We start from the raw sequence: 56,892 nt of genomic DNA, 5'->3' as shown, positions 1-56,892 counted from the left end.
GCATGGGCCAAGTTCTCACCTAATTCTCATGTACATGCCGCCATGGGGAATTCTCCTTTCCAAATTGTGAATGGCACGCTCCCTAGACCTCCTCTCCCGCTGCCGCTCACAGTTACCTCCCCAGCAGCCCAGCTCTCTGCTGAACAGTTGCATAACCTCTGGGAGTCGACCAATTCCAAATTGTTGCGTGCCGCAAACTCGGCCAAACTCATGGCAGATAAACACCGTCAGCCTGCCCCATTGTTCAACATAGGAGACAGAGTCTGGCTCAGCACTCGCCACATCAGGCTACGTGTTCCATCCATGAGACTCGCCCCCCGATACATCGGGCCCTTCTCCATATGCGAACGCTTGAGACCGGTAACCTACCACCTACGGCTTCCTACAAACCTCCGGATACATAATTCCTTCCATGTATCTCTATTGAAACCCTTGATCCTCTCTCACTTTCATGCTGCTCCACCCGAACCTCCTGACGTAGAGTCCGATGAAGACCCTATCTACCAGGTTCGCGAGATCCTTGATGTCCGTTGGCACCATAGACGCTGGGAATATCTAATTGCCTGGGAAGGCTTCGGAGCCGAAGAAAATTCCTGGGAGCCATCCTCCAACGTTCTCGACAAGTCCTTACTGCAGCACTTTCACCAGGCACACACTGGTAAACCGGGCTCTTCTCGGGTAAGAGAGGGGGTACTGTTGCGGCCCACGGTCTGCTCACCTCCGCTGCCACTGCCCCTGGTTGCTGCGGCCCTGCCCCGATGCGCTCCGATTCGCGGCAGGCCTTTCAAGATGGTCCCTGCGACATGTAGCCCAGTATGGGAGATGATGCCTGGCTATGATAACAACCGAGACCGGCAGATAGTTAAGATACGGTGAGAATTTATGCCTCATTGCCTGCACTTTACTGGATAAATCGGGAAAAATTAGCAGCTTCCCTTATTGGAATATCAGCTCCTTTGTGGCTCGGTATGCCTGCAGGATCTTTGCTTTATTGGCGTAGTTAAGAAATCTTGCGATCACCTGCCGGGGCCATTTTATGTTCAGACCCCCAGGCCGAAGATAGTGCACCCTTTCAGTTAAAATAGGGCGAAGATGGAGGTCGAGCCGAAAAAACTCCGGGATGGTCTGCTCACAAAGCCGCGTCAGCTCCTCGCCAGAGATCTCCTCAGGAACCGCAAAATGCTCAGATTATTTTGTCTGCTCCAATTTTCTAGGTCATCTAGCTTTTCTTCCAAAAGCATGCAGCGCTTTCCCAGGTCACCCACATGGGAATCCAGGCCTGTCAGCAGCTCCTCGTGGTCTTCCAACATTGTTTGTGCTGCGGACAGGGCCGAGGCAAAATTCTCCATTTTCTTGTGGATTTCGTCCACGGAGGACTGAATCCAATGGAGCCTGGTCCAAGAGGGCAGCAGAGACAGCGCGGGTCAATTCTTTGATCGCACTTTCGGAGAGGCCCTCCGCACCGGGGCCTTCCGGCGCCATCTTGTCTTTGCCACTGCCGAGTCACTCAGGCCTGGCTCTCTTCGCGCGGCTCGTCATCCCGGCGAGGCAGGAAGGAAGAAGTGAGAGAAAAAGGTATCCGTGCCGGTCAGCACCCCGATACAGTGAGTTGGGAAGATCGTGGGCATATTTAAGCGGGGAAACCTGGCCGGGCCCTAGGGAGCACAAGAAAAGAGCGTGCATTCACGCCACCGCCATGGACACACCCCTAATGCTTATCTTTTAATTGTGTGGTTTGCAGATGTGTATACTAATTAATGTGTTTAGTGCTACCTTAATTGTTTAGAGGGGGTGGGGGGTGAGTGCAGTTGGGGCGGCGACATGGTCGCAGCTGCTAGAGTTACTACAACCCATAATTTTTTGTGTGGAGTTCCCCTGGTCTGGTTCTTCTGCTTGTGTAGGGCCAGCCCTCCTAAATCTGATAGCTGCTAGTGCCCTGACATCGGAGTTGCCAGAAACTGAGAGTGCACAGCTGCAAGATCCTATTGCAGCAGCAGATGGAGGGGAAACGTAGCCTTTAATGTGAGACTGAGAAGCTATTGGATATTGGGAGGGAGTGGGGGGGTAACCTCTCTCTCACCCGATACCTCCGGGGACATGACACTGTTTGGACCCTGACGGAACTGGGATGATTAAACCTCCTATTATACATAAATAAGACTGCTCAATAACAAATTTGAAAGATAGAAGGAAAGGTTCACATTTTCAGTTCCTTGAGGGCTTTGCTTTCCCTCTCTCTCGCCCTGAAATCAGGACTCATAGATTTCAACCGTTTTAGGCTCAGAAAATTATAGTTTGCCAGCAGTGTTGGATTCAGGCAAAAAAAATGAATGTGTGCACCTCAGCCTTTCGCCTTTCAGTCACAGACGGACGGCCCCGCTGGGTGAAAGCATCGATAGGAATGGGGCTGGGCATTTGTGCCGCTGATGCGGCGGCCTTTGCTTCTCCGTGCTGCAACCACGTTCCACCTCTTCCCCATGCGACGTCCAATGCGGTGGCAGAAATGCAACAGCCGAGCCAATCTCTCACTTTGTGTCACGGTGCAAGGAAGCAAACAGGAAATGCACTTGAACGAGTGCTATTTCGCTGTGGCTGAAGCGTGTTCTTCCTCTCTCGTGGCTGAAGACGATTTGTAAGGGACTCAAAAGAAATGAGCATGCGAGACAGCCACTTCGTGTACTGGCAGGAGCGGAGCACCATCTGGCCGGCCTGCTGCGGGAAACAGAAATGCCACTGAGGTTTCCTACCAACCGGCGTCCGATATCCTGACTCTCCCAGAGAATATTTAGCGCTGCTGGTAGTATTGATAATGACTGCCATGGGGACCCCAAAATGAATGCAGACAGACGTGTGCAATCGGCAAGATCGTTCTTCCGGGCGGTTCAGAAGGATTACTTGGATTCTCGCTGTCCATGGGAATGCGGGCATTAGTGGCCATGATCATAATAAGCAAAGCCGATGACGCTGCTCGGTGCTACCCAGGGCCCCGTTGATAAGGAAATGGCAGGGCCCCCGCTTGTTGTGCTGGTTCTGATTCGCAAGCCTGTGCTCCGGCTTTTACACCACCTCTGATCTGTCTCTGTTTTAATTAGGACCTCACTTATCCGAGCTTTTTACCTCAGAAAAAACCCTGGTAAAATCGGATCCATGGCGTGAAGCAAGTAAATTGCGGAGACACAGTGCCGGGGAAACCTCAGTATCAGATTTTCTACCCTTTGACATCCATTTTTTTTTTCTTTCTTCTTGGGATTTCAATCATTTTTTTTTTTAAATCTCCTGTATATATATATCTGTTCTATTAAGTCCAAAAGATTTGGTCTAGCCATCTTTTCTTTCTAAAGGGCAAAGTACAGGCCAATACTCAAAGTCAGAACAACAGGCTTGGGGTCCACAGGCACCCTAAACCTCGTTCAGGAAATTCAGATCTGCCTAGCTCTTCTTTCTTTGCTGCTTCACTTCACTTCCTTTTGCCAGATTTCTAACACGGCAAAACACTCAGAGTGCGCTGTGTTCATGCGATTGTGCCGAACAGACACGGTTACAACTCTGCAGAAAATCCAAATATGAGACGGCGCAGGAAAGGCCTTCCGAAGCGGTGAAGGAACGTTATCTTGTGCTTAATTTAGGAAATGCTTCCTCAAGATAGGCAGGACTACATCTCCATGAATGAGACGGGACAAAAGCAACTTCTTTGAGTTGACCTGTCAGGTGATAGTAATCTGATGAGGGTTCAGACCCAAACACTGGCAGTGTAATACAGCTGTGAGCGTACTCGCCCAGGACTTCGGGCTTTAACCGGGGTTAACCTGTAACACTGGCAGGCATTTTGCAGGCTACAGGGGCTTACCCATAATACTCCTTCCCACCAGTCCCAAAACACATACTGCTTCAGCACTCTTCAATTCCAGGTACTTAGCAACGGTTTTATTATGACACAAAATTCTTCCGAGTTGTTAAGTCACAAGTGGATTATGATAAATTGTAGGAAGGAGCTTGCGGGACTGGAAGATTGGGCATCCAAGTGGCAGATGAAATTTAATATGGACAAGTGCAAAGTGATGCACATAGGGAAAAATAACCCATGCTGTAGTTACACAATGTTAAGTTACATATTAGTGTTATCACATAACATCTGGGCGTCATAGTGTACATTGAAATCATCTGCTCAGTGTGCTGCAGTGGCCAAAAAAAGCAAATAGAATTTTAGGAATTATTAGGAAGGGAATGTAATAATGACTCTGTATCGCTCCATGGTGAGACTGCACCTTGAATACTGCGTACAATTCTGGTTGCCATATCTCAAAAAAGATATAGTTGTGATGGAGAAGGTACAAAGAACGTTGACCAAAATGATAAAGAGGATGGAACAGCTCCCCTATGAGGAAAGGCTGAAGAAGTTAGGGTTGTTCAGCTTGGAGAAGAGATGGCTGAGTGGGGATAAGATAGAGGTCTTTAAGATCATGAGAGGTCTAGAACAGGTAGATGTGAATCGGTTATTTACTCTTTCGGATAATAGAAGGACTAGGGGGCACTCCGCGAAGTTAGCAAGTAGCACATTAAAAACAAATTGGAGAAAATTCTTTTTCACTCAATGTACAATTAAGCTCTGGAATACATTATCAGAGGATGTGGTACAGGTAGTTAGCGTAGCTGGGTTTAAAAAAGGTTTGGACGGGTTCCTAGAGGAGATGTCCATAAAATGCTATTAAGTTGACTTAGGGAATACCTACTACTTATTACCAACATTAGAGCATGGGATTTATTTACTGTTTGGGATTCTGCCAGGTACTTGCAACCTGGATTGGCCACTGTTGGAAACAGGATGCTGGGCTTCTTGGACCCTCAATCTGACCCAATGTTGCAATTTCTTATGTTCTTATGAGTAAATGATCAAAGTAATGAGTGATAATCAGAAATCATTATCAGGTGGTCACCGATTAGTTAACTGCAATAATCAGATAAAGAGAACAAACACAATAATTAAGACAGTTTAACATGAATCCAAGCATAAGTTCCTTACAAGGGCCTCAGGTTGATTGGCTTTGCCACCTCCAGAAGTCTGTTGCTTGAAGAGATCTGATTCCTGACAGTTATCACCATTTTTATATGGTTCTGCAGAAGAAACATCCTCCTCCCTCAGCCTAAGCAAAGTTGGTGAGCTTTTTATTATTTCTGTAAGTAGTAGAAAAGGGATCTCATGAATGCAGAGTCAGGGGTTAGTGACCTTTTTATTATTACCAAAGAGGACTATTATTTCTGGAATTATTAGCCAGTAGATCTCATGACTTGGGTTTACATGGTCAGGCTCGGTGATCTCTCTACTGAGGCCTGATCTCAAGGACTCATCAGGCTCAGTGATCTTTCTACTATCCCTGCAAACAGTAATAAGGAGTTCTTGTGATTTTAAGGTCAGTGTTCAGTCTTGCTGAGGCCCACAGGGGTCACCAATCCTATTTGATCTGAGTTGATTAGGCTCAGATTAATTCCATAACATAATCCTGCCGAATCTCCAACACCGCTGTGGACACCAGCCTGCCTACTTTCAGAGTATCTCTGAGAGTGTGGAGCTACATTTGGGTTCGCCTTATTGCATGCTAGGACTTGTAATTTGCTTCTTGGCCTTATGGATAAAATTAAAGTGCAGGTCTGAGCTATTCTCGTGACAGGAACTGGTAGCTTCTGTAAGTGGACCCGAGCAGGCTGACGGCTTGATTAGTTGCTGTGCTTGTTGCGGTCCTGGCCGCGAGCACCGCGGCCAGGCCCTTACCTCTTGATTCCCGGACCTGCTCCCGCCTCCGGAGCCCTGGCTTGCGGCCTTGTTTGGCGGCGTCCCCGCTGGGGCTGCCCCGCCGCGAGGGTGCCCGAGGACGCCCTGCTCCTAGGCGCGCGCCACTTGGGCGCCTTTGAAGCCCGTTTCCCACCAGTACTGACTCCGCCCAATTCCTGACGTCAGACGCCGCGGCCTTGATAAGCCGGCCGCGGCCACCTAGCCTTTGCCTTGCAACGGGTTAGCATTCTGGTTTCCTGTTGCGTTGCGCCCTGGAGTGACTCGCTTGGCTACGTCGCTCCGTTCCTGCTACAGTACCTGCTTGGTTCCTGCCTGGTTCCAGAACCCGTACCCAGTTACAGTATCACTACTGTCCTGGTCTGGTTCCAGTTACCTGTCCTGATCCACTACCCGCCTAAGTCCCAGCGGCCGGGACCCTACAGGCTCCTCCCGGGGGGGGGGGGGGGGTCTTCGGCTTCCAAGGGTGAAGCCACCTAAGTCCCAGTGGTTGGGCTCCTATGGGCTCCTCCCGGGGGAGCACCAGCTTCCAGGGTGAAGAGCATCTACGTCCCACTTGAACATCTGCCTCCCGGCCCGCTGTTCATCAGAGTCATTGTCCATCTTTTTCTAGTCTCCAGCAGGTCGGCCCAAGGGTCCACTAAACTGAGACTCCCACAACAGTGGGTACTTGCCAGGTTCTTATGGCCTGGATTGGCCACTGTTGGAAACAGGATGCTGGGCTTGATGGACCCTTGGTCTGACCCAGTATGGCATGTTCTTTATGTTCTTATGTTCTAACAGTGCTTGTACTATTACACATATCACTCTGGGTGTTTTGCCAGCTTTGTCATGATACTGGTCTCTGACAATGTCATAGTTTTCTCTGGCCATCTGTGTGAGAGTCACAGGCCTTTCACTTTCCTGAATTTGCTGAGGCAAATGCGGTCCTTGTGCTTAGATTCTGCCTTGATGCCCTGCTTGTGAGCACTGCTAACAAACATAAAAGTAATTACATGTCTGGATATGTAGTGCTTTTTAGACATAGCCGGCTATCTGACTTGCCAGATAAGTAGCATTTTAAGATTTATCTAGTTAAGTAGCGCTTTTTTTAGCCTTCTCTGGCTATTTTACTTAGTCAGATGAATCAGAAAAGCACTACTTTGATGGAAGGTAGTGCTTTTCGGACTTATCCAGCTAAGTGCTTCTACTTAGCTGGATAAATCAGAACTTATCTGGATAAGTCCAAACATGTGCAGCTCGCAGTTTTTCCATACATGAGCATGCTTGTGTGCATATGTACTCATATTTTATAGCTTGCACATATCATTTGCATGCAGGTTATAAAATACTAGAGCAACTTTGCGCGCACCCATAGACGTGTGTACATGTACATGCGTAGGCAGTTTTGAAAGTTATCCTCATCGTGCACAAGAGACTATGTGCACAACTTAGCGCTCCTTCACAGAAATCCCATGTTAATCTGGGCATTATCTATTACTCTCCAGGGGGCTGAAGTAATGAGACCCGTGGCAAAACAGGCGCTTGTTATGTGCGTGGGTTTTAATCACCGCGCGCGGCTGAAGCTGCCGCTTCCGCGGAATGTAAAAAAAGAGAGATTATGCAAATGATTTGCGCGCAGAAATCCGCGCATGTATGGGAAAATGATCTTACCTAAGCGTGGTACAGGGCCTATGTAATAAGCGACCGGATCCGCGCTTAAAACCTGAGCCGATAATCCGTGCATAAAAGCGAGTAAGTGAACGGGTCTCCCTATTAAGTGAAAGTATGACCCTGGAAAGTATTTTTAATATTTCCAATAACTGTGCTGCAGAAAATATGACAATATTTTCATGGATGCTAATTCACAACAATCTTGCTGCTCTTCTGGCCGTCTATCTGTCCGCCCAGGGAAGCGCTTACCTCAGATGCTGTGAAAAGTGCTTTGCTAAGCTGGCCACTCTGAAGTCGAGATAGGTGTTCAGCCAGGCGCTTATCAGGCCACTCGTGCTCTTCTGTTCATGGCAGAAAAATCTGCATGATCGGGCACCCAGAAAGGCGCCTAGAATACCTTGCTGTTTGGGCGCTGAGCTAGGCGCTTAGTTGCTTGCAAATCTGCATGATCGGGTGCCCAGAAAGGTGCCTAGTGTACCTTGCTGTTTGGGCGCTGAGCTAGGCGCTTAGTTGCTTGCAAATCTGCATGATCGGGTGCCCAGAAAGGTGCCTCGTGTACCTTGCTGTTTGGGCGCTGAGCTAGGCGCTTAGTTGCTTGCAAATCTGCATGATCGGGTGCCCAGAAAGGTGCCTCATGTACCTTGCTGTTTGGGTGCTGAGCTAGGCGCTTAGTTGCTTGCAAATCTGCATGATCGGGTGCCCAGAAAGGTGCCTCGTGTACCTTGCTGTTTGGGTGCTGAGCTAGGCGCTTAGTTGCTTGCAAATCTGCATGATCAGGTGCCTCGTGTACCTTGCTGTTTGGGTGCTGAGCTAGGCGCTTAGTTGCTTGCAAATCTATATGATCGGGTGCCCAGAAAGGCGCCTAGCTAATCTTGCCGCTCAGGCACTCTTCTGGCTCTGTATCTGGCTGCTCGGGCGCTGAGCTAAGCACTCAGCTGGTTGCAAATCTGGCCAATCGGACGTCTCGAAAAGCGCCTAGGGATGCACCTACCTAAACTGGCCATTCCAACGCCCAGAAAAATGCCTAGCTAAGCTGGTCACTCGGACGCCGAATTAGGCGCTCAGCTAGGTGGTTTTCAGCACACTCGGACGCCGACATAGGCTCCCCCGTGTCAGTGCTGACACTTAACTCGTGCCCTGACCATGGTGGTAAAAAATACGCATTAAAAAACCCACACTAGCATTAGCGTGGCTCCCTGCATTGCTTATGATTAGGTAATCGCCTCCTTTGCATGCCATTAGCATGCATTCGTGCAGGAAAATCCGCGGATCTGTAAGCGAGTTCGTACTCGCTTTTTTCCTGTGCACAAAACCCTTATTACATCCCCGTACAGGGCTTTCTGCAGGAAAACGCATATACAAACTCGCGGCAACTTCAGTGCATCTTATTACATCAGCCCCCAGGTGCATAGGCTTGTGTCTTCTTAATCCCTGGTCAGAAGCAGGGTAAGGTTTCTGCTGCTAGTGTTTAGTCTATGGTGGTAAATCTGGAGTTTGTGGTGCCCAGGTCCTATACTTGGGATTTATAAGTATAAAACATGATTTGTCCGCATAAATTGTGTTTTATGTGTGCTAAGCCTGTCTTTGTGGGCACAATTTCAGATTATTGTGCTTTTCTTGACTCCCGGTGCATCAGCATGCCATTCGCTTACTGTACTGGGAGAGTTAGCTCTTGTTTTAAGCACGTATCAGTGCACATTTTTTACATTGGGGCCTGAGGGAGCTCAGACATTGGAGTCTCAAGTCAGTGGGAGAGTTTACGCAGAGGGGACATGAGTTCAAAATATCACAACAAATTGAATAACCAGGCTGATCCTGGAGACATTTCTGTGAGAATCTCTAGAGCCTGCCAGGCAGGAACTGCTTTGTAGTTCTCTGAAATACGTACATTAAATCAATCTTGTTCAGAATTATTCTGTCTGACATATTAAAGTCTTGAAATTGCTTTGGATTGTTATTAGAAAATGTGTTTCTACAAAACTGGATTGATCTAGTGAGGCGTACTATCCCATACTCAGGGATAGCCTGTCAATGTAGAAAAAGAGAACATTTTCTGTATCTAACTGAATTTGTATAACAGAAATTGTAGCTTGTGGGGAAGCACAACCTGTATGCGATTATGGGATTAATATCCTCATTCTGGTGGTGGGTGCCATGGGATATTTAGTCATAGACACCGTGCATGGTGCAGATGCCTTTGGATTTGATTACTCATTTTTCCAAATCCTTGCCCTTGCCCAAGGTGACTTACAATTCGGGACTGGCATACAGGACTGACCTGTATGCCAGTCCTCCCATCCAAATACCAATTGGACTTCGTGCTGTTTGTAGCTTCAGGGATGACAGCTGGCAAAAGCTGACCCTGGCAATTAGTGCTGGTGGCTTTTCTGGATGATCCAATAGTAACCTGGGCTCGATGAAATTCTGGGCGGGGGTTTTGTACATGCTGCACATGCTGACATTTTTCTAGACCTTTTCCTTAAAACGTCACTGAAGGGGCTGCTCCCTGCAGCCTAGGGGGGCCTCTGTTGAACATCTTGCACGTTAGGAGGGGCCGGCGGAGTCAGCCTGGATTGGTGCCTGATTGCATATTGCTTTTCTTAGGTGTAGAGATCCTGTTAGAAGATCTGTACCCGTAGTGAGGTGGGTTGGAAGAGTCCCTGGTTATAGGAGGAGAACAGAGTTACAGTGTGAGCGCAGGGAGAAGCTCCGACTACCATTTTCCTCTGTGGAAGGTTTTAGTTTTCCTGGCATGTTGTTGGCCGTCCCCTGTTTTGCATGTGGAGTAAGAAAGCCTTCCTTTATTGTGAAGATCCGTTTTAAAGAATATTTCTTTTGCTGAGCTGGGAGTTTTTCCACCCTCCTGGACTCACGGAGTCCTCCCCTCCTGTTTTCTGTAAAAGGATTTCCCGCTTACGTTTTCTGGGTTCCCGTTAACTAGGGGGGATTTCCAAAAAGGGGGAGGGGTTCACTCCACTGAGAAGGGGAGGAGCATAAGGATCACCTGCATCCAAAGGAGGGATGACTTACAGCCGATCACAGTGCAGGAAAGGAGGCATCGGGAATCCCTTCGAGGGCTCATTTGTATCGACTGAAGGTTTTGGGAGAAAAGAAGTACGGCCAGCATCAGCCTGGTACCATGAGGAGAAAGGGAGCCTTTGACAGAAAACTACTAGACGGGAGATATGTACAATTGCATTTGAACACTATTTAAACTGGAGTAAAATAAATCTATTAATTCCATGGGAGGGAAGCTCAAAAACCATGGGGAAGGGAAGAAGAGACAATTGGCTTTACCATTTTAAAGCATAATAAGATTCCAAGAGGTCACAAATTTATCAAAAATCTCGCTTACAACATTCTCAGCTGAACACGGCAGCTTTAAAGATCATTTTCACTCTTATCAGTAAAAGTACCGGCAGCCACATCAGCTTCCTGTGTGCCTCTTACTGCATAGTGATGTTAGCACTCACTGGTGCTGTTATCATCACTGCTGTCTACAAGAATTGTATTCTGGGAACTAAGTGCATGCAATGGGGAGGGCCCCGGGGGCTTGTCAGGGAATCTCCACCACTCAGATCTGACAACCTTCGTGGAAGCTGTGGTGTAAAACTTCTCAAGGTAGATTTTAGAAGCCATGCGCGCGCAAAACCGGCCACATATGCTTGTGAGTGGGCCGCGCGGGAGCTACGCGAATTTTAAACAGCCGGGAAGGGGGTGCGTACATAGAGGTATGCGCACCCAGAAAAGGGGCCAGGCCCGCACTGACACGTGCGACCCCTAATTTTCCTCAGCCGGCACGTGCATGTTGCTACTGCTCCCTGTTAGGTGCAGGAGTCCAGTGAACATGAGAGAGAGAACCTCTTTATAAGGCTCAGCCTGACACTCAGTATATGGACCATTGGAAGGGGGCACTTTGATTCGGGAGGTTGAAAGAATTAGATCTAAAAATCTTTAATGATGTCAATTTTACAATGGATACCTCTGAATGCGTCTGTAACACCCCAACCCACCTCCAGAAAACTCGCCCCCGAATCAAAGTGCCCCCTTACAATGGTCCCTATATAGAGTATCAGACGGAGCCCTATAAAGAGGTTCTCTCTCTCTCTCTCTCTCCCCACTGGACTACTGCATCAAACAGGGAGCTGTAACAAAGTGGTGCATGTAACACACACTCACACACCAGGTGAGGAAAATGCATCAGTGCTGGGATGCCCATGCTACTTTTCTGGGCACACCCCATACCTCAATGTACACGCACCATTCCTGGCTATTTAAAATTCGCATAGCTCCCGCATGGCCCACTTACACGCACATGTGGCCATTTGTGTGAGATGTGGCCTCTTGGATCTTAGATCTGAGACTACCAGCCCGGTGGTTACATAGGGCTGCGATTCTCAATCGGCGTGACGCCAAGCACTGGCAGGTGTGCCACACATTCCCGCTGCTCCAGCTGATCTTCTCTCCCCCCCCCCCCCCCTTGTTTCACCCCAGTGAGAGAGGCAGACATCCTTTCGCTGCTGCCATTGCCCCCCGGGCTGTCGGCACACTCAAACCCGAACGGGAATGGCACCAGTGTCAGTAGAAGCTAGCAACTATAGTACGACTTTTTCTTCTTCCTGTCCCCATGACCCGGAAGAGAAAGTGATGTGTAGTGGGGACGTGCGGGAAAGTCCATGCTGCTTTCAAAAGTAGCAGCAAAATCGGTCGGAGGAGCAGCATGTGCCCGCAGAAAAACAGCAGAGCAGCTGATGATCTGCAACGGGAGGCAGCAGTGTTATCCCCGCAGCCAATGGGATTTTTCTTGGGCCATGGGGGCTGAAGGAGGAAGCTGCTGCAGCTTCCATTTGTGCTCAGGGGGGAGGAGTGAGTGAGATTAAGAGCAAGCAGATGATTCAAAATTATTCAGAGTAGTTAAATCACAAGCAGACTGTGATACATTACAGGAGGACCTTGCAAGACTGGAAGATTGGGCATCTGAAATTAAACTCTGGAATTTGTTGCCAGAGGGTGTGGTTAGTGCAGGTAGTATAGCTGTGTTTAAAAAAGGATTGATAAGTTCTTGGAGGAGAAGTCCATTACCTGTTATTAATTAAGTTGACTTAGAAAATAGCCACTGCCATTACTAACAACGGTAACATGGAATAGACTTAGTTTTTGGATACTTGCAAAGGTTCTTATGGCCTGGATTGGCTACTGTTGGAAATAGGATACTGGGTTTGATGGACCCTTGGTCTGACCCAGTATGGCATGTTCTTATGTTCTTATGAAATTTAATGTGGACAAGTGCAAGATGATGCATATAGGGAAAAATAACACTTGCTATAGTTACACAATGTTAGGTTCCATATTAGGTGCTACAACCCAAGAAAGAGATCTAGGCATCATAGTGGATAATACTTCAAAATCGTCGGCTCAGTGTGCTGCAGCAGTCAAAAAAGCAAACAGAATGTTAGGAATTATTAGGAAGGGAATGGTTAATAAAATGGAAAATGTCATAATGCCTCTATATCACTCCATGGTGAGACTGCACCTTGAATACTGTGTACAATTCTGGTCGCCACATTTCAAAAAAGATATAGTTGAGATGGAGAAGGTACAGAGAAGGGCAACCAAAATGATAAAGGGGATGGAACAGCTCTTCTATGAGGAAAGGCTGAAGAGGCTAGGGCTGTTCAGCTTGGAGAAGAGACGGCTGAGGGGGGATATGATAGAGGTCTTTAAGATAATGAGAGGTCTTGAACGAGTAGATGTGACTCTGTTATTTACACTTTCGAATAATAGAAGGACTAGGGGGCATTCCATGAAGTTAGTAAGTAGCACATTTAAGACTAATTGGAGAAAATTCTTTTTCACTCAATGCACAATAAAGCTCTGGAATTTGTTGCCAAAGGATGTGGTTAGTGCAGTTAGTGTAGCTGGGTTCAAAAAAGGTTTGGATAAGTTCTTGGAGGAGAAGTCCATTAACGGCTATTAATCAAGTTTACTTAGGGAATAGCCACTGCTATTAATTGCATCAGTAGCATGGGATCTTCTTAGTGTTTGGGTAATTGCCAGGTTCTTGTGGCCTGGTTTGGCCACTGTTGGAAACAGGATGCTGGGCTTGATGGACCCTTGGACTGACCCAGCATGGCATGTTCTTATGTTCTTACATGAAAGGACATCATCTCCTATCCCATGACTTTTTGGTTTCCTTAGAAGCCTCTCATGAGGCTTTTCCCATTCATCTCGTTTTTTTTCTCATTTGTTTAGATATATTGTGCATTAAAAACCAAAAAATGAGTTAAACGAATGCACATCCCTATAGCTATCATAAAAGAGAAAGTTTTGCTCAGATGGAAATTGCTCCAGCATTGCCCTAGCATTTTCCCAATGAAAATAACTAAATACTTTCATCACACAGAGAACAATTTTCAAAGCAGTTTAAAGGGCATTCTTAGGGAACTAGACCTCATTTTCAAATCTCCATGTATACCTTTGAAGCAAAATTCTACCTGTGCTTTGTAACTTCCGTTTGAAAATTGGTGCAAAGCCCATGGGCAAAAAATAGGCGCTGACTTTGCACCAATGCAGACAATTTGAAAACTGCACCGCCCCCACCCCCACGGTTAGATAAGATTTTGCCCCTGTTCAAAAAACTTAATACAGCTGTCCTTTCAGTGGGCATCACCTACAGCCAGCAGGTTGCTCCCTCTCTTCATGTTGCATTTTTCTGCAGTTTGACTGCGCAGTAATGCCAGAGGCTGCCTCCGAAGTATCTTCAGTCTCGGTTAACTCAGGAGCAGAGACCAGGCCTGGGAATCAAATCCGGGTCTTTTGCATGGCTCTGAGCCAGTCCTACAATTTCTACATGCAGAATAGTTTGCAATGCACAATAAACATTATTCGCTACAACCCAGCCCCTAAACAGCCTACACACAGGCACACTCTGTACATGGCTTATCTGGAAACAGGCAGCCGAGTTGTCCAGTTCCAGGAGGGAGACGTTTTGGCTAGTCCGGGTTCTGAAGTCACTATACCTTCCAGTGTAGGGTGATAGTAGTAGTACCTGATTCGACTGCTTGATATCAGCACTGCAGGTACCAGATTGCATTAGAAATCCAGCATTGGCAACCCATGGATATCAATGGTGCTGCCCCACACACCTTGAGACATGGCAGGAAAAGTAGCTGGTCTCTCACCAGCTTTGTAAAAAGTGTCTATAAAATTCCAGCTTGGATTCTCTTTTGTAGAAAAATGTACATGAAATCCCACTTTAGACATAGTGCCAAGAATACGACTGAAATTAAATGGAAGGCCTTGTAGCCATCTGTGAACCACAAATGCTCAATAAACAATAAAAAAAACCAAACAAAAAGAACCCAGCAACCCCAAAATAGAATCTAAATGAGTTGTCAGCCATGAAAGTAGGAAACGCTTCCTTCTAATTGGCCTGGGCTGACCATCTTGACCATTTCTGATGAATGAAATGCTTGACTCACAGACTCCACTGTGCTTGGAAGCAGAATGCAAGCTTGAATAATTTTTTGGTTTCTTTAGCTGGTTTGTCCTGCCTCTTTCTGGCAATGGAAGGAGTACATGCAGATCTTTCTCATGAATATTCATTGTGGATATCCTGAAAATCTGACTGGCCGGGGGGGGGGGTGTCTCCCAGGACAGGGTTGGGAACCTCCGATTTGCAGTTCTCACATTTGTAAGTGTTTTATTAATAAACTGCTATGTTTTTTTCCTCTCCTATGCTGGGGTGAGGGGACCAGATGGAAGGAGAGCAAGGTCATCTTTAAGCTGCTGTGGAAAGTGCAAATGTGGCCACTCCCTGCAGCTAGAGAAACCATGTGGGGGGCTGCACCTCACAGGTCTATTTATTTATTTATGAGCAGTTGATATTCTGCCGTTTCCAGAGTTAGTCTGAAGGCAGATTATTACATAAAAAATGAAGAACATTCAGCATAAATTCAGATATGATCTAAAGATATGAAGCAGATTATGAGTAAGAGTCACGGGTGGGTAAGGGGAGGTTACATTTGGTGTATCTGCTGCAAAGTATAAATGAAAGGATCATGAGCTGAAAGAGTAGAGCAGTAATGCAGAGACAGACGCGTTAAGCATCCGATGCATACTGATCACACACTGTCAGCCTCCTGAGCAGCGCAGATGCACTCCGAGAGAGGTGTCCTAGTATCAAATGCTGCCAAGCTGCATTGTAGCCGCATAACCGGAATGTCATGAAGGGCATTTAATCATGACATCACAGTAAAGCAGAACAGGACAACTCTGCAGGCCACTCCACCGAGTCACCCTCCCTTATTCATCTTAATCACCTCCAGCCCCACCCCTCACTCTCTCTCAATTGCCCCTGCTCTCCCAATATGTCCTTCCTCAGTAAGCCCCCTACTTGTGTGTCTTGCAGTTTCAATTCTTTTTTTGTTCCCTCTCTCCCTCTTCTAATAATCACTTACTCCTGTAGCTCTGCTTTTTATTAACTATTTGCTGCTGTCTTTCCTTCTTGCTTCTCCCTATTTATTCACTCCCAATCCCCACCCTCACTGGCCCCCATTCTGTACCGACTGTCTTACAGGCATACAGTGAACAAAAAAATACCCTTATAAATCAGACATTCATTTCCTATTATTAGCAAAATCCTTCTTTCTGTAAATACTCCCATCTCTCTCATTTGTCCTGTGGCTGCTTTTATGAAGCTTTTGATTGCATGCCTTTCCTTCCTGTCATCAACCCATCAATCTCCCAATCTTATCACTTCTTACCTGTGTCAGGAGTGAACAGAAAAATTACATTGGGCAGTGTCAAACTCTTCATCATTTTGATATTTAGAGTCATCTACAGTAGAAATATGCACCAGGAGAAAGATGTCACTGCTACATCAGCTGGCACTACATGAACGAGCTGGTCAGTGCACACTGGCCAGCGGCAGGAAAAGGGGCAGAAGGACCCAGAGGGAGAGGCCATCGAGCGCTGGCCAGCAGCAACAGCTGGAGCTGAAAACAGCAGGGCCCAAGGAGACAGACTGCCAGGCAAAGGAGAAGAGGGGCCACGAGGTAAGCAGGGAAGTGGTGAGAAAGAAAAGGCCAGAGGTAGAGAAGGAAACAGAGAGCAGTAAGTTCTGCCAGCTCTACCACTGGGCCAACTAGGTAGTTTCCTACAGCAACAAAATTTTGGGAGAGGGAAGGCGGCAAAAATATTGTATGGAGGATGTATGCCAGTCAAAGAACTTCAGGAGTCACCACCAATCTAAGCAGTGTGGCTGCTGGGGATCCCAGGACCCGCCTGCCGCTGAAGCAGCAGAGGGCTCTGCTATTGTTCCCCGCTGCCCTGCCATATGCCAGCGCCACAGGTATGTTCAAAACTTGCAGACTGGCAATTTCCACTGCCGATCTAGTGCAACGCAAAATAAGCAATGCGAAGTACTGGCGCATGAGTTTTGATCATGCTCACAGTGCAGACACATAAAAGTGGGGAGCAGAAGCAGAGGCTCTAGGCCAGGTACTAGCGGGTATGAATACTGTAGAATTGCATGGGGCAGCACTCCCGTGGGGGTGGTGACATAGCCGGCCTCTCAGTAGGGTGAGCCTGGTGGGCACTGTGAGCTGAGGGACGCCCTGGGCAGTGCCAGCCTCATCCATCCCACAGCAGCAAAGGAGGAATCCGGCAGGGCTGTGGTGGACCACATCCTGCTGCGACCAAAAAGAGGCCCGTTGAGGTAACAGCATACCCCATCCCACCGCAACCCAAACAGAGGTAGCGAGACCACTGTGTAACATATTCCATCAGTGCCCGAAGAGAGGCAGCAAGGCTGCAACAGACCCCCATCCCACAGTGGTGTAGCCTCTGCAAATCTCATCCTACTGCAGCTGAAGAGAGGGGGAGGCCCTGAAAATATGTGTGTGAGAGAGAGTGAGAGCCTGTGTGCGTGTTTGTGAGCGAGAGGGTGTGTATATGCTCATGCAGGACCAGTGCAAGAGCATTTGGCACCCTAGGCAAACCTTCAGTCATATACTCCCTACCTCCAACTTACCTATTGGAACAGCTTCAGCACAGTGCTCAACCCTTCTGGGTCTCAGGTTGGAGGGATTTTCCTGTCCCCAAAATTTTGGCACAATAGGCGATCACCTAGTTTGCCTAAGGGAAACACCAATTTTGTGTGCATGTGTGTGTGTGTGTGACAGAGAGAGTGAACCTATGTGTGTGTGAGAAAATGAACATGTGTGTGTAAAGGAATCTGTGTGTATGTGTGAGGGAGAGAGAACTTGTGTATGTGAGTGTGTGAGAGAGAATGGACGAATGTATGAGAGAGGGAGTGTGTGAGAGATGAACACATGTAAGTATGTGTGTGTATGTGAGACAGAGACGAATGTGTGTGAGAGCATGAGCATATATATGAGAGAGTACATGAGAGAATGAATGTGTAAGTGTGTGTGTGTGAGAGAAGATAATGTTTGTGTGGCTCCACCACCCCAATCCACAACAATCTCAGGATGACTGGAAATCAAGATGTTACAGGTATGGAAAGCAGGAGATTTTTTAATCCTTATTAGTTTTAATTATTGGGTGTTATTTGATGTTTTTGCTGTTTTGGCATAGTTTATTAGTATTTTGGGAAATGTATAACATTTTTTTGGATGATGTTAAATATAATCTGAATAAGATCTTGTATCCAGTTTCTAAAATTGTTGATGCAATGCAGTCAAATGATTTAAAAAAATAGTTTTGCTGGGTAGCTAGAACTGGCCAGGGCTTTCTTTATTGCATAATGGGCCCTTAAGAGTTTTCTTAAAATATCTTATAGCCAAATTGCCAGATATAGTTAATGGCAGGCCAAGATGTGCATAGTCTAGGGGCATGCTCTACTTCTTGGTTATTTAGACAAAATTGGAAATTTGTGTTGAAGATTTTTTGGCTCAGTTATACTGGTGATGTGTGATCCAGGGATACATGATTGATAAAAAATGAAAAAATATGTCTTTTTATGCTGTAAAATGCAGCATGACTGAATCTAAAAAATGTGTCTTTCTAAATTTCTAAGGCCGGCACTGGAGTTGTGAGGGGAATGGGGAGAGTACTGAGGACAGGGGGAGAGAGAAAGTGTGCTAACCGCCACTAATCAATAGCCGTCAGAGGGGGGTGGGCGCCATTTGCCCTAGAGCCAACCCTGATAGCTCCTACTGCTCAACTGCCCTGAGGGAGGGAGGGAGGGAAGAGAGGCACCGGGAGAAGATGTTGAGGGAAGGACAGAAGCAAGAGACAAAGGCTGGCGAGAGAGTCGGGGGCGGATGCTGGAAAAGTGGGTGGAGGACAGGCAGAGCGATGCTGTGGAAGGAGGCAGGAGGTAGATGCTGTGGAGGGGAGGAAGGAAGTGAGGGGAGAGGGATCCGATGTCAGGGAAGGAAGAAAGTGAAAGCGAGAGGAGAGGATCACCTTGCTGGTGGCTGAAAGGAATCAGTAAGTTTTTGCTTGGGACATTGTCTTTTTTAAAAGTATTGGGGCAAAGTTAACTATTTGGGAATATTATTTAGTGTGTTTGTGTCTTTAATAGTCAGAAAGGCAGTGAATAAACAAGTTAGACTGTTTGTATTTTTAAATAGTCAGTCAATAAGGTAGCAGTAGGTAGGCAGTGAATAAACAAGTTAGACTGTATTTTTAGTCAGTCAATAAGATAGCAGAAGGTAGTGTGTTTATTTTTCAAAGTCTGCAGAACCGAGTGTTCTCCAGACTTTTAAAGAACTGAGTGTTTGTATTTAATACTAACTGAGTGTTTGTATTGGAAAAAAAAAAAAACCAACCCAAAAAGTAGCCAGAAGCTAGAAATAAGATAGGAGCAGTGTATACCTAAGTAAAAAAGTTGAATAGTTCAGCTCAGTTACTCACCTTGGAAAGGTGTTGAGGTAGTGATTGGGTTTGAATAGGGACCAACATTAGTTAATCAAGAGAGCAGTGAGTCACTCAGGCTGACTAACTGAAGTTAGACTGTAACTTGCTCGCGCCACTTCAGCATCCCCTGGCACAGGCCGCAGTGCCGGGGGACTCGGGACCGCCCTCCCGGTCCGCCCCCGAACCATCACCATGCCCCAGACCCGCCCCCGGACCCGCCACCTCCCGCCCCTATTACGAACCCCTGGGACTTACGCGCGTCCCGGGGCTTTGTGCGCGCCGGTGGGCTATGCAAAATAGGCGCGTGCAGGGCTTTTAAAATCTAGCCCAAAGATTGCATCTACGTGTTCTGTTTTCAAGGTCTTCTAGCTTTTGATTGACTGTCTATCTCCATTTTTGCGTCAACTTGTTCAGACCTCACCTTCTTCAAGTCTTCAGTTAGGGCGTCCACTCTAATGTCTGTATCATCTATTCGACGGCCTAATTTAGACAATTCCTCTTTAACCTCTATAATAAGGCTCGTAAGTTCTTGCTTTTGATTCCTGATTTCCTGTTTTAGCTCCTGGAACCAAGCTCTAAAATCTTCATGGGACGGTATTTCCATGCCCAGGCCTGCTTGCAATGCATCAGAGCCTGTGTCGGGATTGCTTTCTTCCCTGGTCGCCATATTGTCTCCTTCACATTTGCGGCTCACCTCCGTTTTGGAGTATGAAAACTTGCAAAAATCTACTGTATTTTTCTTAACCGACATGGCCAGTTATTGCCACTCGTTTCAGGAGGAAAAATACCATTCAATCTTCAGTGATACCTGAGATTTTGCTTAGATTTTGCTGCTCTGTGGAGGAGCTCGTTCAAAGCCATCCGTTCACTTTGATGATGTCATTTCCTCTCCACATTTGAGGTATTTGAATATCTATCATATCGCTCTCCCCTCTCCTCCTCCCTAGGGTATACTTATTTAGGTGGTTAAATCTCATTTCATAGGGATTGTGTTGCAGACTCAACACCACTTTAGCAACCCTTCTCTGGACCTCCTCCACTCTGTTTATATCTTTTTGGTGTTATGGCCTCCAGAACTGGATAAAACACAGTGTGATGCATTGAATAACTTTAAGAACAAGTGAGCTATATCATCACATGCCAAGACATCACTATCCCTCATATCCATGATGAAGTCCAGCTAACAATATCCCACTATAGCATTAGGGGTTACTGTCCTGCACAATTAGGGCACATTCCATTACTGGCACCCCAACATGTCCCTTGTATCCTGAACATACTCTGTCTACGAGCACTATGAGAGCTGTTTGCTTTCTTAATTTAATATGTATGCAAGAGCTACCACTCCCATAATAGCGCGGGGGCTGAGAAGAGCGGGCAATGTAAGCTTCATGACCAGGAAAAGGCTCATCTGGTTTAAAGGCAAACACTCTGTGGAATGTGCAGAATTGCAAAAATACACCTAACAAGCTGAACCCTCTGCATCAATCCACCCCTGTACTGCCAAGTCATTAGTCCTGGAACGGTTAAAGCTGCTCCCTTGGATTTTCCTGGTCCCTAGGAGCTGCTGAATTCTGAAACGTGACAAATGGCCTCACTTGAGATAGGACTTGATTGATATATGTAGTGAGTATGCCTGTGTGATGATATTTCTAATATCGTAGCCAGTGCACACCAATTGTTTCCTAGCGATCCTCTTGCCCTCACGGCTGCTCCCAGATCTTCAGGTAAATTGAATGGAAGTTGCTTATAGAAATTTCAAAACAAGGCAATTATTGAATTCATGCAGGGAAAGCCTGGCTGTTTGTTATTTATACTTTTACAACTTGTAACAGACAAATTGATATTTTGAAAACTCAGGCTAGTAATGCTGGTGTTAGAGTTTACGCTTCAACAGAAATAATCAAACCAGCTGTCAGAAAGTCTGAAAGGGGTTAATCCAATTCTGCTTTCCTGCAGAATTAAATGTGCATGGTTTCTGCACAATAGCCTTTGCCCAGGGCAATTATTCTCCACCCCTGCTTGGGAGACAATGGCAGCAAGCATGGGGGATGGGAATAGGTTGCCATTTCATTACACATTTGCTGCTGTCTGTAGACTAGGCCCAGGGAACACCATAGGCATCAACTTTTCAACATAAATTACCCCTCCCTGGCCACAGTGAAGGAATATGGGGGTGCTTAAGCACCTATTGCACCCACAGAGCTGGCACTTACGGGGGAGCACATTGATGAGAACTATGGAGCCACCCCGCAAAATCATCTGTGTGTAATGCAACCAAAATTGGCTCAGAATTGATTGACTTGAACCCTTTCTGATTCCTCACAAACACTGAGACTGCGCTTATTGATCAACATGCAAACGTCAGTCTCTTCAGTCACCGAGTGGTTAAAGCAAATGAATGGGAATCCCAGTGCTTCAAATTTGAATCTTACCTTTGTCATTTAGTATGTCACAGTTTTGCTTTAGTTTAAAAGTTTGCTCCAGCATTTTCAACAGGAGAAACATCAGTGCCAAACTGGAGAAAAACGTTGACACCTCCCTTATATTTTTCAACCCCCTCCTCAGAACATAAGAACATAAGAAATTGCCATGCTGGGTCAGACCAAGGGTCCATCAAGCCCAGCATCCTGTTTCCAACAGAGGCCAAAACCAGGCCACAAGAACCTGGCAATTATCCAAACACTAAGAAGAACCCATGCTACTGATGCAATTAATAGCAGTGGCTATTCCCTAAGTATAATTGATTAATAACCATTAATGGACTTCGCCTCCAAGAACTTATCCAAACCTTTTTTGAACCCAGCTACACTAACTGCACTAACCACATCCTCTGGCAACAAATTCCAGAGCTTTATTGTGCGTTGAGTGAAAAAGAATTTTCTCCGATTAGTCTTAAATGTGTTACTTGCTAACTTCATGGAATGCCCCCTAGTCCTTCTATTATTCGAAAGTGTAAATAACCGAGTCACATCTACTCGTTCAAGACCTCTCATGATCTTAAAGACCTCTATCATATCCCCCCTCAGCCGTCTCTTCTCCAAGCTGAACAGCCCTAACCTCTTCAGCCTTTCCTCATAGGGGAGCTGTTCCATCCCCTTTATCATTTTGGTTGCCCTTCTCTGTACCTTCTCCATCGCAACTATATCTTTTTTGAGATGCGGCGACCAGAATTGTACCCAGTATTCAAGGTGCGGTCTCACCATGGAGCGATATAGAGGCATTATGACATTTTCCGTTCTAGTAACCATTCCCTTCCTAATAATTCCTAACATTCTATTTGCTTTTTTGACTGCTGCAGCACACTGAGCCGACGATTTTAAAGTATTATCCACTATGATGCCTAGATCTTTTTCCTGGGTGGTAGCTCCTAATATGGAAACCTAACATCGTGTAACTACAGCAAGGGTTATTTTTCCCTATTTGCAACACCTTGCACTTGTCCACATTAAATTTCATCTGCCATTTGGATGCCCAATTTTCCAGTCTTGCAAGGTCCTCCTGTAATGTATCCCAGTCTGCTTGTGATTTAACTACCCTGAATAATTTTGTATCATCTGCAAATTTGATAACCTCACTCGTCGTATTCCTTTCCAGATCACATATATATATTGAAAAGCACCGGTCCAAGTACAGATCCCTGAGGCACTCCACTGTTTACCCTTTTCCACTGAGAAAATTGACCATTTAATCCTACTCTCTGTTTCCTGTCCTTTAACCAGCTTGTAATCCACGAAAGGACATCGCCTCCTATCCCATGACTTTTTAGTTTTCGTAGAAGCCTCTCATGAGGGACTTTGTCAAACACCTTCTGAAAATCCAAATACACTACATCTACCGGTTCACCTTTATCCACATGTTTATTAACCCCTTCAAAAAAATGAAGCAGATTTGTTAGGCAAGACTTCCCTTGGGTAAATCCATGATGACTGTGTGCCATTAAATCATGTCTTTCTATATGCTCTACGATTTTGATCTTGAGAATAGTTTCCACTATTTTTCCCGGCACTGAAGTCAGGCTCACTTGTCTATAGTTACCCAGATCGCCCCTGGAGCCTTTTTTAAATATTGGGGTTATATTGGCCACCCTTCAGTCTTCAGGTACAATGGATGATTTTAATGATAGGTTACAAATTTTAACTAATAGATCAGAAATTTCACTTTTGAGTTCCTTCAGAACCCTAGGATGCATACCATCCGGTCCAGGTGATTTGCTACTCTTTAGTTTGTCAATCTGGCCTACTACATCTTCCAGGTTCACAGTGATTTCGTTCAGTTCGTCTGAGTCATCACCCCTGAAAACCATCTCTGGAACTGGTATCTCCCCAACAGAATTCCTGCTACCCCCAGAGGGCTGAGGGGGACTCTTCTGACAAGGACTGGCACAGTAACAGTAGGTCCGCCTTCCTCCCTTCCTGGGCCTGAGTGCACCACATCCTTGGCCAACCAAGGCCTGACCAATCTGCAATGGACAGGGCAGATAAAACAGAGCTGCTTACCTGTAACAAGCAGTGGCAGTTCTAGAATGAAGCAGGGTGAGGCGGCCGCTTCAGACGGCAGAATTTTCAGGTGGCAAAAAATACCCCCCACCCAAAAAAATGCCCCTGTAGCATTTGCTTCTTCTGACTCAATGCCTCGTATTACCAGAGCTAAGATTAGAGGCTCTGCACCTTAAGCAACATGCCTAGGGTTGCCAACTGTCTGGAGCTTCACATCGGGACAGGACGCACTGCGCGCTTCCTTTGCTTTCTGTGCCCGAGGCTTCTTTTTTTGGCTGCTGCAGGCATGCACTGGCTGGTGGTGCATTCTGCTGCCCACCAGCAGCCAAAGGAAAAGGAAGGGGGCCCCTCTGCGACATCAGAATGGAGCAAAACAAAAACAACAAAAAAAGTCTAGCAAGGCCGTTGGCCTAAAGAAAAGAAGAAGCCCCACAGGGCCGTCCGCGGACCCTGTCTCGCCGGCGGCCCCGAGAAGAAAAGAGGCCCCTGCTGTCTGTTGCGTGTGTGGACCCTTGAGCCCAGACGAGGTTGGTACCACCACCGAGGGAAGGCCCCTGGTGGTCCTCGTCGTTGGGAGGCAGTATAGGTGGAGAAGACCCAACTGGAACTTCACCTTTACCAGCCTAGGGCGCCACATTTTGAAGGTGCCAAATTGCCAGACCAAAAAGGTGCCTTCTCCCACTTAGGTTGGGCCTGCGTTACTGTTTTAAAGAAGCACCACTGCGGTACTCGGGGCCCAGCCCCTGGCAATGGAGTCCCCTTCTCCAAGTTTTCCGGGTGGTGGCAGTGCTGGCCACCAAATTCTTAAACCTGGTCCCGCGCATAGCTCTGTCCTGAGAAGTACCTGGGTCCCACTGGCAGGTCACAGCTGAGGCTATTACAGGGGCAGGGAACGGGGGGGCTCTAGTCATTGTGCAAGGGTGACATCTAGTGGCTTGGAGCAGCAGGGTTCCAAAAGGAGAGGACTGTCGCTGCAATGACTGGCCTAGGCGAGCCGGTAAGAGAACATTATTTTCCTCCCTAAGGCATGTAGAGTTGTGAATGAAAGGTCAGCCCGGATTCTGATGGGGCTGGAGGCCCAAAAGGAGCAAGGAGGCAACCGCTGGGTAATAAATAAAAACACACGACAGGACACAACTGAATTTGTTTTTATTACAAATAAAAATTTAAATCACACGATAAAGTGGCACATAATACTGATAACCGAGGCAGAGCAATGTCCACGAGAGAAGAAATCACTTCTGCAGAAGGAGCGGGCTTTGCAGCTAAACCTCCTGAGAGGCAATTCACAAGTCAGGAACAAAGAATCACGACAGCCTACTAAAATGTACATGAGATCAAACCTGCAGGCTACCTGAATACGAAAGGGCTTAAGAAACCCTACGGCTGGGGGAGAGGAGCTAGGAGTACACCCCGCCAGGCAGGGCCGATCTGCATGCTCTTCATCCACCAGCCACTGCCTCAGGAGCCCTAGAGAGGTGCAGTCACAGACCTTTTTTTTTTTTTCCAGGACTCCCTGGCATAGCCGAGAACAGGAAAGCATTAGTGTTACAACAATCTTTCACAAACACGAGATTCTACACCTACGCACAAAAAAAAAAGAGAAAGCCCACTGATTAAAATGTCAGTTTTGTTAAGAGAGGCAGCAACGGAGAGATGGACCGGTGTCATCTCAAAATCAAACCACGGGCAAAGGCCGCAGCAACAGCCAGGAAGAAGCCGTCAGGAAATCAGTGGTGCTGTCGCATAGGCAAACAAGAGGAGCACCTCGGGAGAAGGCCACAGAGCAGGGGGGCCCCCACCCCCTGTGAACGCATCCACCTTCGCCCTCTCTGCAACACTCCCCCCACCCTCCAGCCCACCCCAGTCAGCTAAAGATTCTCTATTTCCCTTGCTGTCCCTACGTAGACAAGCAGGAACTTTACATGAAGCTGAGGAAGGTGCCAGGAGAGGGCCAGACAGAAAGACGCAAAACCTTGAAGACAGTGAGAAATACCCAGAGCTGAAGAGAAGGGGGGGGGGGGGGGGGAAATGCATGACAGAGTGAGGACAGGCTATTTAACAAGGCAGGTGGGGGGAGAAGGCACATCGTGTTTTTAATTCAAATCGCATTCATTTTGCACTAACAGTAGGGAATGAAGGCACGGGACTGCCCAGACCTCCCCGATCTTCCTGAGCCACGACCTGTGCCAGATCAGTCCCCTTCAGCGAGCATCTCATCAGCACAGACAAGGGCCACAAAATCCAATCCAGAGGGCAGAAGAGCATCAACCTGCAATCAAGCGGGAAAACAAACAGAAAAGCCTTTTTTTCACTTGCAGCATTTACTACGGCTGAGACAACCATCCGCCCCCAATATGTTTTCTAAATGGTGGCTTGTGGCGCTTTGCATTGCCTTATTGGACTTACACTCACCAGAACAGCCACCTCAGCGCACGACAAGTTTCATTTGCAAGCACTTACCACCATCACAGCAATGCATCAGAAATACACTTTTGTTTCCGTGTATTTCCCTGCATTTTTTTTTCTGTATGCAGTTAGATCCTTCCGCATGCATGAAAGGCATTTCACTCTGCTGCCTCCCCAGGATTTTGAAACAGAACAAGGTCTCAGCTTTGCTTTGTGGTCCTTGAATGTTCCACAATCCTCTCACGGCTTCTCAGCCACGACAGAAAGAGCACTGTCTGCTACCCCATGGCCACAGAAATATATAATCTGATTAGACCCCCAAGTTGATTAAAGGCACGCAGAAAGAGAAGGAAAGAAAAGGGTTAATGCAAGCTAGGGTCTAGGAGGCTTTCGTCTGGCTGTAAGAGCAGGGCGTGGCACATAGCAGCTGGCATCAGCGCTTCACCCCCTGCCCCATGTCATCACAGGGGCACAACAGCACCCTTGGAACTGGGCATCTCACCTGCAACCCTGAAAAAGGGCTGATAAACCAGCAGATATCAATCCACACCAGCCTGCCATGTGTCAGAAAAGTTACTTCATGGCTTTCAACGGAGGAGGGCCTAAAACTGTCAACCTGAATTTTCTTTTTCTAACCTTAATTTTGTTTACCTCTGGTTCAAAAACAGCTTTGAATTTTAAACCCAAATTTCATTTTCACACATAAGAGGTCAGCGCAAAGTGCTGCTTCATAGTGTTTTGAAAGTTTTAGGGTTTTATAAAATTGGAGATTTTATGGAAATCATTCATGTAATTAAGTTGTTAATGAAGTTCCTTCTCTTTTTTGTGGGTTGCAAGACCCATAATGTTCCTCCAATAACAATATGTCCCAAATACTAACCACTGAACATCTAATGCCCTGCAGATAGGCAGACTTACTATCCCGAGATTCACCCCTTTATGCACAGAGAAGTAGTCCTTTACTCCCAAGTAATGTAGCCTCATACCCCAAGGCACCAACATGTAAAAATAAAAAACAAAAACAGACTGTCAGTAAATTTAGAGTTGGTGCAACACCAGGGCTTCCCAAACCTGTCCTGGGGACCCCACAGTCAGTCAGATTTTCAGGATATCCACAATGAATATGCATGAGATTAAATTGGCATATCATGGAGACTCTATATATGCAAATTTCTCATGAATTTTCATTGTGGATATCCTGAAAACCTGACGCTATGAGGTCCCCAGGTCAGGTTTGGGAAGCTCTGGAGTAACATAACACCGCCATGTTACTCCTTAAACCCATCAGGGGTCAACCCTTGGCTACTGCAGGGTCTTGAAAAAACTCTGCCCAGGCCTTGCCTGTACCCATTCTCCTATCTTGATAACTTTCCACCTACGAACTGGGTTACATCTGGGTAACTTCCCTGAGTTTTTGGGAACACTGACTTCACAAACCTGAGATCACACAGTTCACAGAAAAGCAAACAGACCACACACTCAAAAATGTTGAATGTGTTATCTTACCTGGATCCCTGATCAGTCACAAACACAGAGTTTATAAATTAAACTAAGACGTTTATTATTCAATAGGCAGAACAGTGAACATAAGATTTTAAATAAAACTGCATTACAACAGGCAAGGAAAAGGAATTTCACAGTAAGACCAGCTGGATCACATAACTTGTTTGCAGAGCTAAACACTGCTGCTTTCTCAGTCAGCTGTGAGAGTCCTGATAGATCAGCTAAGAAGCTAAGACACTAATCACTGACTTTCTTCCTGGTTGATCAGCTTACCAGCAATGGGCTCACAGAGCTCAGACTGTCTCTCAAACTGTTTTTCTCTCTCAGTTACGACAGCTGCAAGCAATCATTTTCAGCTCAAAGCTATAACTCTCAGATGTACAATGGATGGCTCTTACACACTCTCTCTCCCCGTCTGTCCCTATCAACTCCTAAATTCTCCAACCATAGGCTAGTAACTGAAAAACTAAATGTCTGATGTTACTTGCATCAGAACAGCAGATTAACTCTCTCAACACCAGCTGTAGAATGTTACACTGCCACCTGCTGTTTAAATAAAAATCATTAGGGAATAATTTACTTTTTCTGTTCATGCAGTTGTTAAAAGGGTAAGAACTTCATAATTTCAGAATGTGTGTTCTATACATTTTAAATCAATAAAAATAAAATAAAGAAGATTCACAGGGCAGACAACTAATGACATTCACAACTAAAATCCCTGTTTCACCACAGCTGGCAACCCTAAAGAGAAGGATAAGAGTGCATCAATAGAATGGGTAGGAGTACTCCTGGGGGAATTCTGTATTATGCGCAGGCCACAGAATTAGGTGCAGGGACCACAAAGCAAAGTGGAGGCCTGCACAGGCTGGAAGGAATAGCATCAGTATGTCAGCTGGAAGTGAGAAAGGAGCAGCAGCAGGCTGGCCTCAGCAGAGCTCAAGAGAATTGGGAGAGTTGCTGTTGGCCCATCATAGTCAGAAGACATGAACCTGCAGTATTGGTCTTGGTCTGCACAGCCCAAATGAAAGAAGACGCAGTGGGGAGTCCAGTGCAGCCTGAATGAGCAAGATAGATTGCAAACTTGGGAGGGGGGGGAGGTAGGAGAGAGCTGGCGGTGTCACTAAAGGAATAGCAGGCAGTGAGAAAGTTAGGGGGTCTTGCTGGGGTGAGGGGAGGTAGTGATAAATTGGGAGGATTAATCCGAGGTGGGAGGAGATATCAAGCAAGGGGAAGGAGTTGAAACCATAAAGGGAAAGAGCTGGGAGGAGCATTTAGCTTGGAGGAGGGGAGAGCAAACTGGAGGGGCCAGGTTTTATGATGGAAAAATTCAACATCTTTCCATAATTTGTAATGTAATACAGAAAAAATATTATTACTCAAAAGACAGTGAGTATACTGTGTTATCTGAACAAATATGGTCTGCAGAATTTTGCAATATTGTGCACAGAATTTTTTGTGCAAAATTCACTCCGGGGTAGAGTGGGGTATAGGGCATAGTCACTGACCAAATTCTACTTAAAGCTAGTACAGGTTTATGGAGCCAAACTGAGAAGCAAAGGCATCTGGGTAAAATGCCCTGACAATCCAAACACTCAGATGAACTGCTTATGACATTGCCCAGCAAAACAGCCAAGGATGAGCAACTGACCTTTACAAAAAGTGCAGAGTGGAGGCCATAACCATAATTTCCAGTAAAACAAGAAATCTCCCAGTCTTACAAGAAAAATGACAGTTTGTACAAACCTCCAGGTTTGGAGTAAATATTAGGAAACTGCCAGATCAATTGACTGCGCCAAAGGAAAATTGGTTCTTAGCTGCTAATTTTCGTTCCTGTAGTACCACGGATCAGCCCAGACAGCGGGTTGTGTCCCCTGTCCAGCAGATAGAACCAGAGAAAAAAAAAATAACTGAAAGGCATCCCATATATGAGCATAGCTCACCCTGCGCTCCTCAGTATAAACATTAACAAAGCAGAAAAAGAAATCGAATAAGGTCAAGTAAGGAACAATTCAACAGTAATAATATAACACCAATTTGGAACAGTGTTATACATAGCTCTTAACAATTGTGAAAGTAACATCCGGTGCCTTATGAATCCTTTATTTAGTACTTCTGTAGGATAAAAAAGGCATTTACCAGCGCTGCAAAAGGAAAAAGACTACGAGCGGACTGAAAAAGTAGATCGGGAGGAAGTCTGGACTGATCTGTGGTACTACAGGAACGAAAATTAGCAGGTAAGAACCAATTTTCCTTTCCCTGTATGTACCCGGATCAGTCCAGACAGCGGGATGTACCAAAGCTTCCCTAGTTAGGGTGGGACCAAGACAGTCCCGCTCGGAGTCCCTGTCTGCCAAAGGAACAAAAAATAGGTGCCTGAACGTCGAGACGATAATGCCGAGCAAACGTATGTAAGGATTTCCAAGTGGCCGCTCTGCAAATTTCTTGTGGGGAAACCAGCTGGTTCTCCGCCCAAGAAGTAGCTTGCGAGCACAACGAATAGGCCTTTAGACCCTCCGGAACCAGCCGGCCCCGGCAGAGATACACGGACGCAATAGCTTCCTTTAGCCAGTGGGCTATAGTAGCTTTAGAGGCCTTCTGCCCCTTATGAGGGCCGCTCCATAAAACAAAGAGATAATTGTAAACTCTGAAATCATTAGTGACCTGTAAGTAGTGCAAGAGAACTCGCTTAACATCAAAACGACGTAAATCACCACTAGCTGAGCTAGCAATATCCTCCTGAGAAAAGGCAGGGAGCTCCACCGACTGATTGACATGAAAGGAGGAGACTACCTTTGGCAGGAAAGAGGGCACCGTCTTTAAAGAGACCCTCGAATCCGAGAACCTCAAGAAGGGTTCTCTACAGGATAAAGCTTGCAGTTCAGATACCCTCTGGGCCGAACAAATAGCCACCAGGAACACTGTCTTAAGCTTGAGGTCTTCGAGCATGGACCGACATAGAGGTTCAAAAGGCGCCTCGAAGAGAACCCGAAGGACCAGTTTAAGACTCCAAGACGGGCATGTATGCCGGATGGGCGGATTCAAATGCTTAGCCCCCTTAAGAAAACGCACCACATCCGGATGGGCTGCCACCGCGTAACTGTCTAATTTCCCCAAAAGAGAGCCAAGAGCTGAGACTTGAACACACAAGGAGTTGAAAGACAAGCCCTTGGAGAGACCATTCTGGGAAAGGAAAGAACTAGAAAGACTGAGGCCCTGCGCGTCGAAACCCCAAGTTCCGCACACATTTATCAAACACTCTCCAAACCCGAACATACACCAGCGACGTAGAGGTTTTACGAGCCCACAACAGCGTGGAGATGACTTCCTCCTTATAGCCTCTCTTTCTTAGACGCCTCCGTTCAAAAGCCAGGCCGCTAGACAAAAGCGATCTGCCTGCTTGAAAAATACAGGACCCTGTCGGAGGAGATTGTGGAGGTGACAGAGTCGAAGGGGGCCATCCGACACAAGATTCACTAGGTCCGCGAACCACGGTCTGCGGGGCCACTCTGGCGCGATGAGAATTACCGGCCCGTTGTGAATCTCTATCCTTCGGAGTACCTTTCCCACCAGAGGCCATGGGGGAAATACATAGAGGAGGACATCGCTGGGCCAGGGCAGGACCAGAGCATCCACGCCCTCCGAGCTGTGTTCCCTTCTGCGACTGAAGAACCTGGGAGCTTTTGCGTTTCTCAAGGTGGCCATCAAGTCCAGGTGGGGAACCCCCCCACTTGTGTACGACTAGGTGCATCGCCTCTTCTGACAATTCCCACTCTCCGGGGTCAAGATACTGGCGACTGAGGAAGTCGGCCTGAACATTCTCCTTCCCCGCAATGTGTAAGGCCGCCAGGCGTTCCAAGTGACGCTCCACCCAATCGAACAGCTTGCTGGCCTCCAGGCAACTCCTGGTGCCCCCCTGGCGATTGATATAAGCCACAGTCGTTGCATTGTCTGAGAGGACTCTCACCGCCTTGTGGCGAAGCAAGGGAAGGAAGAACTTGAGAGCCAGATGGACCACCCGGGCCTCCAGATGGCTGATGTGCCAATTGGACTGGACTGTGGACCACCGGCCCCGAGTCGATAGAGACTGACACACCGTCCCCCAGCCAGAGAGGCTGGCATCCGTCGTCACAATCATCCACTGGGGAGACTCCAGGGGCATTCCCTTCGCGAGGTGGTCGAGAGAGAGCCACCACTGTATGCTGATGACGGTAGATTCGGGAAGTGGTAGAATTGCCCAAAAATCCTCCGAAACCGGCTTCCAAAGGGCAAGCAAAGCTTTTGCAAGGGTCGCATATGCGCAAACGCCCAGGGAACCAAATCTATGGTGGAGGCCATGGAGCCCAGTACTTCAAGGTACTCCCAGGCCATGGGCTGCGAGAGAGATACGAGAAGCTGTACCTGATTCATGAGCTTGAGCGCCCTGGCTTTGGGTAGGGAGACCTTGGATTTGTCGAAGCGAGCTCCCAGAAACTCCAGAACTTGACCCAATGTAGGAGAAGAAAACACTGAAATATCTCTGAGGAGAGGAACCGCAGGTTCGTCTGACTGCATCTGCTGGAACCAGAGAAATACTGAGGAGCGCAGGGTGAGCTATGCCCATATATGGTATGCCTTTCAGTTATTTTTTTTTCTCTGGTTCCATCTGCTGGACAGGGGACACAACCCGCTGTCTGGACTGATCCGGGTATGTACAGGGAATGAGAATATGTAGGCCGTAGCCCCTGGTTTCGTGCAGTAGCCCAGGTATAAGTTCTGCAGCACGTTTGCATCTTCAAGAAATGTACATATGGGTCAGGCAATTTTCAGAAACTACTGACCTGGGTAAGAGTGCTTTTCAAAACACTGCCCACCCTGTCTGTGGCTTAAGCTCCCCTTTTACTGGTATTGCGCGCAGGCAACAACGCGCATAGTTTTGCAGGGGAAAAAAGTAACTACAGAAAAAGGAGAGGCAAATCCCTGCAGGTATCTCCGCTCCCCCTCCCCCTCAGGCAATTTTCAAAAAGGAAATGCTGCGTGTCCATTTCATGTGGGTATTGGTGCCAAGTCTGAAGGTATAAAAGTACCAAAACGTGCCCAGGGACCTTGCACATGTGCAGTCAAATTTGAAAATGCCCCTCAAAAGTTAGAACAATTTTACATTATAGAAATAAAAACGTTTTCCAATCAATCTCGTTTTTCCTTTTTACAAAAAATTAATCTCTTTTACCATTTAATTTTTTTTTTTTTTAAACTTTCAATTGCTTTTTTTTTCTCCTCATTCCCATACCTTCTCCTCTCACACTACTGCCTGTCTTTTTCCCTCCTAATGATGCCTCATCTCTTGCCCCGGGCCGGCACGTCCATTACGCAAACTAGGCAGTCACCTATGGCGCCGACCCTTAGGGGGCGACAAACAGCAGCCATGTGCTGCCACTCGTGACAAAGAGGAGTAGAGATTCGTCGGGCCGCAAGCAGCATACGAACGAGGTAGGAGTCCGAGGCAAGGTGGGGATGGCGCGACCTGGGACAGTGGGGGCGAGGCGGCTAAATTCGACTTGACTCGACCGGGGGGGGCAGTCACAAGGCAGAAGTTGCCTAGGGCGCCTACTACTCTTGCACAGGCCCTGCTCTTGCCTTCTTTCAGTCCTCTACTATTCTCTCTTCTTCCCTCTATCCTGCAGAATTTCCTTCCTCCCGGCTCTCAGCCCCGTCTCCCAGTTTCACTCCCTGCCTTTCCTCTTAGGCAGGCTCACCACTCAATCTTTTGTCCCTTCTCCCCGCTCCTCCCTTTCCTCCCCACTCCTCTCCATCCCTTTTCTATCCCTCCCCCCCATACTTCTCATTTGCCTTCATCTTCCTTACCTCTCCACCCATTCTCTTTCCTGTCTCCGGACCACTTTATCCCATTCTCTCTCTTTTCTCCCAAGTCCTCTCACCTTCTCAACCAATCCCGCCCTCTCCCCCACTGGCAGGAGAGTGGTGCTTCATACTGAATGTGCTTCCTCGTGATCCCCCCAGGCCCTGTAGCTATGGACAATGTCCTGCATAATTCAAACCACAGATCTGGTCAGGGCTAGCAAGAGGAGGCAGAAGCAACAATGGAGCAGCCACTCCCTCTCTTCCTGCCAGTGAGAGGGATGGTGCGATCCCAGTCCAGCTTCCTCCTCCTGCAGCTGGAGCCCTGGTTTGCAGGTTCCCCACAGATCTGTGGGAAAACAGCAAATTCTGCAGAAAAAAAAAAGGGGATGTGACTTGTAAATGCTTGGTAAACATGAATATACAAATCAGAAAAAGAGTGGTAAACCTCTGATGTAAAAAACTAACTATAAGAAGCTTCCGGCCAGAAAGAGAGACAGAAAGGAGGAGCAATCCAAAACCACAGAAAGAGAGAAAATCCATCAGTGAGGAACCAGAGACGAGCTTTCCTTGTACAAGGGCAAGCGATATTTACACTGGCAACTTGTGACCCAAACACAGAGATTCTCTGCTGCGGGCAAGGAAGCTTTCACAAGGATTTCTTTTGGTTTCCTGGTAATTTAGTTTGTAAATCTAAACAGGGTAATCAGTCAGTCTCATGTGAGATGATGAACAAATATTTATTGGTAAATCTGAGTTTCCAAACTGCCATTTGTTTTAGTAAAGTCCAGGATGAAAAGATCCTGGAAATAGTGCCCCCTCCAGTGCCAACAGAAGAGGAGGTGCCTCCACGGAGCAAGTGAAGGGGCAGGGTGCATCCATGGGATGGTGTTTCTCAGAGGATAAGCAGGATGTCCGTCCTCACATATGGTGCGATATCATCCAACAGAACCCTGCCCCAAACTTTTATGTCAAAAAGTTTCTAAACCTTTGTGCCTCACCGGTGCCACTGTACCATGCAGGGAACTCCTTCGGTCTACTCTTTCCCGAAGAGCTCGCCGGTTGTGTTTCCTCACTCTCCTGCTCCTTGTCGACATTCTCAGGGTTAAAAATAGCAGCATCGTTTACTGTGGGGCCCTACGGTCTTCTTTCATTTCCACTGTAGTCTTCTAAGTTTTTCACTCATTTTTCTTAAGTTTCCAATCCGTCTTCTGTGGACCAGTCAGTGCATCATCAGCGCTCACCGGGCATCGATCACCTTCCAGCCATCAGGAGTTCAATTTTGCTTCTCTTTGTTTCCGGTCAGCCATGGAAAAGCAGACTATTGGCTTCCAACAGTACCCTCAGTGTGCCAGGATTACGTCTAATGGCTGCCTGTCTTCCATTCTGTATGCTGTTTGTGGCATCTCTCTCTTTAGCCAATGTCTCCTTTATCCCAACAATGGATCCCCATGACAGACAAATTCTGTGCCTGGGGCATCGCATGACATCTAAAAGGTATTGCCTGTGCACAGCCATGACCTCAAAAGGACGATGGTCCAGCTGGAGCGGATGGAGAAGGGTTTTGGGTACCGGAAAGACCGATCCATCAGCATCGGAGGCATTGACATCAGTGGACTCAGGAGCTGCACCAAACACGACCGATGCTTCAACATCCAGGGGGGCATCCCACTCCCTTGACATAGGGCCTTAGTAGGGACCAGAGAGACAAGCCCTCACTTGCCTCTTCCCGATTAAAGAAGGCATCAGGGTCTGCTTCTTCGACATCAGCCTAGGAGAGTTCTGATCCCAGGCATGGAACAAAGGAAAAGGGCTGGCATCTGTGCACGTTGTTGAGAGTGGCATCAGCCCAGTGGTGACAGGGAACCTCACGCCCACTACCACCACCCCAAAGTGGACCCAGGGAGAGGAGAGTTCATCTTTACCAAAGACCTGGGGACTGCATCAGTCTCCACAGGTCCTGGTGTCAGCTACCAATACATCTCTCGGCTCCCAAAGGATATGACTATCCCTCCTGTTTACCAGTCAGAGTTCACATTAGCTATCTTGGAGGAGGAACTGAACAAAGATACAGAAGGACTTTGGACACGGCACTATGAGGCCTCGGTGCTTCACATGAGGGCATCGGGACCAGCACAGGCCAAAGTCGAGCTGGTACTCAAGTCCCTTCAGCTGTCCAGTGGCCCTGCACTGAATCTAGTTCATTGTCCTGATGGTAATTACCACTGGGGGAGAAAGCTTTCCTGAGACACCAGAGTTTGTTGGGTTCCGGGCCCAAGCGGCCTAGTGCACCCCTCTTTGAGACCTTGTCTGCTTGCGCACTCTGGGTCTTCACCACCAATCTACCAGTCAGTCTGTCTCTGAACTTTCTTGGGGTACGGCTATAGATCCAGTGATGCCTCTGATGAAGAGGGATTGACAGGTTTTTCCTCTAAGAAAATAAGAACATGCCATGTCGGGTCAGACCAAAGGTCCATCAAGCCCAGCATCCTGTTTCCAACAGTGGCCAAGCCAGGCTACAAGTACCTGGCAAGTACCCAAACATTAAGAAGATCCCATGCTATTGATGCCACTAATAGCAGTGGCTATTCTCTAAGTCAGTCAGTCCACATTGGATTTAATTTTGCATCTTCTTAAATATTCATTGTAAATAATTCTGTTCTCAGTCTATCTCTGTTCTTCTTACTCCTATGCTCCCAGTTGTATTTCCCTGTTTATTGTAACTACAATTCCTGAACCAGTTATTGTTGCTTGAGTTCTCTGTACAATGCACGCCCTGTTAAATGTAAACCGGTTTGATGTGACCCTTGGTCGTGAAAGCTGGTATAGAAAATAGTAAAAAAAAAAAAAAAAAAAGTCAACTTGATTAATAACAGGTAATGGACATCAGCTAAAAGGTACAGAGAAGGGCGACCAAAATGATAAAGAGGATGGAACAGCTGCCCTATGAGGAAAGGCTGAAGAGGTTAGGGCTGTTCAGCTTGGAGAAGAGACGGCTGAGGGGGGTTCGTGCAGTTCGAGCAGTTAGTATAGCTGTGTTTAAAAAAGGATTGGATAAGTTCTTGGAGGAGAAGTCCATTACCTGCTATTAAGTTCACTTAGAGAATAGCCACTGCCATTAGCAATGGTTACATGGAATAGACTTAGTTTTTGGGTACTTGCCAGGTTCTTGTGGCCTGGATTGGCCTCTGTTGGAAACAGGATGCTGGGCTTGATGGACCCTTGGTCTGACCCAGTATGGCATTTTCTTATGTTCTTATCATGAGAGGTCTTGAACGAGTAGATGTGAATCGGTTATTTACACTTTCAGGTAACAGAAGGACTAGGGGGCATTCCATGAAGTTAGCAAGTAGCACGTTTAAGACTAATTGGCGAAAATTCTTTTTCACTCAAAGCACAATTAAGTTCTGGAATTTGTTGCCAGGGGATGTGGTTAGTGCAGTTAGTGTAGTTGGGTTCAAAAAAGGTTTGGAAAAGCTCTTGGAGAAGTCCATTAACTGCTATTAATCAAGTTTACTTAGGAAATAGCCACCACTGCTATTAATTGCATCAGTAGCATGGGATCTTCTTGGTGTTTGGGTACTTGCCAGGTTCTGGTGACCTGGTTTGGCCTCTGTTGGAAACAGGATGCTGGGCTTGATGGACCCCTGGTCTGACCCAGCATGGCAATTTCTTATGTTCTTATGGTCTCCATATCCTTAACTGGCTCCACATCACCACTTCCCCTTGGACAAATGCTACAATAAAATGATATACTCCCAGCCAAACACTTTGTTCTTCCAGCCAACACTTTCTACAGATCCCCTTCGCCACATATGCCTGGCTTGATTCCACAAAGGAAAGATCATTCTCTATATCAGGTCCCTCCTTATGGAACTTGCCAACCTTGCACCTCCGCAATATCGAAGGCTCCAAAGAGTTTAGAAAAGCCCTGAAGACCACCTTTGTTAACAAGACCTTTAAAAACCAGCTTCACGATCAGTCCCATCCATGATTATTTTATCCCAGCCTTCTCCTTACAGCACCCTGCCAAGGCTTCATTTGTAGGCCTTGAATGTGTCTTAGTCGACATTTTTATATATATAATAATGATGTATGTTCTTATGTACCCCACCCCGACCTTTGGAGGGTATGGGATATAAGTGATTTTAAATAAATAAAATAAAATCTCTGCTTTCTGCACCTCAGGTATATGAGAATTCTGCTTCACACTGCCGATTCTGTTTCGGGCTTCAACCTACCTTGATCATTGCTGGGTTTAGAATCCCATTACACCATCTCATATTGGTTGTTGGTGATGTAGCGGGAGAGACAGCATGCCAGGAAGATTCCAATCAGCTGCAGGGAAATGAAAAACAGACAACAGATCCTGAACCAAAAAAAAATAAAATAAAAATTCACACCGCCAGATAAAAAGTACTCAGAATTCTCAAAGGAGGAGACAAAAGGAGGATTTTACCTGGAAACAGGCAACGCCAAAAGAAATTCCAGCCACAACGCTCATGTTAGATTCCATGACTGACGTCCCAATGGCAAAGCAACCCTAAACAAGCAAGGAATGTCATCAGAACAGCGGCATCCCCAGGACAGCACCAAGCTCCAGCTGCTGGAACCCAACTGGGGCAAAAGGGACGGTTCCATCCCAATCAGCCTTCCCAACACCCCACCCTGCTAGAAGGCAGTAATACATCGTTCTAACCCCTCTTTTCACCCACAAGGCTGTTCTGCTTCTTTGTGCCAATGGCCAGGGATCACTGCTGGCCTCCTCACCTGGTTGAACACCTTTCCTTGAGCTTCGGTCATGTTCTTCAACTCGGCCTGCGTACAGTTCTCAAACTTACAGCAGCTCATGGGCAGTCCATTCTCCTTGAAGTAACTGCTGCTTGCCCAGTCAGTGAAGTTAGTGACGCCACAACAGTGAAGCTTTAAAGACAGAGGGGAAATAAGGATTACTGCTCCTAGCAGCTGGCAAACATATTCCCTCCCTTCCTCCAAAAATTATTATACTATTGTAGGTTATGGATCTTTTCCTTCCCGCTACCCACAGCCACTGAATATGCAAGGCGGGGTGGTAGGATGCTCAGTTGGGCACAGTTTAAAGCAAGCTGAACTGGCACTTCTCTCTGACCCAGCAGCCACATCAAACAGGAAGAGCAGCAGTAGCCTGTGGACTCCATCCTATCAGTCACCAAGAAGAAGACCTGAGCCTGACTTGATCTACCCCTTTTCGTCTGACTTCGTCTCCAGGCAGAGAGTCAGCAGGCAAACTAATGGGTTGGCATGACTTTCACTTTCCACAGCTGCTGCTGCTGCTTCTTTTCTTTTTTTTTTTATAATTAACATTGTTTATTAAGGCAAGTACAGCTATAACACAGTAACAATTAGATGATATAACAGGCATGACAAAACTTGCCTTCAAATACAAATTCTTCCATCCCCTCCTGATGGCCATCCAAGCATAGCCAGCCTAGGCTTCTTAGCCGGGTGGTGGGACTTCTGGGAGGACAGATGCATGCTCCCTGCTCTCCCATAAGCAAGACAATCAGCAGAAACCCTCTCTGAAGCAATGGACTTGTCACCCAGCACATTCTCATCTGCCCCCCCCCCCCCCCCCCCCGTTTCTTCCTAGGCCTCCACTGCGGAAAGGCCCACTGGAGAAAGCAGGGGAGGGGAGTCCCTGGGCTCCCTTGTAACTGCATGCTTCTTGCCACATGAAGGCAAGATGGCCGCCATTTCCTCAGCCCTCCCCCCCCAGGGCTCGCTGAAACCAGAACCTGCCAACCGGGTAAGCAGCTTGCCGACTGTCGCCTCCGTGGAGGTTCCCTCCTGAGCTGTGGCTGGAGCACAGCATGGCTGCATTGAGGTACGACCGCCTCACTCCACAGGCCTGGCACACTTTCCCACGCTGAGCTGCAAGTGCCATTGTGCAATTGCCCGCGCTGTGGTCACTCCAGTGTCTGGAGCACAGCTAAGACAGCAGCTCCCTGCCGGTGCACAAAAAACACTCCTTGGTCATTGCCCCGAAACCCCGGCGCTGCCTTGGAGACAAAAGGGCCTGCTTCTCACTCCTGCCACTCAGCTCCCGGCTGCTCTCTCAGCTTTTTTTTTTTTTCAAAGGATCGGTACCAGCAGTAAACCAAAAACCCAGTAAAAATGAAGGGTATACTTTCCTGCTTTGGCTGCCGGTTGGGGGAGAGAAGACCTCAGAGGTAGGGAAGGAATCAGGTCCCCTGGCTTTCACCTCCTCTGGAAGCTGAGGGCTGAGACCCATCAGGGATCACCAACCCCCACTCCCCAAGCTCACCCTGCTCTACCTGAGGGATGGCCCACGAAGGAACCTAGCAACTCAGGGAGCACCACCTCTTAAAGGCCACTTCTTCTTAACTTCTTTTTCTTTTCCTTATTTTCTTTCTTTCTTTTTTTAATCTAGACTGCAGGTTTGCCCCCTCTACCATCTGCTGGAGTCAGAGAAATACCGAGGGATGGTAGGTGGTGCTCTCAGTTAAGCAGCAGTGCCTGGAAAGTTTTTATTCTCTGCCTCCATCTGCTGGTAGGGATGCAAAACTAACTTGTCAGGACTGATTTGGGGTATGAGTTTCCAAGTCGGTAGACTCGGAACAATGTCAAGAAATATTTCTTCATGGAAAGGGTGACGGATGCACGGAATGCCCTCCCAGAGGAGATAGCGAGTACAAAGACAGTAATGGAGATCAAAAGGGCACGGGACAAACATAGAGGTTCCCTGTACGTACCAGGATCAGTCCAGACCATAGGTTATGTCCCCCTTCCAGCAGATGGAATCAGAGCAAAACTGAGAGGGCGGTCCCTCATGACTGGTGCGCCCTCTGTAAACCTTCAGTATTTCTCTGACTCCAGCAGATTTGGGTTGCACCTTCGGTTCTCCCATTTTCTTTCTGTGAGAATTGTTGATTTATTTCTCCTGTTTTCTTGTTAACACTTTTTACTTGGATGGATCTTATTAAGGATGAAAATGAAGGGGATAACCTGAACAGAGCGGCAGTTATTACCCACAAAAAAAAAAGAGAAAAAGAGCTTGCTGGGCAGATAGATCAGATGGACCACTTGGGTCTTTTTCTGTTGTCATTTACTATGCTTCTATGTATTGTGTCCAGTTCTGTACACCATACCTCCGAAAGGATACTAACAGAGTAAAAGCGGTCTAGAGAAGAGCTATCATACTGGAGCAGCTCTGTGCCAAAAGCCCTATGAGAAATACTGGGGCCTACTTTACTAAGCTCCGCCCCTCCCCCTCCCCCAGACACAGAACGGGCAAACAGACTTAGTAAATCAGGCCCTTAAAGATCGAGGTATGTAAATCCTGCTGGTGCGGATGTATGACAGACAAACGAGAAGCAAACTTTTTCCAGTGGACAGGATGTTCTAGAACGAGGCTTCAAAGGGGCAAAGTTAAGGGTAAGAGCAGGGAATATTTACTTCACAGACATGGATGCAGCAGCCTTTCAGAGGAAGCAGGGGATGCAATAGTAGCAGCAGAATGGAAGAAAGGATGGGACAAGCCCAGAAGGTCCCCAACCAGCAAGAAGGCAAGGGAAATCAGAGATCCACTGCGGTCTACAGCATACAAAAGGAAGTAATTTGGGGAGAGTAGAGGGGCCCCGCATTCCTTCTCTGCCAGCATATTCTGCTTCTTTGTCTGGAATTCTCGTGCCAACATCATCTTTGAAAAAATATATTTTTAAAAAAACCTTTTTTAAATTTAAAAAAAACCCACCACATTTTAAATTTAAGATGCTCCCAAATATTTAGTAGTAAGGTTGCATCTTCATCTCCTCTTAAACTGCCAATCAAGCTATTTATTTATGCTTTTTATATACCGTCGTTCCAAGAGAGGATCACAACGCTTTACATAAATTGCATTCGATTACATTCTATGATTTTGTATTAACAGGTCTAGCTGAAGCTTTTTGGAGAAGTTGTGTTGGTTTCATTGCGCTTGCGGGAAGGCCCAGCAGAAGTGAGTTGCAATAGTCCAAGTCTGAACATAGATTAGCGTTTGTAGGCCCGTGCGGATATTTCGCTTTCAAGTGCTGCTGCGTACACTGAAGCTGCTGATTTACATTTTTGGGCTCGTTTCATTCTCCGCAAGTCAAAGTGGCTCACAATCAAGATTACCACCAACTTGGTTTTCAACAGAGCTCCAGGACAAAAAAAAAAGGGGGCATTGGTCAGCCACACACTTCTACAGCTCGCTCTCCATCAGGCCCTTATGTACACCACACAAGTAACTATTCAGTTCCATTCCAAAACATACTTGGGTACTTATTACAGTAAAAGGTTATTAAAAAGAGAAATCATAATGAAATTCACCAGAACTGGGCAGAAAGAGACGCTCTATACCAGGTGATTCTTACAGCGAGGAGCTTCAAAGGGAAGGCCCAGTACATTACACTACACCTCCAGGAAAGGCAGGGGACTGGGATTCCCATGAACATCTCTGTGCTATGCAGGCCTGGCTCGTTCACTTCCCATCACCAACTCAGGAATTTCTTCTACACACATCCTCCCCCTTCCATTGCTCCTCCCTCCCCCCCACCCCCACCCCCATTTCCACCCCTCCCCAAAACAACCCCACAGATGGTTCTCATGCACCCCTCTCCCCTGGCTCTCTCTCACCTCCTCTATTCCCCCCTTCCCCCCCCCCCCCAAGAGGAGCAGGGATAACCTGCACATAACCCAATTCAAAGATGGAGAGAAGGGAATAGCCAGCCTTTCCCCCTGGCTCCGGATGTTCCTCCTAGGAGAATGAGGGGGGGTCCTGCTTTGAAGGGAAAGAGACGTGGCTGTCCCCCGCCCCAGGCAGGCCTGCTTACGGTTCTCTGGATGGTGTCCACCGCCTGGCTGCTGACATCTGGAGGGCCTTTGTAATTGTTCTGCGCCTGCTCATAATTCTTCTTAAAGCTACTCTTAATCTGCAGGTGAAAAAAAAGTGTGGAAGAGAATATAGGGAGAATTACACCGTCACTGCGAAAGGAAACATCTTTCAAACCCATCCACCCCCAAAATTTTCCAGCTCCTATTGTCCCCAGTTCAGTAAAGGATTCCTCTCGCATTTCATTTGGAAAGGATTAAAAAGCTCCAGTCTAGGCCAGTCCGATGGCTCAGTGGCAGTGCTGTACACTGCTATCTGAAGGACCTGGGTCAGGCCTTCTCCTCCTAGGGATGTGAATCGGGCTTCGGATGATTGAAAATATCATCGATATTTTCAAAATCGTCAGAAATCGGGGGCTCCCCCGAAACGATAGGAAAACCCCACGATATTGATCGTGGGGGTTCTCTTTATCGTTTTGGGGGAAGGCGGGAAAAACGACACACAAAAATAACCCCTAAACCCACCCCGACCTTTTAAAACTAATCCCTTTGCTTCCCCCACCCTCCCGACCCCACCAAAAACATTTTACAGGTACCTGGTGGTCCAGTGGGGGTCCCGGGAGCGATCTCCTGCTCCCGGGACCCCCACTGGACCACCAGGTACCTGTAAAATGTTTTGGGGGGGGGGGGTCAGGAGGGTGGGAGAAGCAAAGGGATTAGTTTTAAAAGGTCGGGGTGGATTTTTTGTTTATCGGCTCGGGCGCAGCCGATAAACAAAACCGCGATCGGGCCCGATGAAAAAAAACCCACATGTGAATCGGAACCGTAATCTGAACCGATTCCGATTCACATCTCTACCCAGAGCAGGATAGGATGGTTCAAGAGAGGCTGGAAAGGCAGTGTTCACAGACCCTGATGGAGGGTGGAGAAGGGAGTCCCAGTCATTGGGAAATAGCGACATCTAGTGGGTGGGTTCAGTGTCCACGACTTCAGGGTTCTAGGAGGAGCCCTGGTGCGTGGCCCTGAGCCGAGCATCGTCACTGCAATGACTCTGGGGTAAGGGGGCCTCGCGCAAGTAACTGGAAACGAAGGCCGATGCCAAACCCAGTTCCAATTGAGCTAGAAGCCCAAAAAATGAGCCGGGGTAAACTGCTGGATCCAATAAAAATATACATAAAAATCTCAAAAAAAACCCCAACCCCACACCCCTACAGCTGCCCCATATCCATCCTGGTGGGATGAGCAAAGCCTTACACAAGCAAATCGTTTCAAATCGTTTCTCACCAACAGAGGTTATAAAGTCAAAATCCAGAACAAAGAATCATCACGCCACGACTCAACTATTGGAGTCCCACAAGGCTCCTCTTTATCCCCTACACTCTTTAATATTTACCTCCTACCACTTTGCCAACTCCTCACCAACCTCAACTTAAAACACTTTCTCTATGCAGACGATATCCAGATCCTGATCCCCATCAAAGATTCATACTCAAAAACCCTCGACTACTGGGAGTCCTGTCACCTAGAAATCAAACGCCTCCTCAACAGCCTAAATCTTGTACTAAACTCCTCCAAAACCGAAATATTACTCATAACTCCTGACAACAACAATCTCACCGCCTGTCATCCAACCAACCCACAAACCACTCAAGTGAGGGATCTAGGGGTGCTAATCAACAATAAGTTGAACTTCAAAGCCTCCATCAACAGAACTACCAAAGACTGCTTCTACAAACTGCAAGTTTTAAAAAGGATAAGACCCCTCTTCCATGCCAAAGACTTCAGAACCATCCTCCAAGCTCTCATTTTCTCTAAGTTAGACTACTGCAACTCTACTTTACTTGGTCTCCCTTCCTCATACACCAAACCGCTCCAAATGGTTCAAAACGCTGCAGCCCGCCTACTAACAAACACCAGGAAAAGAGACCACGTCTCCCCAGTCCTAAAAGACCTTCACTGGTTACCAATTCATTTCAGAGTCATCTACAAATCCATCACCCTGATATATAAAATTATTCACCAACATACCACAATCGACCTACAAGTTCCCTTCCGCTTACACAAATCCACAAGACCGACCAGAGAAGCTTACAGAGGATGCCTCCATGTTCCACCTACCAAAACCGCTAATCACAGTACCTTAAGAGACCGAGCCTTTTCCACAGCAGGCCCACCTTTATGGAACTCCATCCCCCCAGATCTCAGAAACGAGCCATGCCTCCTAACCTTTAGGAAAAGACTCAAGACATGGCTGTTCAGGCAAGCCTTCCCGAACCCCAACTAATACGCCTCACCAGCAAACACTCGACACAGTAGCTGTATATATTGTACACTGTATATATTGTATATTTGTATATAATTAACTTCTTCTATCTCTCTTTAATTCCTCCACCCCAGTTCAATAGCCCTTGTTAATTGTAACTGCATCTCTTCATCACGTTTATTTATGTTCGTTGTTGTATTCATTGCACCCCTGTTTTTTATGTAAACCGACATGATGTGAATTTTTCATGAATGCCGGTATAAAAAAACCTTAAATAAAACAAATAAATAAATAAGAGGATGAAAATGAGGCCCAGGATAACCAGAAATTGTATCCCAGCTCGTGGTTGCCCAGACTCACCTCATGTCTGAAGACAAAGCCCACAATAGCCGCCACCAGCTCGATGAGGAAGATGACGGAGAGGAACATGGCGTACTATGGAAAGAAGGCAAAAGTTCAAAGTGTTAGAAAAGATGGCCTGGTGTAGGCACAAACAGCATTAGGAAAGGTAACTCAGGCAGGGTCTCGCTGAACTGGGGCTAGAGATGTGAAAAACAAAAAAAAAGTAGTCCCAAGGCCAGAAGTAGAAAAATTGGAAATTTTGAAAAATGTTCCAGTTTTACCACATCTAGCCTTTTTTTTTTGGGGGGGTGGAGGGGTGTTTGACGGTGAACTGGCAGTGCTGAAGGGCTGATGCCGGTGCCATTCTGAGGCGTCCTCCAAGCCTGAAGCTACAAACCCTTCAGGGGAAGGAGCTCTGGCAACAAGAGAAGAGCATGGACAGCGGCTGAGCAATCTACAGCAAAGCAGTATTTCTCTGTCCTACAATCAAACTAAATTCAATGGAAGTTTTACGTTCAACTATTTGTCTTTGCTGACAGTTTACGTCCATTTAGAAAAGTGAGGAACTAGAGATGAGACCTCATTCTAAGCACACCTAGGAAGCCGCAGCCCAGAAAACTCCCCCGCCACGGTAACAGAATACGAAAGGATGCCAGGGAAACAAAGACAGGGTACCTGGTGCGAAGAGCCTCGTCCTCTGCGAGGACAAAGGTGGGGCCCTGAAGAAGAAGAGATACGTAAGTCTTCCCATCCCAGAGGCTGCAAAGCAGAAGCAACTACTTGGCCCAGTCCTATATATGCATACGTGAAATCATGGGGCACACGCGTATGGGAAGGTGCCCACACAGGCCGGACCTCCCCACGCGATTTTTCGATGGAGGCAGGGCAGTGCTACAACAGGTCACATCCCTGCGTTTCTCAGCTACAGATCGTGTAACGTGACAGCAGGTTGCTAAAAGCAGGGACAAAAAGGCGGGTCAGGTTGTCGGTGCCATTCTATAGGGAGCTTGGAAACAGGCGAGCATCCAGAGAGCTTTGAACGACACAGCAGCTTGTCCAACAAGAGGCCCGTAGTACAGAATGCTACACAGAACTCCAGAGTCCATATGGGCCTAGGAGATTTCCTGGAGAACGCGTGTGCAGCCAAACCCAGTCCTACACATCCCCGCTGCAGTCATTCCACCCCCAACCCCCCAAAAAAACGTTCCCTCCCCTCTGCTGGGCACGGTCTCCGGAGAGGCTCTCCACAGCGGAACGGCACTGCAATAGAGCAAGGGAAGCTCATCTCTGCTCCTGCATTTTTAACTGAACAGATCACAAGCCACATGCTGCAAAACGTCGAGATTCCTGGCCGCTACAGGCGGAGATGTGGGTTTTCTGGAAAATTTTGAATTGGAAAATTTTCCATGTAATTGTCTCATTCGCATAACATTAAACATCTATCAGAAAATTTTCAATCTGCACAATTTTCTCAATGCCCTGAATAGATTTGGGATCTGATTTGGCATACTATTTGACCTATATAGGTAGCAAAAAAAAAAACAAACAAACAAAACAATTTCTTGCACTGTATCTCAAAAGTTGGCAAATAGTTGAACTGAAATATTTGATTGGTGGGGGAAAGGTAAAAAAAAAAAAAAAAGCAATAAAGACATTTTCATGTGGTTTAAATGTTAAACTAAAACAAATTCAAAGCTTACAAACATTAGTTTTCAGCATTTATTTGAATAAATGGATTGCAAATCCAAAAACAGAAGCTTACCTAATATTGCACTGGCATCTAGTCCTTGCAACTAATGAATTTTATGGAACAATTCATTTTTAGAAATGGAAAAGATGGGGGAGAAAAAAAGCCACAGGAAAGTTTCCAAAAAACATCAGGTTTGGAAAATCTGTTTCACCCCACACCGCTGGCTGCAGATCATGCCTCTTATTGTATAAGATGTCATCTCTGATCAGGTTCATAGTCCTCTGAGACAAACTATAGAAGCCCTGGTTCCTATCATGAGCAGGGTCACTGGTAAACATGTGGGGGCAAGGAAGTTTCAAATCCAGTCATTTTTCAGCTTCTCTGCAGTTTTCTGAAGGGTCCACATTTGTCTTAACATTTTCCCGTTTAGGTGTTCTTTACAGCGACGTACTGCAGGGACGCCTTATGTTCCCAAAATATTGTCTGCCTAGGTCTTTTTTTTCATCTGCGCATGCGCAAACCTCCTAGCTGCAGGAGAGTAAGCATTTACAGAGGAGATGCATGGAAAATACGCAGAAATTCCCATTATTCAGAAACTCCAGCGGGATGAGCTGGCATGAGGAGCGCACATGCACACCCCTCCCAACACCCACCGCCCCCCCGTGTACACACATACAAACTGTTGCAGGTAGAGAACATCTTTGGGAATTGGGGTACACCGTTCCCATCTCCTTTTATTGATTTTCATCACTTCATTTGCTTTCGATTGCAATTTCTTTTAAGCCACTCTTCTTTCTATACGTGGATTGAGGCCTCTTGAAGCCAAAAGCAGACTATTAGTAAACTTGCAACCCTGAGCTTAGAAGGAAGACAGGTGGCTCTGTTGGTTTCTGGACCAAATTCCAGAGCGTTGGGTGTCCCGAGGAACCCTCAGAATGTTCACATCTCAACACAGCACTTGCATGGTTCTCCAGCGTTCATGTACAACCTCCACTCCGAATAATTTCTACACTGGTGTAATAAACGGGGCAAAAAAAAATCGCCAGGATCCACATGGCCACTAGGGCTCCGCACCACCACATTTTCACACAGTTTCCTAAGGCCCAGATCCTGTGATCAGCAAGAGCACTTTAACTTGTTAATGTACATACATATATAGGATATAACCTTCTATACCACATCAGGAGTAGGCAACCTTTTTGAAGATTTAAATTGGGGGTAGGTAACTCTGGTCCTCGAGTGCTCCAAGCCAGTCTGCATCCTGATCCAGATTAGTTTCACACAAAGCTTGAATATTATTTTAATTGACAATTTTCAGTTAAAATATTCAAGAGTTATGTAAAAATATGATTGAAACTGATAATTTTTTCCTCACTTAAAAACAAAATTATAAAAAAGGAGAAGAGAAAAAATGCCTCTCACTCCTTCCTCCCCCCCTCCTCGCCAATACATCCCCTATTAGGAAAACAGAACAGGTCAGGCTGCTGTAGATCCTTGCACAGAAACTATATGCTAGCTAGCAGAATACTTCACTTCTCATGCATGCAGAACCTCACCAAATATAGAATAAAGTGACCAGATAAAAAGTCACTGCATATAAACAGAAATAAGAAGACAAAAACTGAACTGGAATCTGCAACCAGCCAAACTTTGTATGCAGTGCAACTATGGAAAAACAGAAACATTACCATGCCTCATAAAACAACAAAAATTAATAAATATAAATCATAATAGTACATAAATCATAATAGTAAAACCATACCAATAAAAAGAATAAATATTTCAAAACAGATGACAAATAGAATGACATCCAATAAATTAAAAACTCACACACATTTTTTTAAATTTTCCAAACACAATAAAATATTTCAAAACAGCAGACACATCAAATAGCACCCAATAATTAAAAACTTCTAAGAATAAAAAAAATTCTGCTCTCCATACCTGGGAACTGTTGATTTCCAGTCACTCTAAGATTGTTATAAAATAGTTGGGGTGGGTGAGGGGACATTTCTCCTCTCTCTCACATATACATACTCTCCGACACACACCCACACTCTCTCCCTTCCACAGGCAATCTCACCCACACACACACACATGCAGACCACCATACATACAGCCTCACACATACACAATCAGGGCCTGGGCCTCTTCTTCCACCAGCAAAATGGGGTCCTCTGACAGCCGCTAGGTCCTTCCTCTATCTTTGGCTGCCATGATAGGGAATCCACGTTGGCCTGCATCCATCTTCAGCCCCCAACAGGATAAGGTCCGCAGGTGGCCACTGGGTTCTTTGTCTCTCTGCCGCGGCAGCCTAACAGATCATGGGTTGGGCCGGCAGCAGTAGTCCCGTTAATCAAATGTCATTTCCTGCAGCTATGGGGCTGATCTCGCAATAAGAGCTGCGAGACTGGCCCTGTGGCAGCAGGAGATGACATTTGATTATATGCGACTCCTGCTACAACCCCATAGCTGCCTTCCTAATGCACTGGTAGTGGCGGCAGTGGCCACATCGCAGTCAGAATTTCTGCTCAGCTGTACTCAGTGCTGTGCCGTGCCTCTAAAAAAAAACGGCCTTGCGTGCCACTCATGGCATGCATGCCACTCATGGCATGCATGCCACTCATGGCATGCATGCCATAGGCTGCCAACCCCTGCCCTATATAGTAATCAGACAAATACAGAGACTATAATCACCTCTAATATGTAACCAACACACAGAAAAGGGCAATATGGTGTTGCACCTATTGTATGCACTGTGAACAAATCGTGTAACAAATTTACATATAATGAAAGCTTCTTTTTGGCAGATCTTTGCTGCCCATTAATAAAAAAAAAAAATTCACAATAATATGAGGTAAAAGCTGTTCCCACACACTTAGAAACATAAAAATTGTATCCTAGAATAAGGGGTGTCAGACCACAATCCTCGAGGGTGACAAAATGGACTGGTTTTCAGGAGATTCCTAACTGCTTATTCATTAGGGATGCCAGTCAGCAGCCCTTGAGGATTGCGGTTCGACACCCTTGAAGGCCGCATGGAACAAAGAATTCACATTTGTATTTCCATCCTTTTTAATCTCACTTTGATAAGACGTAACTGAACTAGTTTCTAGATACTAAAGGACCTGTCCACTAAGCATTTTCCCCCATCAGCACAAAATGGGAAAAAACCCTTTCTGTACATCAGATCCTTAGACTGCAAAATGAGGAAACCATTCCATTAACGTAACGTGCTCATTAATGCAACCCACGGCCATTCTTTTAATTGTGATGGGAGCCTGCTTCCACCAAAATGCGCTGGCAGGAACCAGGACAGACGCACTGCATCCGGAACTGCCTCTACCAGTCCCAGCCTGCTGGACTCATCAACCTCATGTTTACGCTAGACAGGATTCTGGGAGACGCCCCCCCCCCCCTCCCGCATAAAGGACAAGCAAACAGCAATCTGAGCCGAGAGGAGCCAGACCTCGCCCCCTTACCAGTTTCAGCATCCACGTGCTCCCACGGCAGGTAGCGAAGCACCCAAAGGTGCCCAGGAGGACCATGACCGCACCGGTGCCAATGAGCACGAAGGGAACATTGGTGGCTTGTTCATTCAGCAGTGCGAAATACACCTCGAGGCTCACCTTCCCCCAGACCCCGACAGCCAGCAGGATAACGCCTGTGAACTAAAAAGCAGAGGTGAGATTTGGACACAGCTCGCGGACCACCAACGGTGACACTCGGTTACGGCTCATGGACCCCTCAGTCGCTGAAGGCTCATCTTACACCGACCCTCACACACTGTTACACACTCCTCCCCAGCTCGTCTGTCACCAGTACTCACGCCATGAGCTGTGTCCGACTGACAGGGGCGCAACATGCAACACTCGCACAGCATTACAGCCTGTCAGGGGGGACACAGCTCATGCAACACCAACACACACCGCTATACACAGCTCATGTAACACCAGTAGTCACTCGTCCACTTTTCCCCTCAGCATTTGTCAGATGGGATTTTGGGTTGTTGTTTTTAATGTATTAGCAGTATGTTTTAAGACATCACGTGAGATATTAGGGAGAGAAAATTCGCTGGTGGATATCATGCAATCTTGCTCAAAGTGTATATTATAGCTCTAAAACGAGGTAGGGCTGTGATAGGAAGGTGAGGCTGAATGCAGCTATATAATACACACTGCAGCTCTGGACTTTAATCTCTCTGGCCCAGACCAGAAATAGGAACAAACAGTGGCGGTGACAAGAGTATGCTCTGCATCACCACAAGGACGGGATCTCATTCAGGCGAGGCAAGCACATTCCAAACGTTTGCTTACTGTAATTGTAAAGGACTCCTTAAAAAAAACAAAACAAAAAAAAAACAAAACTGTAAGTCAGTCCTGTGTATGCGCTGACAGTTTTCCATCCTGTGATCTTGCAGGGGGGGGGGGGCATGCAGGTTTAGCACTGGGAGGGGTGCTTACAGAACGCCTCTCCTCAGAACCTCGGTCATCCTGTTCACAGAAAGAGCGCTGGGGTGCCAGCTCTACCTACCTGAGGCCTATCCCCGGCTTAGGAAGCAGAGGAAGAAAAGAGAACAGGTTACCCGCTTCAGAAAATCCAAGGAGGAGAAAACATTCAGACAGAAGGTTTAAAGAATCTCACAAATACACAGTATGGCAAAGGATCTCCAGAAAGCCCAGTCACGGCCCTTCTCTGGGATCTCGATCTGTCTCTCTTTGTGTTCGGGAGATAAACACAAAAATCAGTCTCTCTCTTCCCCCCGTTCCCAAGCGCATAGCATCTCTCTCTCTCTCTCTCTCTCTCTCTCTCTCTGTGTCTATCTGAAATATGTACATTCTGCCTCTCAACATCCAGGGGGAAACTCTACTGATCTGGTGCAGGAAATCTACTGCTGCTGAGGATGGCTCCTATGGTGAAGTCCAAGGTTGCACCCTTTTCTTAGGAAGAAGCACAGGTAACTCTCTCTTATAAACAACAGTAAACACACAGCTTCAAAGGAAGAAGCACAGAACAGAGAAATCTCTTCAGCTGTGCATATACAGAGCGCAGAAGTTGAAAAAGCAGCACCACTGATGAATCGTACAACACTGACATCTTACAACCGTATTTCTGTGGTAGCGCTGGCTCTAAACCAGCAAATCTGTAGCATCTTATTCTCTCTGCCACACTCCTGCAGAAACACCATCTGGACATGGCAGGGTCCTGAATAAATAAATCTTCTGTATTTTTTGTAAATAAAACACTGCTCATTTGAAGAGCATCATCTCCTTATCTGCAGGGTTTGGAATAAAAGGCTTTTTCATGTTTGCTTGTTTTTAAATTTGGTCATATTGATTACATTTTCAGTACTGTCCAGCTGCCATTAAACTTCCTTAGCTAAGCAGAGAAAAAGATACAACACAAACAGAGGCAGTGCAGCTTAACCCCACACTATCCTGACAACAGGCTAGCCCCCCCCCCCAACTAGAAACATAGATGAGAGAAAATACCTAGAAAATCAAGCTGTAACTCTTAGGCCTGGCTGGTAAGTTCCAATTAGTATCAGCTGTTATAATTTGTTTTAGCCGGGTACAATCTTAAAACATAGGAATAAAAAAAATATGGAGGTGTGTGTGAGTGTGAGTGTGTGTGTTCCCTTATCAGAAGGCCTAAAACCAAAATTCTGGGGATGTACAGGTGGGAGAAGCAGAGCCTTTATAAAACTCATGGTGTACGGTGCGGATTTTCAGTTGGGCCTTCTTAACCTGTTAAGGGGCAGTATTCTCTATGCTGCACTGCTTTGGTTATTTTTTGGCTTAGGCCTTCGGGGGTCTCTCTCTGCATAAGAACCTGGAACAAGAACAGAGACAGAGCTGCCCCTCTGTCGCTGTAGTGTTTTGTCCACGTTTTTGGTGAGGGTTTCCAGTTGCCAGAGGAGGAAAAGGTCTCCCCGTTCTTCCTGCCTGTTTCTGAGTTACCCTGTTGAATAAGATTTTGCCTTTCTGTGTTGCCGGGCCGGCCCAGCCGTCGCTGGTTTGAGGAGCAGGGCCTTTTCCCTGTAGAAAGGACTGCAGGAAAAGAGGAGTCATGGAGGCAGAACGGACTCCTCTCCATTTCCAGGAAGTAGAGGTTGAGGAATGGAGTAAGAATGGACTCAGGGAGAACCATCACAGAAGAGCAGGGTGAAAGGTGCCACAAAGTGGAGAGTGGAGAACGGTGAGGACTATGGGAAAGGTATGAGAAGTGGGACTTTTGTTTTGATTTCTGGAAGCAATTTCAGATAAATTTTCCCCCGTTCTCACTGGAGAAGTTGAGGTGTGAAATATAAAGTGGGGAGTAAAGTACTAAGGGATGAGAAGTAGAGCGTCAAACCACTCAAGGTAACTGGAGAATGGGTTGTTGGAAAATGTATGGTAATGCATTTATTACGTTTCATTTGTAAAGATTAATTAGATTGTTTCAAATCTGAGTTGTTAAAAACTATCAATAAAATTGAGTAGGAGCCCATCCAGTCTCCGGTGTGATTACTGCTGCTGTCTATGCTGGGAGCTCATCAGTGCTGTTTACAATACTTGGAGCATGTGTGTGTGAGAGAGAGAGAGAGAGACTTACAAACAGACCGATGCAATATCATGCGCTGAGCCTAGCGCACAGGTTAACAAACGCTTGGACGCGCGTTTTGGACACGCGTCCAAAGTGCACATCTACACTCGCGTGTAGCTAATAGCACTCATTACATGTAAATTCCATGTAGATGAGGCTATTAGCTATTACCCCGCTTTGCAAATTCCCCGTGCACCTGAGGCATACTTTTCAACCCATCAAATTTTACGCCTGCCCAGAGCAGGCATAAACTCCTCCCACGCGTCAAGCGCTCAACTTAAAAAAAAAAACTGCATTTCTGTGGTTCCTCCTAATTAGTATCATTGCGATTCTAAGTGGGAAGAACCACAGAAAGCAGCACCATGCAAAAAAAAAAAAAAAAGTCTTGAAGTTTAAAAAAAAAAAAAAAAAAAAAAAAAAGTTTTTTGGAGTGTACAATATACATCCACAATATACACACTCAGGGCCTTGTATATTGTGAATGCGTACTGTGCCAGTAAATTAGGTGATGCGGGATTAAACAGATGCTCATAAAATGAACATCTGTTTTGGTAACCTGCACACACAGGGCACTTAATTTATTCACTGCGTCATTTACTGCTGATTGGTCCATTCACTGTCACTTGTTGGTGGAAAGGACCAATTGAGAGCAGCCCAGCCCTGCTGGGAAGGACGCTCTGGCCAGGCTGTTGTGGATGCACAGCCCTTTCTCCTGGGTGACCAATGCAGAGCACTAGGACTGCACCAATTGTCCGTTCTGTGACCCTTTCAGCGTGGCAGCTCATTTCGTATTGCATCAAGCACCCGGAGAAGTGGATGTGCGCGCATTCAAGAAACGTGCATCCACTTTGGACACGCATGATATTGCATTGGCCTGAAAGGGCTTTATGAGGAAATAATGCAAAAAGGCTTTGAGGATGAGCGTCCTCCCACAGGGGATCCTGGACTCTCAGAAAGGTGACAGTGAGCTGAGAACTGTGCAAGTAGGATGCAAAACTTTTTAAGATGCGAGCCTTTCGTTTTAAAATTACACTTTTCCCCACCCAGGGGTTACATACAAATTCTGAAAAGAAGTGGAGGGCAAAGCATCCCAGGGAAGAGGGGGGCAGACCACGGCAGATTTGTGTCAGTCACTGGTTTGCTGGGCACTTATGATTTGTTGATGTGTCTTGTGTAGGACATGTAGTGTTGTTCTGTCACACCGGAGAGAAAGTGAAGGTTACAGGGTACCAGGGCAAAATTGAAGCTAGAATGTTAATGGCTGGCACCGAAAGCCACCTCAAACAGCCATGTTTTTAATAGTTTTCTGAATGAGAGGAGGTCAGGGGCCAGTCTGATATGAAGCAGCAGGGAGTTCCAAAAGTAGGGGGTGGATCCTGTGAAAGTTCTGGTAAGATGCACGGTTCTCAGTGGTAGGGGGTCTTCAGGCAGGCAAGTGACCTTGACCTTAGTGGGCAAGAGGGCTTGCAGTGGGTGATGGCACTACTAAGGGTAGGGCAGGATTAGCCCTCTTCTCTTCAGCAGATCAATAAAAGAACAACCCCGTTAAACCTCTTGCCTAGTTGACTGTCTACTATTTAAACAAAATGTAACTCTGGAAAGCTGTCTCTAGCTAAATAAATCCTTCTCCATTAAAACCTAATAAAACGTAAGACAGCCTTCGTAGTTCTAACTTTAGAAAGCTGGCACAGACGTATTGACCTAGTCCAATAAAAAGAGATGACCTACAATTTGTTAACCCCTATTTTGTGTATTCGAGTAGACTAACCAGTACAACTACAATCTTCTATCCATATATTCCCACACACAGTTCCTTCCTCTTCCATACACAGACTACTGGATCTCTTCTGTACTATTATTACTATTTTGAACGTTTTCCCCTTTCTAATTTTATAACTGCACGCATTACTCTATTACTATATATTCCGAGAGGATATACTTCCCTTTGCTTAATATTGCATAAAACATCTTATTCAATGGTTTTAACCTCGACTGGTGAAAAGCTTTTGATCTTGCTGACTTTATTACCTGCCTACTGATTATGCTTCATGAGCTGCTACCTGGGTGTTTTGTTTTTTTTTGTTTTTACATAATGTATTGTTCTTTTTTGATGGTTTTAATAAAAATAAGAACAAAATATTGGCATGGCAATAAAGTAATCCGAGGCACTCCAGATACAGACCGTACGTATCCTTTGTCTGACTTAAGCTGCGGACCGAAGGGCTCCCTGCGCACGAGCCGATGGCTCCCCCCTTCCCCTCCGTGCACGCAGATCGCTCCGCTCTTCCCGTCTCTTACCCAGAAGATGAAGGTGTAGATCAGGAGGACGCTCTTCAGGCAGGTGATCACAGGCTTGGTCTGCAGCCTGCGCGACGGAGACGCCATGTCGGCACAGTCACAGCCGCCACCGTCGCTTCTACCCGTCCCTCCGGATCGATACGATCCATCCCGGAAACTGCCGAGCAGCCATGGGGCGGCTGCGAGATCTACCGAGCGCGTCTTGTACGATGCCGGAAACAGCCGAGTGCTCCCCGGCCCCTGCCGGTCATAGAGCTGGCGAGCGCCCTTCGCCTCGCCGGAAATAGCCGAAAGCGCTCGGCGAGCCCTGCCGTACACAGTCGAGTACTCCTAGAGCCCTGACAGAAACGGTGGCCAGAGCAGCTTCACAGCTTCAAACCGGCCCAGGAGCTTTCTGCCTGTATATTATTACCTCACAACGGCTTGCACACAACGTGCTGTGTATGTTTTTGGTCAAGCCAGCGACTGATAAGACAGCCCTCTGTGCTAGGGTGTCCTGCTTTACGAAGAGCAATCCTGATTTTTAAATAAACTGTTTTATGCCCTGATTAAGCATTAAAAAAACCAAAACCAAAAACCCAACCTGGAAGCAAAACGCATCAAAAGAAATGTGTTTATTCAAAAAACAAATATTGGTTATATTACTCCACTTGCATATGTAGAAATAAGGGTCAACAAGCAAGTTGTAGGTGATCCTTTTATATTGGACTAATGCATTGTTAGTCCAATAACAAGTAGGGAACGCATGCAAGAGGGTTTCAGGAATGTTTTCCAATATAGATTTATAGAAGGGGTAGTGTCATAAGAACATAAGAAGTTGCCATGCTGGGTCAGAGTAAAGATCCATCAAGCCCATTATCCTGTCCCCAACAGTGGCTAATGCAAGTCACAAGAACCTGGCAAGTACCCAAACATTAAATAGATCACATTACTAATGCTGGCAACAGAGAGTGGCTATTCCCTATTGATTAATAGTTTATGGACTTCTCCAGAAACTTCTCCAAACCTTTATTAAGCCAGGCTTCACTAACTGCCTTAACCACATCCTCTGGCAATGGATTCCAGAGCTTAATTATGCGTTCAGTGAAAAAGAATTATCTCCAATAACTTGCACCAGCAAGTTACCCCCATGCACACTTTCTTTGTTTCCTTTAGGACTTGGCCATAGAAGCAGTCCTGTGCTTTTTCCCTTTTGTTCGCATAACAGTATCCCAGACCATGGACTTCGTGGCCCACGGTTGTCATTTGAATCAAATTCCTCTTATCCCCTTGCCATCTATATGGGGAGCAATGT

The 56,892-nt window shown here is 46.6% G+C and overlaps 1 protein-coding gene across 2 annotated transcripts; it reads right to left on the bottom strand.

Moving 5' to 3' along the window:
- Nucleotides 1-24,955: 24,955 nt before the first annotated feature.
- Nucleotides 24,956-55,940, bottom strand: TSPAN6 (tetraspanin 6). 2 transcript variants are annotated; one of them, XM_029607404.1, is made up of 9 exons: nt 55,599-55,940; nt 51,032-51,049; nt 50,198-50,386; nt 45,044-45,118; nt 42,423-42,521; nt 38,341-38,493; nt 38,030-38,113; nt 37,812-37,908; nt 24,956-26,095 (listed from the first exon to the last, which is right to left on the bottom strand). In XM_029607404.1, the coding sequence occupies exons 1-8, from the start codon at nt 55,683-55,685 to the stop codon at nt 37,840-37,842; spliced, it is 774 nt and encodes a 257-aa protein (XP_029463264.1). In that variant the 5' UTR covers nt 55,686-55,940; the 3' UTR covers nt 24,956-26,095; nt 37,812-37,839. The 2 variants fall into 2 exon arrangements, with proteins under 2 accessions (XP_029463264.1, XP_029463265.1); XM_029607405.1 differs by lacking the exon at nt 51,032-51,049 and having other exon boundaries at nt 55,599-55,936.
- Between the last annotated feature and the right edge of the window lie 952 nt (nt 55,941-56,892).

Source organism: Rhinatrema bivittatum, chromosome 6 (assembly GCF_901001135.1).
Source record: "Rhinatrema bivittatum chromosome 6, aRhiBiv1.1, whole genome shotgun sequence".
NCBI classification, from domain to species: domain Eukaryota; kingdom Metazoa; phylum Chordata; class Amphibia; order Gymnophiona; family Rhinatrematidae; genus Rhinatrema; species Rhinatrema bivittatum.
The sequence above is the reverse complement of the archived record's forward strand: the minus strand, read 5'-3'. Positions and strand labels throughout refer to the sequence as shown.

Excerpts from the sequence above, each read along its gene's own strand:
- TSPAN6 (XM_029607404.1), bottom strand. The coding sequence starts at position 55,685 with ATGGCGTCTCCGTCGCGCAGGCTGCAGACCAAGCCTGTGATCACCTGC. Across the intron at positions 38,494-42,422 it reads TGGACACCATCCAGAGAACC|CTTCACTGTTGTGGCGTCAC; the intron begins GTAAGCAGGCCT and ends CTGTCTTTAAAG. Across the intron at positions 38,114-38,340 it reads AAGGAAAGGTGTTCAACCAG|GGTTGCTTTGCCATTGGGAC; the intron begins GTGAGGAGGCCA and ends TTGCTTGTTTAG.